The 57300-nt window shown below is 39.9% G+C and overlaps 3 protein-coding genes across 8 annotated transcripts in view; 2 read left to right on the forward strand and 1 right to left on the reverse strand.

Moving 5' to 3' along the window:
* The first annotated feature begins 3879 nt into the window (after positions 1–3879).
* On the forward strand, positions 3880–11205 carry LOC137598797 (LIM/homeobox protein Lhx8). 2 transcript variants are annotated; one of them, XM_068319278.1, is made up of 9 exons: positions 3880–4875; positions 5445–5602; positions 6009–6131; positions 6293–6414; positions 6763–6980; positions 7410–7513; positions 8004–8099; positions 8841–9030; positions 10676–11205. In XM_068319278.1, exons 2-9 carry the CDS (start codon positions 5534–5536, stop codon positions 10750–10752), a joined length of 999 nt encoding a protein of 332 aa, XP_068175379.1. In that variant the 5' UTR covers positions 3880–4875; positions 5445–5533; the 3' UTR covers positions 10753–11205. The 2 variants fall into 2 exon arrangements, with proteins under 2 accessions (XP_068175379.1, XP_068175378.1); XM_068319277.1 differs by having other exon boundaries at positions 3882–4875; positions 6760–6980.
* Positions 11206–11284: 79 nt separating this feature from the next.
* On the reverse strand, positions 11285–46411 carry slc44a5b (solute carrier family 44 member 5b). 5 transcript variants are annotated; one of them, XR_011036726.1, is made up of 25 exons: positions 46182–46411; positions 32168–32216; positions 27946–28019; positions 25850–25934; positions 22209–22293; positions 21946–22059; positions 21071–21131; positions 20862–20985; positions 20631–20675; positions 19193–19276; positions 18808–18920; positions 18493–18624; positions 18303–18402; positions 18122–18214; positions 17752–17839; positions 16841–17103; positions 16638–16732; positions 16437–16540; positions 16277–16350; positions 15841–15911; positions 15379–15467; positions 15104–15188; positions 13303–13422; positions 11825–13039; positions 11285–11674 (listed from the first exon to the last, which is right to left on the reverse strand). XR_011036726.1 is itself a non-coding variant. In XM_068319274.1 (24 exons), the coding sequence occupies exons 1-23, from the start codon at positions 46216–46218 to the stop codon at positions 13313–13315; spliced, it is 2175 nt and encodes a 724-aa protein (XP_068175375.1). In that variant the 5' UTR covers positions 46219–46411; the 3' UTR covers positions 11285–13039; positions 13303–13312. The 5 variants fall into 5 exon arrangements, 4 of the variants coding, with proteins under 4 accessions (XP_068175375.1, XP_068175377.1, XP_068175374.1 ...); XM_068319274.1 differs by having other exon boundaries at positions 11285–13039; XM_068319276.1 differs by lacking the exon at positions 20631–20675 and having other exon boundaries at positions 11285–13039.
* A 5331-nt stretch (positions 46412–51742) lies between these two features.
* The window catches only part of st6galnac5b (ST6 (alpha-N-acetyl-neuraminyl-2,3-beta-galactosyl-1,3)-N-acetylgalactosaminide alpha-2,6-sialyltransferase 5b), a 14062-nt gene continuing 8504 nt past the window's right edge, over positions 51743–57300 (forward strand). Inside the window, exons 1-2 of the mRNA XM_068319585.1 lie at positions 51743–51930; positions 52487–52696. Coding sequence (XP_068175686.1) covers positions 51910–51930; positions 52487–52696 — 231 coding nt within the window. The 5' untranslated portion in view covers positions 51743–51909. The remainder of the gene's footprint in view (positions 51931–52486; positions 52697–57300) is intronic.

The following is a 57300-nucleotide window of genomic DNA, read 5'->3' on the forward strand; positions in this document are numbered from 1 at the left end:
TATAAAAATGTCCTCTTAGTAAAAGGTCCGTACCCAAATCTAGTTTGTGTCTTATAGCCGGTCTCTATATCCACATTATCATTTATTATCAATTTTCAATGCAGGATATGTTTAACTGAGCGCACAGCTAGCTCTTTTACCTCACCATGAATAAAAGTAGACCCAGGCAAATAAATTTCAAGCCTTTATGTTAGATTGAAGAACACACAAACCTAAGAATTAAAAATAAAGTGCAAAAAGAAGCTGAATAATATTTTTTCTCGTAAATTAAAGACATCCCAGATAAAAGAACTGAAGGCCTACACTTCAACGAAAAAAAAAATCATTAACATGCTCACAGAGCATAAATAAAAACTGGCTCTTTCAGGGGAAAAACGCAAACAGAACTTTCTTCATGAGAGAAAGGGGCATGATGCCTGCCACACAAAAACTACAATTCATCAGTGTCTACAAATATGCATGGTGCTCTCTGAATAGCTGCATGAAGCTGTTAATATTTCTGATTTTCTGGTTGCTGTTGAAGCTGACATTGGGAGTTTTTCCACACATCTCATCTTTCTGTTTTCCCCTCAAACAATGTCTCAACAACAGCTTTTAAGCACGTATTCACAACTGTCCCATCACTAAAAGATGCTTTATGTTGCCCCAAAATCCACCATGTCTTTACTGAACATTCATTTGCATTTTTCTCGGTCATTTTGCCCTCAGCTCGGACTTCAGGAGATAATTCTGCGCAAAAGCTCTGTTCTTTGTTTCGTCGTGGCGCTTCACGTTATTAATTGATTAATTTGTACTACGTGTTCAGACTATATGAGGTGAAATGGTTTTGAACTGAACACATTTCTCCGTCCACTCATTGCTAATCAGCAGTTTTCCTCATTTAACCTCCCTTCGTTTGGAGCTATGCTGTCCTCACCGTCTCCCTTCCTCTGTGCTCCTGTAGCGGTAAACTCACAGCCGTAGCGAGCTGTCTCACTTCCAGGTGCGCTGACAGAGCAGGTAAACAAATGATCTGATTGGCTAAACTGAGTGGCGCTATTACCTTATTAACTGGAGGAGCAGCGCCCACCGTCTGTAGCTGCGAACATCAGTAAAAATGCGTCAAGAAAATCTACTGTAGTGAATTTATCATGGAGTGGTCACGAGTCCGGACAGAACCATCACATTGTCCGGATCTGGACCGCGGTCAGCCATTTGATGACCCCTGGGTTAGTGTTGGGTTAGGCTAAGGGTTAGGGTTAGGGTAGGGTAAGGGTCAGGGATGGTTTAATGTAAGGGTTAGGGTTGGGTTAGGAGTAGGGTTAGGGTTAAGGGTTAGAGTAGTGTTAGGGGTTATGGTTACGGTAGGGTTCGGGTTAGGGTTGGGTTAGGGTAAGGGTTAGATTTGGGTTAGGACAGGATTAGGATTAGGTTTAGGGTAGGATTAGGGTTATGGTAGGTTTAGGGTTATGGGTTAAAGTTAAGTTAGGGTAGGGTTAGGGTTAGGATTGGGGTAGGGTTAGGGTTAACCTTTTAATGTCAAAATTGAGTTTTTTGTTTGTTTTCTTAGACTTTTGACTGTAAAGTCTAAGATGCATAATTTTACACAGAAGTCCATCTTTCTCCCACTTCACCTAAAGCAGCAGACAATAAAAAAAACAGTTTTCATTACATCCCGCAAAGAGGTGATGTATTGTAATTGTAAGTGTTTGTGTGTTCCTGCGGCCGTCTGTCTGTCTGTCTGTCTGTCCGTCTGTCCGTCCATCCACCAAATATCTTCACAACCGTTATAGATAGAAAGATGAAACACAGAGCACATTAATCAGGCAGCAAAGAGGATGAAAATGAGATTATGATCTTGACCTTGAGAAAACTAGGTCAAGGTCAAATTTCAACTTTTGTAAAGTTTTTTGCACATATCTCAGGAACTGGATAACATAGAAAGACGAAACAAAAGCTGTTATATTCAGGAAGGCAAGGACATGAAATTTAGATCACAACCTTGACCTTGAAAAACTAGGTCAAGGTCCAGTTTTCCCTTTTACACCTTTTTAGGTACACATCTCTGAAACCTGATGAGATATAAACACAAAACAAAAAGCAACACTTTCAGGAAGCCAGAGACACAAAATTGTGATGATGACCTTCACCTTTAGAAAACTAGGCCAATGTCAACTTCCCACTTTTTTATTTTTTACGGTGCAAAATTCTGGAGATGGGCAATAAAAATTGTGAAAATAATCATGGGTTAAGGAAGCAAAAAAACGATATGATGACCTTGACCTTGGCAAAACAAAAGATTGTTTATTAATAGTAGCAGTAGGTCAGGGTAAAATTTTGAATTCAGGGGTGTTGCGGGATGTTGCAGTCTCTGACAGCCTTGTTTTTATTGTCTGCTTCACATCACGCAACACTTTCACCAAGTCAGCTGTAACATGTGAAAAATGAAAACGCATGACTGTTGCATATTCTTATTTACATCAGCCCTTGGTCATATCAGGTGTCATGATGTGATGGCGTTATTCTTTTCACGATGAAATGCCGTTTTTTTGTTTGTTTGTTTTTTTGTTGTTGTGTTGCGCTAAAACACCAGAACACTTCTAACCTCTGACATCTGCAGCTGAACTGATCACACAGGCCAGAAAGCAGAAGTGCCGCTGGACGTTCAGAATTGCTGAGGGAGACTGTCTCAGTGGTTCTTTTGGTGAACTGTCTAGTCTGCAGCTGAGATGTGTTATCAGATAAAAAAGCATTCATCTCCACCAAGTGGAACAGGACACATCTTGATGGAGGCACGCTACCTCCTTTATCCCTCTGTGATGGTGCGATATGGATACAGACTCATGCCGGTGCAGGCCAGACTGTTATTCAGTTAGAAAGGAGAATGGCCTTTTCTGTTGGTGTGTGTTTGGGTGGGATTTCACGAGCGACAGGGTTGAAAAGGTGAATAAAAAAAAAAGAGCATCTGTGTGTTTTCATTTGCTCATGCTCCTCCAGTCCTCATCAAGTAACTGCATTACAATGTAAACAGACGCAGCATCCCGTCACTGCTAGCATGAGCATATGACAGCTTGAGGACTTAAAGCTACCTGGACAGGCTGAGGCTGAATGTTTAATGCAGCGGTGGAAAGTGATAGTAATCATTAGCTCTCATGTTTATTTATTTATTGTTGATGATTCAGATTCTTGAAGGGAGCGTTTTGGCAGCGTGGATTTAACAGTTTCCACAAACAAGAAGGTCCAGAGTTTAAATGTCAGTCATGCCTTCTTCATTCTTGGGTTGTAAATTTAATTTCACATACCTTTATGAAAATGGTACCATGTGTGGATCCAGGGGTGGGGCCAGAGACAAAATTAAATCTGATTGGCCCTTGAGGTTCCCCTGTCTTGCGACTTGGCTTTTTTTTTTTTGCTTTTCATGGAGCCTCATGCATGGATCTTCACTAAAGTGATTCTACACTCAGGTCATGTGACAGGAATACTGACAAAGTGCAGGGTTAAAAGTCATATTTCAGTTATTTCTCCAGCATCAGTAGATAAAAAATGTGTGATGAAAGAGAGTCCTGGCTTGAGCTCAGCATCACATCATTGATAATGAATAAAATCTGTCTCAACAGTGTAAACAATTCATATAACAGAAAACATTTCATGTGTATTCGAGTCTGAAGGGTCATCCGTTGTGGGTCATTTTATGGGGTTCCGTGGCAATTAGTTTGAGAACAATTATCAGGCATCATCCAGACAGACGTAAGCAAAAAATATTAGAATTTTAGTTTACTTAACAATTTAAAATCACAATACATTAGTAGAAATAAAAATAAAGTCATGAATAAGCGAAACATAATTATAGCCCCAACTTTTCCAGCATTAGTGTCTAATTGCAATCTGTAAAACAACATTTAACTTTACAATCTTTGCAGCCTGCAGTTAATGAAAAATATTATTATATTATTTTTAATAAAACTATCTTTACTTATAGCCGCTGTTTCTGACGCAGGTCAGCATTCATTCATTCATTTACAGAGAGGTCCTGCTCATCAGGAACAACAAAGTCACACAATCACTCACACACCAGCAAGGAGGTGTTAACAGTGACACAGTCTGAGGGAGAATGAAGATGGGGATTTGTGATGCTCACTATTATCAATGCAGCACTGAACAAATCATGGGCAGGTTATAGAGTCTGGACCACCTTCAGTTTCTCATGATGGTCTGCTGTTTATGGTTATGTTTACAATTTATCCCTGCAAAAAAAAAAAAAAAAAAGCATTCTCTTAAAATGTAGTTGTCATGTACTGCTTCCTCCAGATAATTTTGCAGTTAAAATCAAGTTAAAGTTTATTTATTTGTCAGTCAGGCATAGATTTTTATACACAACGTGAAAGAAAATCACATTTCTCTGGACCCTTTTGCAAAAAAAAAAAAAGACACAATAATGATAATAATGACAGGAGCAGCGATCAGAAAGTGCAGTATTGTCTGAGTTAAAGGGATTGTAAATTAAAATAAAAGAACTGGCAGAATAAATCCTATGATTTGAAAAATGATCTGAAGTTTGTGGTAGGATTTTTTTTTGTGTTACTCACAGGCATATCGGAATGTAGAAACAACGATCTGTGATCACATGTGTGCCCGACTTATTATTCTCCTCACCTCTTGAACAAATGCGTCTCTTTTCCACAGAGAGGCGCGGCCACGTAGGACGGTAGAAATAAAAACTATCCGCCTACACGAAACAATTCCGGGACTGAGTGGGGAGACCGGGGGGGGGGACAAAGCAGAACTTCTAGTCGGGAACAAACCCTGTTCGAAGACATGGGCTGGAAGAGTGAAGTAAAAGTTGACTGTTGTATTGTGAACGATGACAACAAAGGATTTCTGCTTTTCGACGATGAGGTGAGTCATGATCATTAGGATGAACGTGGCTTTTCTTACCCTCATTTGAGGTGACAGTCAAGGAGGGGGGTGGGGGTGGGGGGCGTCGGGAATTAAATATTAGTGAAAAAAAAAAAATCAATTGAATCACAGGGAGGTCCAGGAAGTTATTAAAGCCGGCCGCCAACAGGGCAACTCAGTATGTCCACAATCTGACAAAATGTCGAGGAAAATTACCCCTTCTTGAAATCTGCAATTAAAAACTCAAGTAGTTAATGAGACCTCTTCACCTTTCGGTTGCTCCCATTTAGACGTTTGTTGCAAACGTATCCTTTTAATTACTGTTATAAAAAAGAAATCAGTCCCCTTTTCCAGGAGACGTCGCGCTGGTTTGGTGATTGACAGCTGAAATAGGCGCGTCGGGGTTTAACTGCGGCGCGCAGCGCGCAGACACTGAATTCCAAATGCAGATCTCAAGAACATAATGCACATAGGATATAAGTTCAAGTGTTGTCTGTTTTTGTAAGTAATGACCACCTTCTCTTTTAAATGTCATTTTGGTAATCGTCGGGCGTTGTCATGGTGAAAAGAGAAAGGCATGATATTTATGGGATGGAGAGAGGGGCATTTAAGACCAGCTGCAGTCTGACGGACCAACATCCTCTTCCCTCCTCTCGTCATGTGTGAGGATTGCAAAGGAAACGAAGAGCTGCGAGGCAAAAGCACTGAGGACAGGAGAGACATCATGGTAGGAACGACTGGCAGCTCAGACCTGATCTTTTTTTTTTTTAGACAACTCGACAACATTTAAGGGCAACATCGCGACTTTTCAGGCTCGATTTAACAAAAAAAGACAGTAAAATAGTCAGCTCTGGAAACCTAAGTAAACTTTTTCGTTTTAGGCCTCAGGAGTGAGACAATTCATTCCAAAAGTCATTTTAAACATAAAGGAGGTTCTTACCATTGGAGAAGCTGGACATGTCCATGAGCCTGTAAAACAGAAATCGGAGAAATAATGTTGTATCCCCATGACGGCAGGAACAGTTGCAGTTCAAACATATTAGGCATATGCGTCCTTCGCTGCGGGCTGGAGGCAAACGGGGGCGAATGGCCTCTTGTGCACTTGGTTAACTTTGTGCGTCTGATCCCCTCAGGGCGCACCGGTGGAGGTCGAGGACGCGTCGTGTCTGCAGCCGATGGCATCAGCACCTCTGTTGGGAAGCGTGAATGTGTGTGCGAGATGCAACGAGGACATCGTGGATAAATATTTATTAAAGGTAAACACTAGCGCATCTTTTGAGAGAAAGCCTTTCACTACATGTAAATGTTTTTTTTTTTTTTGGTTTTGTTTGAAGGCGCACCCGGCGCGGCGCAGACTCCACGGACTCATCCTTCCAAACTAATTGACTCCTGCCTATTTATCCCGTCTGTGCTTCAGGTGAACGACATGTGCTGGCATGTGGACTGTCTCTCCTGCAGCGTGTGTCAGACTTCACTTGGCAGCCATACGAGCTGCTACATCAAAGGGAAGGAGGTTTTCTGCAAACTGGATTACTTTCGGTACGAGAATCAACAATTTAACGGAGACACCGCCAACAAATCCACCAAAACTACAACTACTACTAATACTACTACAAATAATATTGATACAAAATAATAATAATGATAATACTAATACTAATAATAGTGGTTTCAATTTATTTAATATAATAAATGGTTTGGCTAGACAGATAATAACTTGAATTATTTGTTTTAAAAAATGAAAACTTCCACTAAATACTGTGTTGGCCTAACAAGAGAATTTAAAAACACAGACAGACAGACAGACAGAGATAGATGGATAAACAATCCTTGACTGAAAACGTCAGCAGCCTCTGATTTGCTCCTTCTGACCGTCCCCTGCAGAAGATATGGGACGTGGTGCGCCTGCTGCGGCCGGAACATCCACTCCACGGACTGGGTGCGCCGGGCGAAGGGGAACGTGTACCACCTGGCCTGCTTCGCCTGCTTCTCCTGCAAGAGGCAGCTGTCCACCGGGGAGGAGTTCGCCCTGGTGGAGGAGAAGGTGCTCTGCAGGGTTCACTACGACTGCATGCTGGACAACCTCAAGCGGGCCGTGGAGAAAGGTGAGCGGGCCCCGCCTCAGCCCGGAGGCCCGGTTCTTGTTACCAGTTCTTACTGCCGGGACGTCCGCTGTAATCCTACTGTCGGCTGATTTCACCTACATTGGAAATTTCCCTCGTCTTGTTAGATTCTGTCATTAAAACACATTTACTTACTTGTCTAAAAATGTGTATTATTTTTAATATTTGACATATATGGAAATAATTTGTATTTATAATTTACTTATTTATAATTATAAATTATTTCCATATACGGTATGTATTATAAATACATATTAATGGAAATAATTTGTTTAACGTTGAAACGAAATAATTGATCCTAACGATAGAAAAATCGCGAGTATTTTAATATTAACGGGCTCTTTCAAAGTGATAAAAGTACATGTGTAATTGTGTGTTCAATATTTGTGTTGGTTCTGCTGCTTGTTGCAGGGAGCAGCGTTAACATGGAGGGGGCTCTCCCCACCGAACAGGAGATCAACCAGCCAAAACCCTCCAAGAGAGCTCGGACCAGCTTCACCGCCGACCAGCTGCAGGTTAGCCGCCTTCATCTCATTATATACAGTACAAATAACAAATAATATTCTACTGGCCAAGAAAATAAGAAATATCGAAAACATTATTATAATAAAAAAATTGTAATAAAGATTTTACAAAGCAGATATATTGTTCAGACATGATTAAAGTAATGCTGAACACCTTAAGAATTTAAAATGATGTGTGTCCAGATAAATATTTAATTGTGGCATGAGAGAGACACATGAAAAGTATGTCAACATCTCTAAAATAAAAATATCTGTAATCAAAATGTCAGTACTAATAAGTGTTATTATTTTTAGCTCCATTTTCAGCCTCCTAGAGATGAAGTATTGAGCTATTCAGTGGCACCATGCTGCACAGTATAAATAACAGCAAGAGAAATGTTGTTTTTTTCTTTTTCCATCTCTGCCAGTAATTTTGAAATCACTACAATAAATTCAACCTCTGTTTAATTTTAGCTGTTTTATTTTTCGTCCACACATGCAGGTGATGCAGGCCCAGTTTGCTCAGGACAACAATCCAGATGCTCAAACGCTACAGAAACTGGCTGAGCAGACGGGCCTCAGTCGAAGAGTCATTCAGGTGAGCAGGATGGCAGCAAGCAGCAAAGACAGAGAGTAGAAAACCAAAACTGTACCATTTAGAGAAGGAAAGGAAGGAGGCACCAGATGACACTTTAAACATCTAACAGAATGCCTACAAACAACAAATGCTTTCTCTGTGTGTACTGACAGTTAACTGAGTCCTCAGTACTCAATTTGTTGTAGAGCTGGTTAATAATTATTGATGAATTATTGTGCATTTTGCAGCAGGAATTCAGCCACAATAATGATAATTGAGATGTATAATGCTACTCAAATATCTCTAAAATCATACCACAGTGACTGAAAATAATTTTATACGATTCATATTACTAACAAAATAACGTGTAAGAATCAGGACATTTCTTCAATTAATGATAATAATAATATAATAATAAAAATAATAACATTGATAATAATAATGAGTACCCTTGGGAGATAATGAAGCTGATTTGGAGTGTTGGAACATGCTACCAGACTAAAGTAAAAGTAATTAAGGACTCCAGAGCTTTAGACAGATGTGAGGCCTTCACCAAATTTCTAACTGTTAACAAGAGTCTGTTTGGAGAACTCTTGTTAAAAAACAAACAAACCTTTTTTAATTTAAAAAAGCAAATAAAAACACTTTTGAAAACACATAAATGTAACATCTGCCTAGCTTGCTGCTTCTGGATGAGAACAACACTAAATTGGATTTGTTCAGTATTAATCTTGGTGTTCTTCTTTGATTCTGTCCATTCAGGTCTGGTTCCAGAACTGCCGAGCACGGCACAAGAAGCATGTGAGTCCCAACCACACCTCCAGCACTCCGATGACCTCGCTGCAGCCCGGCCACCTCTCTCAGCCCACCCCCACTCCAGAAGAGCTGCAGTACACGTCCTACGGGGGCTCGGAGGGATCAATGCTCTCTGCACTACACTCCTTCATAGACAGTGAGCATCACTATTTTCATTATTTTACATGTTAAGACAGTTTAGGAAGTTTGAAACATTTCACTGTTCATTTTATTTTGTGTAAATTTCACAAAAATAAAGGAGTTTTTCAGGTGGAACATTTGTTTGGTTTGGTTATGTTTTCCATTTTGATTTGGATTTGAAATTCCCAAAAAGAATTGACAACTTATTAAAATCAATCTATAAAATAAATTATTCTTTTTGGATTTTATGCCATAACACTAAATTATTTTTTAAATGATTTGCTCTCTCTTTAGATTGAATTTTAACGTCAACTTTAAATCTGACTGATTTCCAAATATTTAAATATTAATTAAAAATATTCCTCAAAGACAAAAGAGGCCAGTTCAGTAAAATAAGAAAGTAAAACACAAATTAATAGTGATGATTTTTTTAAAGGAAAAATAAAAAATACTTTATGGAAAGTAGGGAAATTATCTAAGGGACCTTGCCACTAACCAGGACATTAATGACTGTTTACCTGAGATATGAAGCAGAACAACATAAAATAAAATAAACAAATTTGGCCAATTTTAAGCGAATATTTCTCTATCTGGACAAACACAAAAACATTTTCTGTCATGTTAAACGTCCTTTCAAACAGAACAATATAAATTTCTCCAGTAGTTCATCTTAAAGTATAGTTCTGCTGGTAAACCAACCAACCAAGTAAAGAACACACAGGTGAAGTGAAAACTTTCCTGGTGGAAGGAAATCAGGTTTTGTGTGTAATTAAAAACTTCTTAACATTATTGGTAAGCAGGCAGATGATTACCGTATTTTTCGGATTATAAATCGCAGTTTTTTCATAGTTTGGCCAGGGGTTGCGATTTATACTCTGGTGCGACTTATGTGTGAAATTATTAAAACATTATTATATCATTTCACATGTTATTTTCACACTAACCTGCAAGAGGGCGCTCTAGAGCTGTGTTGATAATTTCAACATTACCGGTAACTGACGATGAGTCTGACGTAAGTGACGCAGAAGAGGATGCGGTGCATCGTCTACCTCCCGAGTTGGGGGAGTTGTTTAAAAGTGACACAGAGGATGAAGATTTCATTGGATTTAGTGATTTGGAGTGAAAACTGATAGTTTGGTAAACTTGTTAGCATGTTCTTTATGTTAGAGTTATCTGAATAACTCTTAATATGTTATGTCGTTACTGACATTACCAGGCATGTCAGTCATGTAACATTAGTATACCATACACTTATTCAGCCTGGTGTTCTCTATTTTATTTTAATTTTAAATTGCCTTTCAAGATGACATGTATGTTTCTGGTGTTGGATTTTATCAAATAAATTTCCCCCAAAAATGCGACTCATACTCCAGTGCGACTTATATATGTTTTTTCCTTCTTAATTATGTATTTTTTGGCTGGTGTGATTTATAATCCGGAGCGACTTATAGTCCGAAAGATACGGTACATGTTTAAAGGTTTGTAAGGTGATCCTCACACATTTTTTTCACTTTTGGGACTTTTTCTTGGTCATGGTCATCCTGTAACAATGTTGTATTCAACTATAATCTCTGAAAATATTTGTCTTACACATAATTTTAAAGCTTTAAAACATGTTTCAAATATTTATGATCCAGTCTATTCTGTGTGTTTGTCCACAGTCCACTCCCCTCCATCCATGTTTCAACCGCTGCTGCCCGCCCACGCCATGACCTCCCTGCCCGTGTCTCATGCCTGAGCTGCTTCACACACACACACACACACACACACAGACACACACGCACACAAAACTGCCTCAGACTTCACTAGCGATTGTCCATCATTAGCTGCAGTATTCATAGTAAATATAGTTTTGTTTTAAGTGAACTACTAAAGCCTTTCATTTTACATGTTGACAAATCGTGATTCACTGTTGAACATATCATGTATTCCTGTAATACGGTCCATATCTGGTGTATAGTGAGGACGTGGAAAGGGTTCAGTGTACCTCATTGGATTGGATGGCATCACATGGTTTTCTATTTGTTGGTGAGTTGGTCCACCATCCGACCACGTGACCATAAGTGAAAGCCACCGGATCCAAAATGTCAACTAACGATGAAGGTGAAATTGATTGTTTGTGTTTTAAATATTGCATTTTAATTTATTTATTGTGTGTGAAGTCTGTTTTGAAAATAAATGATTTACTTTCACAAACCTGAGAGATGAATGAGTGAAGACAGATTTTTACACAAACAGCTGACACGGTTTCGACCTCAGTGTGTCTGTAGAATCCATGACAAACACAGGGAAGATAAAGAATTTACTGGTGATGAAAGAAGTAACACATAAACATTTGGATTAACATACATGCAATGTAGTCAGTTAAACCAGTTTTACTCAAGCATAGATGAAGAGGTATTTCTGCACCATTGAGCAACAGTAAAGCAAAAAAAAACAAAAACAAGCAACCCCCAAAACAAAAGGAAAACAAGTTCACTGCATTTTAGAGCGAGACTTTGTGGTGAGACAACTGAGACATGTTTTGCTTGTGTCTACTTGTTTACTGTGGTTGACCAAAAGAATCTAATTTCTAGACATGGCCAGGAGGAGGAGGAGGAGGAGGAGGAGGCACATTAAACAGTTTCTCCGTCACCCGTCAGATCTCAGATCTCACTGCCCTGGAAAACAAAAACCTGAACCTGAGCTACATTCACATAAAGATACCAAACACAAGAGGGAGTGTAGTAATAGTGCTGTATAAGAAAAGGAATAAAACCTATATACATGTGTTATAAACCATGCTTGGCACTGGACACAGCATTTCCCACCTTTGAGACACAGTGGCTGATCTCTCTTAGTTTCCTTGAATGCTTGTACTCAGCATGTTTCAGCGTGTTCGTCTGGAGAGGAGGCAGGAAGTGTGTGAGTCTGGTGGTGCTGTCACTCTGGGGCAGCATGAGGGCAGGTTCTCAGGTTCACGCCGGAGTGTAAAGTATAAAGCTGACAACAGCTTCATACCAGACTGCAACAATCAACCTCTGGTGAGAAAGAAGACCTCACCAGAGGTTTGATGTTAGGTAAAATACTTAATATGAGTGTTGAACATACTAACAGGTGCACAACTCATTCATATCTTCAATCACCTGACGGACAACTTGGGGACATGTAAACGTGACTCATCAGTAACATCAAAATGAAACAAACAAACAATCTGCCTGATAAATCTCACAAGTCATGTGAATTTTGTCTGATGTGCTTTTACTCCATGAAGCAACCGGCAGTGGTTGATTTTTTCTCATTGTCTGTTCCATGAAAACCTGCTAGAATAGAAATTCATATTTTAAGATCAGCAGGAATATAAGAAAATATAGGATGACGCTTCATTTATCCCAATCTAGGGAAATTTCAAGTTGTATATAACACTAACAACAAGTGTTTTTGGTGAGTAGAGCAGGTGCGAATGACACACTCACACATGCCCATATTAGCATATTAGCAGCAGGTTAAAAAGCAAAGCAAGACGACTAAAAGGTAGGTGTTTAGATGTTTAGAAGTTTGGACACACAGGCTGCTGCCGAGAATAATACTGTAATGTAATATCTTGGTCAAGACCAAGAGATTCACATGAAATCCCTCATCTTTCATTCCTAACCTGAACATTTGTAGCAGATTAGAACCTCCATCACTGCCTGTTGATTATCCCTTTAAATGTAAACTGTAGTTCCAAGACAGACAACTAGGCAGGAAAAAAAAGGCACTTTAAACACTCTTGAACTGTCAGCCATTGTATATTTGGCTGTTAAATAGTAAAACAGTGACATAAAGCAGTTAATTCGCGTCTCACTATGAGACAATTTTCAGTCATAAAACTCTTTTCAGCCCACCAGCGGAGCTTCCACACCTCAATGGGACAAAGTATGTCTGGAAGAGTTGGCGCCACCATGCGGTGATAACAGGTTACTGCAAGAAATACCAACCCACAGCTCACTGAAACCTTAATAAAGAATTCTCTGGTTGGTGTAGAAACTTGCTGAGTAGAATGGCTGTGGATGTAAACAAACACATTTTTAAACATTTTAAATTTTTTTACAGGAACTTGGTGTGACTTTTAATCAAACTGTCTTCTGCTGTTGGCTTTTAAAATCAAATAACTATCATTAAAGCCCAGAATGTAATCTTTATAGTTGCTCACCAGTTTCAGTGGACATTTTTAGCTTGAATACAATTCTGTATTTTAGATATATTCAGAAAAATGCTTGCGATGTGGATTAATAAATTATTTTTTTTGTCTTTCTCCAGCCCCCACCTTCTTTGCACTATTTCCTGCTTCTTTTCATGACGTTCTTCTTGCCCATTATCTTCCTCAGGTTTTGGTTCATGTAGAAGGGTCGATCTGGTGAGCCGTCGTTCACTTCCAGGTCCCACACTAGGAGGCAGCAGTGGCAACACGTTACACATCAGAGCTCTCAGCTGAAGCACTTCACAGCCGACGGTTACACCAGGATGGATCTCATCCTCTTTCCCATTTAAAAACCACAAGCAAAGTATTTTCAAAATGCACTGGACAATACATAAACCATGTAAGTTTATTCAAAAATGAGTCACATTTTTTATTATACTTCATTGATAAAAAAAATCTCCTGTACAAAAAGAACACCGAATAACCTCCACACAGATGCGTGTATTCTACTTCGTATTAAAACAGCACTACATCCGAACCACCCAATAAAAAAATGTACCAAAAATGGCTTTGACATCCTTTTAAAAACTGTATCGCAAAAAGTTCCTGGTGTTAGGTCAAAACCACAGAATAAAAGGAACAATTTTCATTTTTTTCACAACGAGGCACATAAACTAGTGGCTGCATACAGAAGTTTCCTTAAACTGTCAGGATCTGTTCAGATTCTAAGGAAAGAAAATGTCTTTTGAAGTCTTGACCTCCCACAAAAGTCTGGTTTACAGTACATCTAGGACAATAGTGGAAACTGAAACTATTGTGACCGTTTTCTATATAAAATAAGAGGAACCTGTTTTACTAAGTGCAGAATTAAACACCATTTTGGATCTTGTGTTTGTGTGTGTGTTAATATGGTGGATTAAAGCAACCTATAAAACATTAACAGCCAGCAAAAGAATCATGCTTTATAGAAGAAATAAATTACACTGTTCCAGTCCCATATGTGAAAGTGCATACACTTTTACACTAACAGAACAAAGTGCGTCAAGAGGGTGCACCACAAGTCCACCCCCTTTAAATGGTGATGCCTTATGCCGTAGTCCATCAGTGGCATCTGTACAAGTTAAGGTCCTCATGTTTATTTGGGTAGAAATGCTCATATTTCATTTATCTCAGCCCATGCGTCTGTCCTGTCAGTGGACGTGTACCGTCTCGGTAAGGCAGAGGTCAGCAGAGAACAGAGAGAAAAACAAAGAAGAAGAATAAAAGCACGGAAGAAAAAAGGCAAGTATCTGAGTTGGCTCAAGAGAGGAAGTAAACAGATGTCTTTTTCTAGTCCCTCATGCCTTTTCTGTGAGGAACTAAAGTATAACCACGTCTTTTCAGGTCCTGGATTTCTCCAAACCAGGCTGGGATGCATCCAGTGTTGATTTTTAGCCCTACAGTAATGACTCTCAAACGTCCAGAGCCCCCACACACATACAGCAGATATGGAGAAGTGACTGACTGTCAGCAGTTCAATAGTATAACCATGCATCCCTCAGGAGGCAGAACATAATTTAGCACCCTCCTGTCCTTTGCGCAGGATCTTGTGCAGACCAGGAGACATGTAGTATGGCCTGGAGGAAGAACCATCATTCCTCTCCAGGTCTTCACCTGATACCACGACCCAGAAGGAGGGAGGAGGAGCAGGAAGAGCAGACAGTGCACAGAGTGGCAGCGAGAAGGAGAAAAGAAAGTAAAGTCTTATTAGAGACAAAATATTATAAGCAGGAATTAAAGAGCTGCATGAGCAGGAATCAGTTTTATCACTTAAACAAGACAGACAGGGTTAGCTCCAACCGTGCTATCTGATCTTTAACCATCAGTGACTCAGCCCGTTCTCACACTGTGTCATGTGTACAATATCGAAAAAGGAGATCATACTTACAAAAACAGAGGAACAATGTGTCCACACACATGGCATAGACGTTAAAGAAGCCGTGTGCAATCATGTAAGAGCCAAATATCACCGTCTGAAAGAATCAGCAGGCATCAAACATCGTTATCAGATCAGATCCCACCTCCCACCTGGTTTCCATAGAATCAAACAAGTCAAACTTGAAACAGTCTGAGTAAATAAAACCTATCTGTGAAAGTCCAAATGAGAAGAGAGACACAGACGATTAGAGCAGGATTCAGGATCACTATAGTTTGATTCCTTACCACGAGGGGAACCCAGAAGTAATTCAGGGACGGCACCTCCTCTTGAATGACTGGTATCTTATGTGTGAAGACGAAAAACGCAAGAACACCTGGAAAATGTAAAAAAAAAAAAAAAAGCTCTGGACCCTAATGACAAATAAAACAACATTCTTTGTACAGACATTTGTGGTGTAGGTACAGTATTAAGATTCATCTAAAAGTATGTTGTAGTCAAGATGAGTGAAACACCTTTCTCAAAAGTTTTCTTCAAAGACAAGTTTTGCAAAAAAAAAAGGCTAAAATGAATACAATTCAAGACAAGACACTGTAAACAGAGCGTAAACACAGTGTGTATCACAAAACTAACTTTAAGTGAGAGTATTTATATTCCTATTAAGGTTAAGGAAGATGTTTCATCCTCTGCAGTGTTTCACGTGCATTGATGTCAGTTTCACTTCACTCACTGTGGTAAATTAAACTCACCAACACTTCCTGAAATAAGCAGTTTTCCCAGGAAGAGCAGAAAGTCAGTCACCTTGTCCAGGACGGCCACCCTGAAGTGAAAATCAAATGTGAGTGTGATGAACAGAGTTAAGGACAGATAAACTGACAGGAACAGATTAAGGTTAAATACATCACAAGCTACAAACATTTAACTGCTTGAAACACTCAAACGTTGATCATTCCATGTGGATTTTCAATCAGAAAATCTGTACTGTATTTGCTTTATTACTATATTTAATTGTTCATTTGTCACTTTGAAGAGTGAAAAATTTAAATTTAACCATTTAAATAAAAAAAATAAAAAAAGAACGATATCATGGTGCCCATCTGAGCAGCATTAAATCTCTCTGCAACAGTTTTCCACACACTGACCCTGTTTATCTATCTGACACTAATTTGTAGAGAAAATCCTTACCGAATAGCATTCCTCATTAAAAGGAAGAAAGCATCTTTGGAAGAAGTGCAAAAGTTCCTCCCATAGATGGCAATCTGTTGGTGAATGAAAGCTGTGCTTTAGAGAGGAATCAGGACCTGAACTTCTAACAGATTACCACAAGAAGAGCTTTTTAACTCACCATAATGTATGCATTCCTGTTCATAAACCTGATGAAACGTTCCAGGCACCAGAAGCAGCACTTGAGGCAGCAGAGCAGGAATCGAGCGCACGCATTTTGAGAGCCTTAGAACAACATCACGTATGATCAACATCTCGCCTTAAGTCAGAACTAAACTGTGTAAAAACGTGAAAGCGGATGCCTTTCAGAGTTCCGGCTTACCTTTCACATTACGGCTGAGGTACTCGAAAACAATCCGGACCATCTGCACCACAGCGAGGATCAGAGAGCCGAAGGCAAGAGAACCAGTGTGGTAACTGAAAAACCAAACACTTCTGAATAACTGTACACACACCAACGTAGACGCTCAATAGATCTTTAATAAAGCTTTAATTGAAATCTCTATTACAAGTGCAGCTCTTTACCGTATAGCTCTGCTGAAAGAGGAGTAGAGCGGGCAGGCAGGGATGTCATTTGGCTTCTTCAGAGCCCAGTAGTATGAGGCGAAGGCCCCAGCCAGGGTGCACTGGCCCAGTGCAATGACAAAGTTGACCAGCCAGAGGAACACAAACAGGTTACACAGATGGAGAACCAAGATATAGCGGTGGTACACACTCTCCCCACCGTAGAAGGCAAACATACACTGTGATCCGGGGCAGACTTTGGTAATATTGGTCTGACTGAAGGTCTGAAATAAAGCAAAAGATTTCACCACAATCAGCCTTACAGGATGTAGCCCAACAGGGATGATGTGACTTAATAGCTGCTTAAGCATCTCTTTGAATATAGTCATGTGTTTTCATTAACTTTACATGGAATTGTACATTTACTAAAAGTTGTTTGACCACATAGAGTGTAAGTCCTTTCAGGGGGTCACATTGAATTACATAAGCCAGGAAAGCAGGCAGGCTGTTAAAGGACTCCTGTTGGGTATTAAAGCAGTCAGCTGTCAGTGTGAACTCGATTTATATTAAAATCACGAGGGGCTCAAAGGTTCTCATACATAATTTACTATAAGCTACCAGATTCTGTTTGCGGCAACAAGAATTACTACACTCTCTTTGAGTGAATGAAAGCTTGTCCAAGAAATATTTTGCAATTACAAGGGAATGACAACACAGTCTGAAAACAACACACACACACACGCACGCACACAAACACACACACACACACACACACATAGAAAAAGCCTCTTGGATCAGAGGCGAAACATCTTCAAGCCTTTCCCACAAGTTCCGTTGACCATTCAGCACAAACATCTACCGTGACTGAGAATGTGAAGATTCTCAGTCATCCAGTTTTTCCAGTAACTGAACATCAGTGTGGAGAGACTGACCTTTGGACTGCATGTGAGGCTGGCATACATGCATTTTTCATCAGTGGGAGTGACCTTGTAGACCGCATTGCCAGATGACGCTAAAAAGCTGAAAGCAAACTTATTAAGGGCAATACAAAGTGACAAAGGGAAGTGTCTTTGATTGGTTAATAACAAAAGAATATTAGTTTTATTCTATCTGGTGACATCTTAGTCATGAAGGGATTTCAATTGAAAGAAGCACTCTTCATTTTATCTAAAATTAATTTAGACAAGTGGGGCGAATGTTTTTTTCCTACAGTAAAACCTCCATAGCAGACAGGAAAGATGCAGAATTCTTGTACTCCCCTGGATAAATGCGTTCATCAGTGTAATGCAGCTGAAAGGATACACTGCTGTGATGGCCCAGTATGCAATACAAATGGCCAGAAGGAAAAAGGTGATGATAGGGTAGAAAAGAGTGGACATGATGTAGCTGATAGCCCTAAAAACAAGAAAGAACAAACATCTGTTAGAATGGCGAGGTGCGTATGAGTCCAACTACGGAGACAACAGTTGTTATCATTTCCTACCTGCTTCCCTCCTTCAGTAATGCAATAGCAATACGCAACCTCGTCCTCAGGAATATTAGAACAATCACAACAATTGCCTCAATCACGGAAAGTGAGATCACTGCAAAAAAAACCCCAAAACAAAACGTATTAATATTCCACTTCAGCATTCAAGTCTGGAAAAAATGTGTGTTAGAGAACAACAACGTACTGAAGATGAGCCAGGTTTGGCTGAGCTTAAGGTAAATGCTGAAGTCCGTGTGGAAGCCGATGTCAGAGATGGTGATGTTAGCGCCTGGCTTCCCGCTCAGCGTGCTGTACTCCCAGTAGCAGTGCCAGATACCTGGAAGACACAGACAGTGATTGAAGGCCTAAATACTGAGAAACACATCTTAAGCACCTTGACAAAGCATTTGTAAAATTGACTGTCTTAACAGTTTTCTCTCAATGGATCTAAGCAGACCACATGGTCGTACGTGTGAATGCTCACACAGATGGGTAACCCCTGTCCATGGTGCGTGCTCACCATAGCCGACGGCTGCAATGACACCAAAGATAATGAACCACAGGAGCACATCAGCAGTGTAGCGAAGCACCAAGATAAAGAGCAGACTAACCACCATGGTTATCACCAGACCCCTGCAACAACAAACACACATGAATGATGGGAAGTGACTCAATTTTGACCTGGGAGATAAAGTAAATGACACTTCAAGGATCAGTGTAGTTAAGATGTTCTACAATAAGGAACTTATCACACAAGTAAAACACTGCAAAGAGCTCACACATAAACAGTGTAGAGTGGTTTCATCCTTGCACCAAAAGGCAGGAGAAGGTTCTCAACTCAAAGACGAACAACACATTTCAAAAAGATGAATGAAAACATTCAAATCACCACAGGCCATTCTTACATGAGGATCCAGTCCCAGGAATTTGCATAGTCCTCAAATATCTTCATGCCAACTTCTTTGGCATTCAGCAGATTGGCGATACCTCTGTGATGGAGTGACAAGATGAGACAGCAAAAAGTGACACAGAAGAAGAGGAGGCAAAAGTTAGAACCGACACAGACGGGGACTGTGGTTTGTTTGTTTTAGTACTTAAGATACTCAAAAACATTTTGACACCTTGTCTTTAATATTTTCACACTAAAGCAAAGATGGATCCAGTTTCAAAATGTTTTTGATGTTCTCAAGATCCATTGTCAGGTTATGAGGGTCTGGAAGAAAATATTTTAAATAGTCAGCAACAGCATCAGTTAGTGAAGCACCGTCTATCAGTGGTTCCTCTAGGATGCTGGTAAATTATGCCGGGTTAGTGAATGTGACACAAAGGAGCTCCTAGTGGGAGCACGCTGCTGGAGTATCAGTTAAACAAGCTGTTTATTCTTGTTCACAAGAGCTGCAAATACTGAACATAACAGACTTGATATAAAACCATAAAACCAGATAAGATTATTATAAAAACACCATCTATAAAATTTCCTCTTTAGCCATTCTGTTTTCTTACACAGATAAATCTCTTCATCACAAAGTCAGGGAGGAACGAGGACTAGTCAACATTACTATGGGACAAGCAAAACACTAAAACAGTTCTGAGAACAACCATAGAAAGGAAGGACCTAACTCAGCACCCCGAAAGCCACAGACAAGAGTTTGGACGACAGGTGGCGCTATTACACAGACTTACATTTATATCAGTGTAAACACAGCATCAACATCAGGAGTGAAAACCCAGTGACCACCAGGGGCAGCACAACATCGTCTACAGCCCTTCATTACACACGTCCACATCCACCCAGAGTGGATGACTTGAAGTTCTGAACTGATTGTACTAATGTGTCCTAGTTCCTGTCCTATCTGTTGAAGGGATGCAGGTACTGGTTCTTCATGACGACCATCATGAGGGTTAGTCTGAGCAAAGTTACTGGCTTCAGTAGAGGCAATTTAAAAAGCTGAAATAAATCACTGAGACCTTTCCACTCCGTCTTGAATGGAGGTCATTTGGCTACAAAGAAAAGAATTGAAGCACATTATAGTTTAATTCATTCATAAATGCATAACGTAATCACAGCAAACAGAATCATGTATGTTAATAAAGTCAGACGACTGTTTTAAATACATGGTTCCTTTGTCCGTGTTTAACGTTTGCTATTGCAGCCCCATTAACATAACGACAGTGTAGAATTGCAAATCAGATGCACTAAGCTTGAGTGTACTGCTGAGGTTCCACTCATGAAATTATGAGTATGCCATATTTTCATGCAAGACACAAACATGCAAGTAATTGAATGTGGATGAACACATTCCGGGGCATCAGTGACATCGGCGTCAGGCCCACTGGTCCTACCCTGTGACATTTGTCCAGAACGCTCTGGGAGATGTGTTGGTATCCCTATTGACAGTTTAAAGTTTGAAACACTTCAACACTTGATCTGCAAGGAAGCTAATTAATCTATAGTCTTTTAACTAAAGCAAGAACACCAGCTCTCAATCTTATCCTTGTGACAATCCTTCTTGCTTTTCTTATCTGGTTGCAAAACAAGGATGAAAGCTGACACTGAAGAGAAGCAGATCTTACTTGGCAGCATCTTTGAGGTCGCTGACACTTCTCTCATTATTGTGGCCGTCTTTGAAGATCGTCTGATTGGCTACGGTTAAAATTCCATTTCTTGTATTGAAATCAGGGAAGCACCGCTGAAGGACTGAAACATTTCACACAGTTTCTTTTCTCAGTAACTTCGCAAACAAATGAGGATCTTTTGTTTTGTATTCATGAGTTTCACTCACAAGGTCTGCTTGGCACAATCATAGAAGGACAGTCTTCATCTTGAATGACTTCTAAGACTGACTGAAAAGAACATGATTGAAATAATTGAAAGCGATTAATTCAACAGAAACTTTTCTGCACGTTATTTGTGTGACAAAAACAGATGCTTCTAATTTAAAGGTAACTGTAAGTCAGTTTATTGAAGTTATTTGTCTTGAAACAGTATTACTGTACATGCAAGGCATCCATGCTGTAGTATTACACGATAAATGTCCTGCATGATTGTAGCATAAGTACAGTTTTTATATAATTTGGTTCACAGAGAACCAAGAAACAATTGTTACATATAACACACAACATGCTATTAAAACAATAAATAAATCACTTGACTGCTGATTAATTTGCTGTGAATTTAGAATTGATACTGTACTATAACTATAATCGTTCCCAAACAAAACCAAAACGTCTGATGAGACAAAGTTGGGAGAGAATTCTGTCTGATGAGTTGGAGATGATTTCATTCCAACAGTGTGATAGAGCTGTTAGGTGCTCCCACACACCACCTCAGCTACACACCATCGTACCCACGTCACTGTCATTGATCCAGCACCAGCCCACAGAGCAGGGCTGTGATGAATATCATGTGCTGCTGGCTCAACTCTGCCTGCCTCTCATAGCCTGTTCAAACAAGCTCTTCATTATAAAAACTGATGGAAACAGAGGTTACGTTTAAAAAATATTTTTTTCTGAATGATATAATTGTATTTTGTTAGCAAAAATTTGATCAACAACAAAGGAAAACCATTCTGAGCTATCAACAATTAGGAAAAACGTTTTCATCAAATTTTCATTAAGTTTGCAAAATGGTAAGAGACCTTTATCCACTCTCTCTCACCTTACTGCCAATCTTGAAGCCTGGCTTGCAGAATTGCTTGTAATATTCCCAGTTTTTGGTATTCCATGCATCCAGAAGAGTTGCAAATCTGTCAGGGCACTTGGAGACACAGAGCTGCACGAAGCAAGACATCCTCTTAATGAGAAAGCCCATCAATCTTGCATAATCAAGCGTGGAGGACAAGTTTGAGAGAAAATGTGTAAAAAAAACTATGCAAAAATGTGCAGCAAAGGGGAGGAGGGGGGCATCACTCAGCCTCTTACCTGGGTTGTAGGGCACTGGAGGTTAATTAAAACTGTAGGATTGGCACATTTCAACATGTTGAAGTAGAATAATATGGCTTTGTTTCTGTGGAGACAAATGATGAAGACAAGGAGGAGGGTGTTGTTAGGGGGTAGGGCTGGTTAATCACTACCTTTCAAGTGTTGACCAGTACAACATAGTACTGAAACATCTCTGTGAAATGATACCAGCATTTGATCCTTTTCTCTCTGCATCCAGGAAAATTACTACATTATTTTCTGCACTATAAGGCGCAGCGGATTATAAGGCGCACCTTTAATGAATTGTTTATTTTACAATTTATTTCATATATAAGGTGTACCGGATTATAAGGGGCATATAATAAAAGAATTGAAATAGATTTTAAAAACTAATGGCTGTCTACTAACTAGAGCATTCATGACTGTGAGTACCTTTAATCAGCTTTGAACGGTTCCTATTGTCATGTCAATGAGGCCATTCTGAGCCTCTTCAAGGAAACCTGATCACTTGATCACTTTGCCATCTTAGGCCCCGTCCACACGATAACGGATATTTTAAAAACGCAACTTTTTTGTTGCGTTTACGCCTTCCGTCCACACGACAACGCAGATATCCGGAACGAAAACGCAACTTTTTAAAAACGCTGGCCAAGGTGGATGTATTTAAAAACGCTGGGTCTGCGTTGTCGTGTGGACGGTGTACCCGCGACTTTTTAAAAACGCTGACGTCTTGCTTGCGACGAAAACCTCTGTGACGTCATATTTATGGGCCCGTGTGTTTGGAACACAAAACACGGAGGATTCCTATTGGATAAAATTCGACTCAATACTGCCACCACATGGTTTGGCATGCTTGTAGGCGTCTTCGAAAACACACTGCTGTGTTTACGTGTGGACGGAGATTTTTTTAAAAACGCTGTCGTGTGGACGCAAATCGTTTTCGATGCGTTATTAAAAAGTTCCGTTTTTTAAAAAATCCGTTATCGTGTGGACAGGGCCTTAGAAAGAGGTCAGTACACATGGGTTTTTTCCTTAGCTGCTGAGTTTACTAATAAAAGTACTACAAAACACTGTAGGACAAAATTATCTAAAAACATAGTCAAATTTGATTTTATTTCTATAGCTCTCAGTGACGTGTGGTGAGGTTCACGGAGGTGAGGCACCGACGTAAAAGTCAGTTCTATGAGCCAGACAAAGAGGTGTATTTGCCACTCTGTCTGGCAAAATACGCCATATTAAAAAACCCGACATTAAAAACTGGTTAAATTCATTCAGAGTGGACCACTCACTTCGAACAGGGCGGATTATTTCCTGAAGTTCGAAGCAGATATTTAAGCTCCGACATTCGTCTTCGTTTATTAATGAAATATTGTTTCAATCGATCGGTAGTCCAGTCGGAGGTGAGGTGCAGCTATTTGCTGCTGTGTGTCCTAAACAATTTTTAACCAGTTTTTAATGTCAGGCCGATAATTTACTGGCAAATATGACGCTGTTTTATTCCTAGAACTGACTTTAACGTCGATGTCTCACTGCCATGAATCTCACCGCACGTCATTGCAGACAGAATACACAAGCCTGAATGCGCCCCTCCGCCGCCTAAATGCGCCCCCCCCCCAACGTGTTGTTTCAGCTATCAACTACATTATAAATCAGTGCATTACACCAGACACCTTTGTCTAGCAGTGACTGCTCTTGGAATTTCAGAAAAGGCTGGAAGTTCAGCTTTGAGGGTATTTCATTCACCTTTATGCCAGTTTCTCCGTGTGTTTCCACAGACTAATAGAATGGACCGTCACTAGATTCCAGATGACAGCACAATGGCATTTTTAAGACCAATTAAGTTTAAAGTGGGTTATTTCCAGCACCACAGTAGTTGGGAAATACTGAGATCAGTCAGTCAAACTTTACTAAAAGCATTGTGGAAAATTCCCTGTTTTGTTACGTGCTCTGCCTTCAGACAGGTCAGTGAGAGCGGCAATTTGGCGATGCCCCTTGACTACCGTTGTTAGGGGGCGTAGGCCCGAGTGTCTTGTGAGGGTGCCCCTGGTGGTGTAGTGCGGCATGACTGGCAGCTTTTTTCCAGCGATCATGTTTTTAAGCAATATTAATATGAATATTAATCCATATATAGGGCACATCGGATTATAAGGCGCACTTCAGGTTTATGAGAAAATTATAGACTTTTAGGTGCGCCTTATAGTGCGGAAAATACTGTATTTGTAATTTTTAAAAAAATTTTTTAAAAATTTTATATACTGGTTTGATCCCCGAAGGGAAATTAAGAAAGCACACTCTAGCTACTGATTACAAATGCATGCATACATATATATTTGTGAGTACAGGCCCCTGTATCACACACACACACACAAAGGGGCCTGTAGGCATGCAGGGGAGGTAGAGTGGCAGGCAGCTCCTTCTTGGTGCGCCTCAAATGAGCAATTTGTAAAGGGGACGGCACCTTGCTCAAGGGTGCCTCGGCAGTGCTCCGGAGATGAGCTGACACCTCCCACTGTCAGCTCACCTCCGGGTATTTTTGGGGGGGCAGGAGCGGGAATCGAACCGCCAATCTTAAATCATAGGACGACCTGCTCTACCGCCCGCTTTACCACTGAGCCACTGCCGCCCCAAATGTCTATATAATTGGTATAATGGTATAATGTAATTTAATTTGGTATAATGTCTATATACCAAAATAAGACTTTTAATTAGAATACCTAGTGAACTACCACAGCAGCTACTAACTATGAGTCTGTGGTAGAGGTAAGATCTTACGCACGAACCCGAGTTCGGGCCCGACCCAACACGAAATTTGGGTCGGGTTGGTCTCAAAAAGTCAACAATTACTTTCGTGTCGGGTCGGGCTTCAATACCGTCGGGCTCGGGTCGGGTCGGGCTGGATTTTTTTTGGACTCAGGTCGGGCTTAAGATCTTAAGATCCAAGCCCGACCCGGCCCGAACTTTTAAAATAAATATATATATATTACGTATCTCAAACAATCTATGGGTATTAAACTAAGGAATACCCTTACAAAATAAATAATTTAGGTAAAACATAGAAGGCGCTGTATGAGAAACACCCATCTACAGTACCTGCTCAGTTCCCTCTGTGCGTCAGCTGTATTTTCTCCTGTCACTTTACCTTTCCGATCGTATATGCACGGAAAGTAGAGGTAAGATCTTAAGCCCGAATCCAAGCCCGAATTTTGGGCAGGGTCGGATTCAAAATGTTAATAATTACATTTGGGTCGGGTCGGGCTTTAAAAATACCGTCGGGCTCGGTTCGGGTAGGGCCAGGTTGGGCTTTAATACCGTCAGGTTCAGTTCAGGTCGGGCTGGATTTTTTAGGCCCGATCTTACCTCTAGTCTGTGGTGTGATGAAGCTGACTGCAGCAAATCCGAAGGAGTTCATGAATATGAAAGATACGCTATCCTTCAAATGTTACTCCTGTGAACATTTTTACTGATTATTATAAATTTTTATAACTCACTACTAAAAGGTATCAGTGCATTACTCAACAATGTTTTAATGAGATGGCAAATCTTTTGCTGACTTTAACATATCAACGTGAAGCTCACAAGAAATGGGAGGACTTAATAATTCCAGCACACATCAATACGAGGACATACATCTTTGCACTTACGCATTATGGGTGTTCTGGTGGCCACAGAACTGACCATGGCTGTCAGTTGGATAGACAACCTTCCTGGGGTCACCATGAATCCAGGCTGAAAAGATAGGGTTTTGTGAAACGAAAGCATGTTTAACAAGACTGTAATGGAAGTCAGAGAAACTGCATGTTAGCATAGCAATTAAGATTAAATATTGATACGCAAAGGCAATGACTTAATCCGTTTAATTTGTTTTTATAGGATCCATTGCTTTGATAAAACAGGAATGGCAGAAACCCACAAATTCATCTTACAAAGCAATTTGGTTTTATTCATCTGCTCAACCTGAACAACATGGTATTAATACCTTTCACCTTGCCAGGCAATAGAGGATTGAACTGAGCTTGACACAATGCAACAAAGGAAGCCTATGCATACTGATCACAACAGGAATGATGAAACTGAAAATGATACAGAAAGTACAGAGTTCTTAAGATGACCGGAGAAACGCCAGAGTTGGATTCAACTCTAATTCATCGACATATACTGGTAAGATTTGGTTCCCATGTCCCGTGTCCAGATCCAGACTCAGACATGACTCCACTGCCAACAAGCTGGTAAAGGCACAGCACTTTGGTAAGCAAACATAATGTGGAGTCAGGAGTGATGGAGAAAACAGGAGGTAGATTTCATTGTGGAAGGACTGAAGGACAGCTGAAGGCAATGAGAGCGAAGACTATGGTTTACCAGGTTGAAAGTCTTTCTGCTGTAGTCTGATTCCAGTTTGGTTTATTAGCATCAACCATTAAAGACTGAACCAGAACTTCTTTTGTGTAGAGAGCAAACAGGTTTTAGCTAGTTAGCAGTAGCCTCAGGACAGCAAGTTATCCTATACCAATGAGGCTGTGATTCGTTCATCTTGAAGTACCATTAATTTAATCTGGTCAGTCTACAAAAGAAAACTGTCATTGGTGACAAATTGGTGCAGATTATGCTGACTAAATTATGAAACACACAATTCCTTAGCACAATCCTTATTTGGACCCACTCTTGTTTCCTTCTTGAACATCTCCCGTATGTGTTTCAAATGAAATCCCAGAGGCTCTTCCACTTTTACCAACGCAGCACATGTAAGAATTGACAAGGCTCCAACGTAGACTTAAAAATCCATCCGTTCTTTAATGCTAACCATATTTTTTTGTTGTTGAAATGGACTATGATGGCCATGTTTTTTGAGCACAACAGATCGGCTACTGAGTCAAGAGTGACACCTCAAAGTTACATTTATTATATAGCAGTATTTGCGGGGGAGCCGGTGCCTATCCCGGCAGTCTCAGGGCCTGAGGCGGGGGACACCCCCGCGACCTGCGTAAGCGGATTAAGCGGGTTAAGGAAATGACTGACTGACTATAGCAGTATTAAACTTCATATCAAACTGCTTTGAATCTTTTTTACATTTGGCTCAAACTAAAGGCAAAATAATAAAGCAGAAGACAAATCAAAAAGGGAAATGTGGAGGAAGAGCAAAATAAAAAACAAGAGCTGATGGACAGAAATATAGTTTCACAAGATTACAGGCCCTTAATCAGCCAGACAAAGTGAACGTTACGGCACTCCAATAAACGAATTGTTTTCAAGAAAATCTGAAAGGAGCGACACAAGAATCACTGGCCATCCAGTCAGGAACTCAACAGCTTCACTAATGATGACTGGAACCAAGCTGTGTTTTGTGATGAAACTTTCTTTCATTAAAATAGTTGTCCATTCTCTGGGGGAGCTGCATCTTTAACTCACCAACAACATAACCAGACACTTTTTTGTATCAGTCATCAGTCAAGTCAAACAAAACAAAAGCAAAACTGTTGTAGATCTTGGTTTGCCTTAATTATTGTATTTTCTACCATAACATATATAATAGTTTAATAGTATTTACTTTCCACAAGCAACAGAATTTTGTAAAGGGCAGGAGGAGCAAGCAATTCACACTTCTGACTATGAAGAGAACAGGAAATGTCACCACTGTTCTACATTATCAGCATCTGTGACTGCAGATGATGAACTTGTGACTGCAATTGAGTATCATTATGAAATTGGTGTGTTGTAATCAGCAACAATGTGTGGAACTCACCAACGGTACCCAGAGCGATGTAGCCGAGGATGATGATGATGAAAATAACACAGCAGAAGACATCAGTGCAGCTCCTGGGGGGGAAAAATGGGACAGAAATGCGTGACAAGGGGAATGTGTCTCATATCGAGGACAAAGAAATCTGTTTGGATCGTTTAACAGTTCCATTGTTGGCAGGGAAATGAGTTTGAGCTCTATATCTGGGTGTATTACTTGCTACCAGGCATGACAAGGTGTCATCTGTGTGCTATATTTTTCAGAGACAGTAATAAAGCTCTATTGACGATCCAATGAGACCCTGAATCATCTCCCTACAGAGTGAAGTGTCTCACAGTCCAGAGACGTTTCAGTCGACTATTTTCAAGATCCTCTCTCTCTCTCTCTCTCTCTCTGAGACTTCAATGTCTGTCTACCCTAACAAGCTTCCTTCTTCTCCTTTTCACCCTGGGAGAAGCAGTAAGTCCAGTATCTTCGTTTCCCTCCTTCAAAATTAATCAGATCGCCAAGCCAGGCACTGAATAAAGCCAAGCTCAATCCAACGAGCCTTGTGACATATACAGGACATACGTAGCCTACCCTTAAGACCAGTCACTACACAAACTGGCTCATGACTTTGAGGTTTTCACTCTTCTCCTCTTTCATCCAAAGGAGCAAGGCTGTTTCAGGAGAGCCAATCTCAGAGAGAACAACACAGTGTTTCCTCTGTGTCGTTCTCTGAAGAGCAGATTGCCCTGGTTCATCTCATGCACCCTGCCTTTCTGCCTCCAAATACCAAGTCATTTACTTTACAATGGAAACTAGACACAAACAAAACTATTTAAACTGTACATAATGTCTCATGTTTCAACTTTCAGAGCAAATTATCTGGAACTCTTTGCAATTGTAGCTGTGGTTAAGGCCTATTTTTGATAACTGTAGTAAAGTATGTAATCTATGTTAGCAGGCTGCTGGGGGAGATTGATTTGCTAAATTGAGCAATACTGAGGACTGAGAATTTCTTTTGTCCCAGCCAGGCTGCTCATTCTCTCTGTTTCTCATTTCAGAATTAAATGACTCCATTATCACCACTCTTATCTGAATTACACTAAGACTGTACACTCATAAAAATGGACTTGAATGTTGTTGAATTAAATAAATGCACTTGTGAAAAATGTCCTTAATACATCTGTTTTAGCCTGAAAACCAAGTACATCTGAGCAAAGGTAACTTAAAATGAATGTTTGTTAGGGTCATATTGATCATTTCCAAGGTGATCAGATAATGCTGTAATTGGTTGATAAAATTATATTGATTGCACGTAGATGGAGTTATTTACATCTCAATAACATTATTAAATTGTGTCTTACATAGCTCAGTTGTGTGAAAATGGTTGACACAACTGGTTAAAGTAAATCCAAAGAATCTTGTTTTTTAGTGGAGATACCAAAAAATTTAAAATGTAAATCACTCAGCCCGTGTAGCCCATGTGGAACTGATAACAATAATTGATCCACAGATCATCTGTAGCATATTGTCATGCAAACAATCCAAAACCTCTGATGGGTGGTATTGGACTGTAATAGAAAGCAAGGCTCAGGGACTTGTGATACATATCAAGTAGAGAGGAATTTTTCAGAATGCACAGCAATTATTTTTCGAAGATAAGAGTGAAGCGCCGGAGCTAAAGCGAGCATAACTCTGACCGGTGACAGCCAGTTCTACCCTGACATTGAATATGAGGAGCATAAATAAAACCTGCCGCACAAGCTGCAAATCTAATGCAGATATTTTGCATATTATTAACAAAAGGGAGACAGCGGATAACAATTTCAATTCATCAGAAAAAAGGGAAGAGTTGTCGGTGTTGCCGTGTGAAGGCCGCACTCCCCGTCTCTGAATACCTCCACATCCTTTGATAAGTTAGCTCTCCTTCAGCCACACATCACAGGTGATTAAATGGGGGATGCGAGGGTTCAGAACATAAAGCCAACCTTGCTGCTCCTCCTCTGTAATGTAATGTCCTAAGTCTCTCATATAGACAAGACTGCATTATTAAGATAAAGTGCAAACACAGCACCACAGTGCTCAGCGCTACAGTACAAAGTCACCTTTGAAGCTTCAGTGAGTGCTGAAGGAAAGCTGAAAACAATTCTGATTTTTTTTCTCTTATCTCAGCAAAGCATGCCACGCTGACTGCAAGTCATATCCAAAAATATAATCAAACAGCAATCTACATGGACTGGAACTTGGCCCCACTCCCAAAATTCACATCTCCTCTAACTTGCACATGTCATAGAGAACAAAGCTTTGCTCTACTTGCGTGCATCCCTGGCAGGAAGTGCTGTTCTAGAAGGCCAAAAGGAATCAGGACTGGTTGCTATGTCAGAGCAATACGTAATTTTTGTGTCAGAGTTATATTAGGGGTGATACTGAGCAGGAGCCAAGGTGACACAGATGGCAGGAGCCAAGGTGACACAGACGGCAGCAGTGCCACAGAATGGCACGGGTGCCACCGTGGTGTGAATCTGCCAGTCTGTCCCTGCTTTGCAAGGGAAAGGTACATTTAGAGGACTAGAATTGTACTCAGAAGGGATGTTTCTCTTGGTCAACGAATGAAGAGAGACAATGAGCAGCTTTAATGACAAACACAAATCTCTTTTATGTACGTTTCCACATATGTTGTGAAGGCAGGGGGCACCAAACTCCTAGAAAAGAATCTATATGAGCGCAAATTCAGAATGGACCTTTCGCTTACAAGATGAGGGATGAATATCAATAAAATTATCATACTATAAAGATGGGTTCCTCTTTATTGGTGCCGATTCTAATTCATATGTGTGCTATTCTCATTTACATGATGAACATCACGAGAATGGAAGCATTAAGCCGTGTACAGCAGTGCAGTACAGCCATAACTATTTTGATGACACGACGGGACGATGGACCGTCAACTCCATCAGATACACAACACTCTACTTGACAAATGCTATGGATCAAACCTGTGGCAGTAGTAAGCCAAATAAAGGTTGTACAAAATCAAGGAATGGCAGAAAACATGGATGTAGATCTAGACATGAAACTGATTAAATACATGCATCATTTAACTGGGGAAGTTTTGATGGTACTTGGTACTAAGATATTGTGCTCCATACCTTAAAGGTAATGAAACACTGACACCACAGAAGACATTATTACAGTACAAAACTGTGATGAAGCAGTGGTTCATCTGTGTTTATATTCCGTTCTGATTACACACATGTATTGTTTCGAGCTGGAGCGCTGTGTCCACTTCTGTCTGGGCTTTAGATGATTGCTCAGTAATCAAAGATACAGTTCCTTCTGGCATTGAGCATGCATGAAAACAAGATGACCCCAAAGTCAGTTCTCTCACAGTTCTCATTAAGAAAAGCCTCTGAGCTACAGAAACATCAAAGTCCTCCACATCCTTGGTGCCTTCACCCAGCTGTAGAGAGAAATGGGCTGGAGAGGGTGGAATGAAGAGACACAGGAGGACTGAATCGTGCCTTCACAGCAGTCTGCCAAACTCACGTCGAACATAAAAGAGATGAGGGCCTACATTGCATCAGAAAAAGACTAAATAATTGAAAAAAGCTCATGAAACACCCTGGAGTATTTTTGCTTTATTTCAAAATTCAGCTCTTCACTGTGCTCAAGAAATGAGGCAGGCTCAAAATGTAGACTCCATTTTATAATTTAAATGATTTTTGGAGAGACTTTGATTAACTTTAAATTCATACTATACATGTATGAGGTAACATACAGTGTATAGTATTGTAACCTTCATCACCGGTTGAAAATCAGGAGACATTTACCTATCTGCCTACGAGGTGATGTGAGGACTACATCGGTTTTGGGGGCATCTGTCTACTTAATAGCGTGTGTCATTGCACTAACTCCAGCCACCAGCTCGACTTATTGCTATTGATCTGTGCAGCAGAGTGGAGTGAGCTGTCAGCCTCAATCTTTATTAACATAGCGTGACAAATGATCAATCTATCAGTGCTCCAGACACGGATGTGTGCCAATGAAATTATACAATAGCAAACACCAATACTAGAGATGAATCTGCTGGTTCTGCTGGTATTTACATGAGAGTTTGTGCATTTATTTGAATTTCAAGTTATCTGTTAGCAATGACCAAATGTCTATTGGATGAGTATGTAAACATTTGAATGCGGTTTCTCCATTATTAGAGGACTCAAGGATATGACAGATGGTGTACCTGTTATGAACGGGCCCTCTGAAGTTTGGGTCAAACTTGCGTGGCTCACCTAAAAGAAAAGGAGAGTGAGGTCAGTTGAGACTTGAAGACGGTTTAATAGAACAAGAGCAAAATTCACTGGCAGAGTACAAATATAGGTGACATAAGAACTGGAACAAACACATCTACTTTTGTCTGGTTCATCAAAGAAGTAAAAGGAAACCTTTTTTTCTTTTCATGCTTTTGCTCCTTTTGTAGGAACATTTGGAGAGAGCAGAGAAGAACATACAGTATTTGAACAATGATGACAGTAACACTATAGAATGTTTCCATACGAAAGTTTTATACTTAATTGAAAAAGAAGTTACTATTTACTTACTGTATACTAGAAGTACTCAATGTATTACTGTATCCTATACAGTAACACAATACTGGTGACAGTTCTGTCAGTAAATTTATGTATATTTACATTGGAAACTATAGTGTGTACAATGTATACAAAGTTACAATTATACCACAATTAATAATACAATAATAAATGGATAGTAATTATAACAATGCAATAATTCTGTTTACGACATCCCTGATCATTAAACGCACCTTTTTGGCAGGTTTTACCTCCCATTAGGAGAAATCACCCTTTACACAATCCCTCCCACACCAATTTAACACACTTGAACATGCAGAGATCACTAATTGAGGCTCCAGCCTTCAAGTATCTGAGCTGTCGCATGTACTAGAATACAAAAATATAACTACTGCTACCAACTGTGATACCAATGTAAAAGATTTTAAAATATTTTTATTGTTGTCTGCTCTCATTTGTGCTGTACTTCCTGTTGTTCTGCCTGTGTTGTACTGCTTGTTGTACTGTCTGTTTACCGTGGGTCACAGAGGACTGCAATTTCATCTGTATTGTATGTCGAGCATACATGGTACATTTGACAATAAACCTGAGTTTGACTCATTTTTGCCTAATTTCCACAACAAAGTTAAGAGTGCTGTCCACTTATTGGATACTTAGCGGTTTGAATCCCAGTCTTCCCAGTCTAAATGTTGATGTATCTTTGAGCAAGACACCGAACCCAAACCTGCTCCCTGGTGCCATAAAGTCATCCACTGAGAAATCTGCTGACTAATTTCCAATTTCCGATCAATAAGACATATTCAGAGGACTCAAAACTACTCTCAGACTGGTGCCTAATCAGATACCACCCCAGTAAAACTAAATATGATGCCTTCCTATTATTTATCATCACTTATGGACTGCCATGTCAGGGCAGCATGAGTCGACCTCTGCCATCTGTACAAAAACAATCCAACCATTTCTCTAAAGGCAGGAAGGATTAGAACACTGCATCACATACCTGTAAATTTACTGGGCCTGAACGTAGTAAGCCCGGATTTTAACAAGCACAAGCTTTTTAGTTTTATCAGCAAATCCAATGATATGGCCAAATTCAACAGCTAATTTATCCTGATAAAAAAATGAGTGTGTGTGCTGAATTTAGCATACGCCTCCTACCCATAGAGCTCTACAATCTATTAAAAACAAATTTCAATGCCATACTGTTGCACTGGCTGATATAATCTGTCATTAAAATGAGCATGGCCAGTGTAGCTCATTTTGAAACAGCTCAACAACTGCAGTTTTGAATTTCTCCGTGACATCACTCTTGATGACAGCGAGCATTACAATGATTCACTTCCATGTTTAGTGGCAGGAAAACAGTAAATACAATTTTTAAGCACCCCCCCCACACACGCACACACACAAAAGACTCCTCATTATCGATCCATCCTGCTGCTAATAGTCTAAAAAGTTTGGATGAGCTGATGGGTAAACTTTTGTGCTATATGTGTTCAAGTTCATTTATTTTATTTTATTGAGAATAAAATCAAACCCAGAACCTTCTTGCTGTGCTACTCACTGCGCCTTTGTGCCAACTAAATGCAAACATTGGTGAATAATCAATATTAAGTAACTTACGTGGACATGGGTGCATCTGTCACAGGTTATAGTTACACTACATGGAGTTAAACAGCCGCCACCCGTTCCTTTAACCGATTTGATAAGTGAGTCCTTTTTCCTGTTGTCCTTGGTTTTTAACACTTACTGCCATCTGTTTGGCTGCCATTGAAAGTCCCTCACAGAAGTGCTGGATACCAGCCAAACAACAGATTACTCTTTTAAGTCCACAAGGACACTTGAATATATATATTTTTTGAGTCAATATGATTCAACCTACATTTGTTTTTTTAGTAGTAGTAGTGGCTTCTACATCGGCACAACGAACGCAACAAAGAAGAAACATTTTTCTTTACCCTTTTGAATATACAAAAATGGATATAGCATTGTCAGCTACTACATCACAAAGCAGCTTATGCTTTGCTGCCATCTGTCAAGAAGATTGTTCAAAAAGTAAGGTACAGCTTTCGATGATTTATTGTTTGGAGAGCTGAAGTATGGCCCCAGGAAAACGGTAGTAGATATTGGTGGATTGTCATCTGGATTCAGGATTTATGTTTATTACGATATTTATTTTGCTTTTAACTTGATGGATCATGCCTACAAAGCTTAGACAATAAAAAACACAATGACAGAATAACAGATTATATACTTTACATGTGGAATTAAGATCAAATAGTAGTTAAACTGTGCTGATTCTTTCTGGTGTAAAATTAAATATACAATACCTTATAAATATCAAACTAATGGTAACAGAAGGGAAGATGCAGAAGACAGGCTGACATGGAAAAGGATGACATGCTGCGGTGACCCCTAACAGGACAATCCGAAAGGAACAGAAGAAGACTGTAACAGTGTAATTCCAAATTCTAAATGCACATGTTTTAAATTGGGAAAACACATCTACATCTGCAATAATTCATTTTGTTTTTTATTTCTCATATCATTTCTGTAAGTGTGAAGTCCAGTAGATTGATTTAAACAACTTTGGATCATTCCTGTAGGTCTTGTGGGGGGGGGGGGGGGGGCGGGCAGCTAAGCGGCTATGTATTCTCACTGGCTGGCTACTCCATGCGTATGCTTCCAGGTGCTCACTACAGCTCTCACACAGCACTGCATATGAGAAGAGGATCTTCTTGATTTTAAACAAAGTTGTTAACAATGAGGAGAACAAAGCTCAATCTCTTTATGTAGCATACACTTGATTATTTCGAAAACCGGCCGAAATATTCATGACTTAATAAGCCATTGTGAACCAAGTTGCTAGCTGACCAAACACCATGAATCAAACCACAGAAGTACAGGCTCTCAATCAATGGCTCCAGCTCATGCTAACTGGGCTCCATACCATTTCACTTTGGCCCTTTAAAAATAACAACTGTGAGAAAATTGTTCTTTAGTGTCTTCCCTTGCCTCCGATTGTTTTAACATCTCACATGACCAGCGGGCTGCATCTTATTAACTTTCATTAGCACTAATTAGCATTAGAGGTACTAGGGATGAGTATGGAAGCTATTACCCAGCATTATGCAAGGTAAATTTATATGGCTTTAAAATCCTATTAAAATGTCTCGTGTTACGTAAATTTCCAGACATGCACAGGATTCCACAGTGCTGAAGTTACTGAGATAAAAACGGGTTTGTCCATATGGTGAGTGTAAACTGACTCACACTGGGATCAGGGAGAGCCAGTGGTGTGAAGACAGATTGTGGTGCAGAATGTGACGGAGCAGAGCAAAGCTTTTTCAGTCATGTTAGTCTTTTCTCATTGGGCATATTGGGAGCTGGCCAGTGAGCCCAGCAGGAGGACCAGGAGGCAGCTAGCCTCCCACCAGTTTATGAAAAAATAGAACAGATTAGGGTCCAAAATACAGTCAGTAATAAATAAAAAGCCAATAAAAAAAGATGGAAGGAACTTAAAAACAAACAAGTCTAGTGTACGACAAACTCAAACATTCCGGAGGAGGTGGCAGCGCATGTGCTTATTCAGCTGAGCTAAATTTAGTTCTACCTGCTGTTCCTACTCAAAACAGCTTCACAAATTCCACCAGGTTGTTGTTCATAAGACGTTTTTCAACGAAGGGTTAAATTAGAGTGCTAAAAATCATCAGAGATGACTAGACTAAAAGAGACACGACATGAGATGCCGGCTGTTTGGACTGCACTGCAGTCTGCCGGTGCAGGAGAAGAGGCTGGCGGGTTGGATGTGAGCTGCTGCTGTGGCCGGGCTGAATGAGGGTCTGTCGTCAACAAGGTTTGGAAAAAGGCTGGCAGGCATGTTACACTAGGAAAGCTGCAGAGGCACTGCTAGCTGCACTTTCTGCTAGTCTCTCTTGATATAATGGTGGATAACACCAGTGTGTCCTGCTGGGACTGAAAGATTTAGATGTAATACAACAATTATGACGGTAATCACAAGCTCTGAGGAATGAGGAGGGATGAGGTGAGGAATTACATATCAGGATTAGACAATAATCTTTGATTATCCAATCCCCTTTTTTTTTTTTCCAGCTGGTCTGTCTTAACGGCAACACAGCATAGATGGATTGATCTATAGAATGGTGATCTAACATCTTGAGTCTGAGGCAACTTGGAAATATGTGTTAAAATTCAACATTATATGTTGTAAAATGGCTGCACAGCTCAGTTTGAAGTCCTTAACTTTCATCTGACAGACTCAAGTTTTATGTACTGACACTGAATGCTGGGAATGAACTCCATCTTTTAACCTGGGCTGCAGAATTAATAGATTTTTTTCATGTACAGTGCAACATTAAATATGTGATCATTTGTGAATAGTCATTCACAGGGAGGTATATTCTCACAAATACAAAGCCTTTAAAATAACAGAAGGTACAAAGGCTGAATAATAACTGTGGATGGTGTATCGCATTTCAGAGCAAGTACGGTAGTCCTCAAGATACGAGCATCCGACTTCTGAACATTTGTAGATACAAAAAACCGTGCGCCGCCTTGTCTGCCATCTACTGTAGGAACATTTCACGTCATGTCAAAACAACTCAGTAAATATAAGACTAGGTGAACCGTTTGCTCTGATCTCAGACTTCATGTGGCTTTCCTGTCGATGTGTCATCTGCAGTGTTACGTCCTTCTTTTATTCACATCTCTAAAAACTTCGAACAGAGAACGACTGCACACTATATTTAAGATGAGATAAGATATACTTTATTGATCTAAAACTGAAAAATTTCAAAAATTTCAAAATATATGTGCATTGGGACGTCCGCAAACAGTGAGACGGCCGACAATTTGGGTCATGTTGAAACTTAGAGCCAGCAATGTAGACTATAGGCTTCCTGTTAGAAAACTGTCACAATCTGCCTGTTACTACATTTTTATAACAAGAAAATAGTGACCCCCACGTATGAGCTAATTGAAGTAGGAACCAATGTTGGCTGGGTTAGATTTCTGCCAAGAAGCACTAACTACTGAACGCTGGACTCTATTTGATTATTACTATTGGTCAAGTTACATCATTCACATCAGTGCGGTGGAATACCTCAGTGGCTTAAAGCTTGGCTTAGCCTCTACACCACTGAAGACAAAAATTAATTCAGCAGAGGTAGAGATTTAAAAATTACATCACGGTAAGACTATTTTATTTCATTTATGTGTTAGTTGGGACGGCAGTGGCTCAGTGGTAAAGTGGGCGGTACAGCGGGTCATCCAATGTTCTGAGATTGGCGATTCGATTCCCGCTCCCACCCAAAAAATAACACCCAGAGGTGAGCTGACAGTGGGAGGTGTCACCTCATCTCCGGAGCACTGCCGAGGCACCCTTGCGCAAGGCGCCCGCCATACTACCTCCCCTGCATGCTTACAGGCCCCCCTGTGTGTGGTTGTGTGAATTACAGGGGCCTGTACACACTCATATGCATGCGTGTGATTGATTGACTAAGAAAAAACTATAGTGTGCGTTCTTAATTTCCCTTCGGGGATTCTCACAGTGTAAAAAATTAAAATTAAAATTTTTATGTCCTGTTATTGTTTCTAGTAAGTCTTAGGGAATAGTACTTTCGTATTTAGAGTAGTAATGGCATTGAAATGACCTCAAACGGCGATTATAAATTGAAAATTTAAAAATAAAGACTTACAAACAGCCTCTCAGAACCAACTGTGTTCATAGGTTGAGGACTACCTGCACCATTAGACAGTTACAGTTTACTTCTAACATGGGGCTGATACAGAAACATGCATAAAATTGTAGTGTGGTGGTCCACAGCCATGTTATTATTGTTTGGCTTTCTGTGCTACCTTAAAATCCTGTATAATGTAAAAAGGTTGGGAATTTTTACTGTACAGTTGGTTTGTCATCACACCCTAACTCCAAGACATTGACTTTCTCTTTCCGGTTTGCTCAGCCATCCTGCATTCCTCTGTTCGTCACCATAAACACATCCAGTACACAGACATATGAAAACATGCAGACACAGACACAGTGTCCCAGACTCCCCAGTCCAACACTGGCCTCTTTCATACAGGGGTCCGGCAAACAGCGCCTCACCGCAGGTGCGTTGTGTGGGTTGGGTCAAAGGGGCCGTTAGGAGTGGACTTACTTATGCACTTATTTCCACTCTCATAAACATTTCAAAGACCTGAAGAGAACAGTACTTTGTAAGACTATATTTCTGTTTCAGTTAAGTTGGGTTTAGATCAAGCTTTCAATCTTAATAGTAGAAAATAGAAACGATAAAAATTCTGCATTGCGATGTTGTTCAGTAGAGTTTCTGCATTATGTAATTCGGAATGCTGAGCTGTGTTCATTCATATTTGATGAAAGTGTTGGCTTCTGCCAATCCGTGGAGGAAAGCAACATCACTAACATGGCTTTGGTCTTTGTGTTTCCCTCTGGGGTGGGTTTTTAAAAATTAGCAGTGCTCAGGTTTCTCCTGTAACATTAGCCTGGGGTGCACGGCACACTGACAACAAGGCTGGTGTGGATCGCTGCTGTACAGACAAATGGAGCAGTGAAGCTGTCATACAGTAAGAGACTGGGAGATGTTCATGGGAAGTCTGGCAGAGATTCACTGTCAAGGGTTCACAGATGAATAACATTAAAACAGATTGAGAGGAACTGAGAAGGACGTGGGTGTGTTTAACTGGCAACTGGCAAGGCCTCACTTGACATCATATGCTACTAACCCTAACACACACACACATGCACACGCACACACACACACACACACACACACACACACGCACACACACGCACACACACTCGCGAATGCATACACATCCCCAGGCACCTTTGCAGTATATGTGAGATGTGTAAAGTGAGTTTTAAGAGAAAATGAGCGGGTTTTGCTCACCCTCCAGTGAGCCAACTTGCAGAATGAGCCAAAGTTGAAAATGTTTTCATAAAAACAGCGTAAACTACAATAATAATCCCTCAACAACAAACGGCATCACTTCAAAGCTCAAAACTCTGAAGAGTGAAAAGTTTTGTAAAAAATATGAGTGTTTTTGAGTTATGCTCTGGAAATGACCCGTAACGGACAGAACCCATTCCTGAGATGTGGAGGTGGGTAATAATGAAAGCAGTTAATGGCCACAGATGGATCTCATTCTTCATAACACTACTGTGGAGAGTAAATACCTGCAACATCTCCCCAAAGCACCATAACTCTGCTTTTCTTTGCCTTTCTTCTATCACCCTTCTGTATTCAAACACATCTTTTGTGTCTTGCTTTCATTTTCCCTCTCTAGAGAAAAATACAACCTTCAAAGTGCTCCTGTCTTCACTGAGACAAGACAACATCCAGATCTCTGCTTTAGGAGACTCTCACGGGATCCTCCAAACTATTAGCAGAAGGGTGAGGACTGAGAACTTGGCATATTTTAGCATATATGTCCTGGTAGCCCACTGGATTAATGCCCATTAGAACAGTGAAAAGCGTTTCTGGTGCATATTTTCAAAGGGAAGCAAAGGCACTTCTCAGGCTGACATCCCCTCAAGTGCACAGAATAGTGGAATCCGGGTTGGGGATTCAACCCACAAGGGGGGAGTTAGTATTAGAGAGTGTCAGCTGCTGACAGCCAGCCTGCTGCTCTGAGCGGAGCAGCAGCGCTGTTGTGGCTGGGGTTTTGTGACCTTGGTTACTTTGGTGGAAGCCTCCAGGCATGTCAGCGGAAGACCAGTGTTCCTGTGAAACAAGACTTAGTCCTGCTGCTGCAGATCAGTGAAGCCTCTGCTGGAACGGAATTACAAGCACTTCAGTTTAACAGGTCACAGATTGAGATTCAAATATGCTAGATTCACACCGGGGTGAAGAAGCTCAAACACACCCGAAGCACCACAGGATGCTTGTCTCGAAGTTTCACTACTAACACCAGCTTTTTTCATAAAGTTTTGTCTTAGTCATACGCAACAAGGTTTATATAAAAAAGTGAAACACCAAAACAAAAATAGGCAAATCGTCGCTCAAAAACATCTTACTGTTAATTAATCTCACCCTGTAAGCTGACTTATTTTCATGTTTCAGGAAAATACATTTTTAGGAGGAAATACAAGAGAGACTTTCTACCCCTGAATGTTAACAGTAACCCTCATCTGACTTTACTCATCAAAGTTTAATGCTCTTGATGTTAGGGAGGAGGCATCTGTGTCCAGATTCTTAATGGTAGGAAGGATGAGACTTTGTTTTTATGCATCTCAAGGTGAATGTGTCCACAAGAGCAATGCAGATCAAATTTTCTGAACCCAACCTCACGACTATCCAGAGTAAGGCTTTACGAAAATGAACATGTACATAGTTTCTACACCCAAAACGGAGGTAATGGCTTGTTACATCCCACAAAAGCAATGATGTATTGTAATTGTCAGTGTCCGTGTGTTCGTCCGTCTGTCTGTCCCCCAAATATCTTTGCAACCATTGCAGATAGAAAGATGAAACAAAAAGCACATTACTCGGGGGAGGAAAATGAGATGATGATCTTGACCTTGAGAAAACTACATCAAGGTCAAATTTAAACTTTTGTACACTCAGGAACCGGATATGATAGAAAGACGAGGGAGAAGTTCAGAGTGAGTAAGACCGTAGATCAAAGCTAGTGCTTTGATCAATGACAGCACTAGCTTTGATCTTTGACCTATGCAAATAGGTCAGGGTAAAATCTTGAATTCACGGGTGTCACGGGATGTTGCAGTCTGTGACTGCCTTGGTTCTAGTTTTAGTCTGTAACATCTAATTCTGTGTGATCTTTGAGGAGTATCTTAATCTTTGCCTTGCAGATTAATTGAATGTGAATTGACTCAAAGTCACTAAAAGTCAGACAAATCTGTAACACTACAATTTAAAACATGCTCAGAGTGGTTTTTCCATCTTTTCATCGTTTGATGGTGATTAATTTGCTGAGACAAGGCTAACTGCTTCATTTAGCACAGCAGACCTAGCAGAAGCACCCAACTAAAACCGTCTAACATGAACGTAGTTACAGCTCACACTTTTTTTTTTGGATTGTTTGATAAATCAAGACAAATGTCACTTATCCGTCTGTCCACAAACAAACAGCAAACAACTGCATTTGTACTTGAAATTGGAAATAATCTTGCTGTCACCTACACAGCCTCTTTGCAGCTAAATGTCCCACTTTCCCAGACTTGACCAAATAACCATTCAGCACTTGTCACTGCAAGAGTGAACCTCTGAAATTATTTACTGACTCACCCAACCATTAGTGTGAATAATATACTTTCAGCATCTGGGAAGACATGGCTACCTCTCGTCTATGAAAAGCCATCCAACGTTAGCAGAAAAAGAACATCACTTGGGTGAGGATAATGAAAAGAAATGCCATAAAGACTAACACAATGTGTTGGGACATTACAGAGTCAGCATCTGTCTTCATTTAAGGTGAGTATTAGCAGAGGACAGTGATGCTTAAAAGGCCCATAACAGCACTTAGTCTGGGCACAAAATCAGTCATTGGAGCAGCACTGACTGCAGCTTCACAGGAGGAATCTGAGAGCGTCTGATTCGAAACCTCTCAGCTTTCTGTCGAGACTCTGCATTGACTCAGGATAAAAATGCAGCCTTTAGGGAAGGAAGTCGCTCATGCGAGGAATTTGTTAATTAACAGTATGCCCGACTCAGCACTTTCTGTGTTGAATGGTACTCATATCTAAATTGTAACTCACAAACCTATAACAGAATGATTAAGAGTTACTTATTTTTCTTTTTTTGACTGACTGAACATTTCAGCTATACACTATAAGCCCAACGAACTATTGCTGCACAGACGTGGTCATGTTATATAATACACCAGCCACAATTGTACTGGAGATAGGCTGATTATCAGCATGGATAATTCCGATATTCAGTTTTTTTTTCCATTACCAGTGTCTGTCCTTTGTCTAATTGGTAGTAAAATACGTTAAGTTAGAATTGTGGCATTCTCCCTCCCCCTGAGGTCTCACCCCACATCCATGGCACCATCCGGTTACACATAGTAAAAGAAACTTATCAACACTAATCTAAATATGCAAAGTAATACTAACTGAGGGTTCAAAAGCATGTTGTGGTCCTGTAGTCCATCCAGCATTGTGTTATCTTTATGTTTGATCTTTATATTGACTCCATGTATATTATTAATTGCTCATGATTCTATTGGCAGAGACAGAAAAAAACCCCCACATAATATATTAGAACTCAAAACAGTTCACCTGAAACTGAGAGATAGGATCAGAAGCACAGCTGGGAAAACATAACTCACTTATGTTTTCTCAATGGTTTTTCCACTGTTTTTAAAATGGTATATATAATTTATGCATACTGAAAGAATAAAACCTATTAAAATAAGTCAACCCAAAATTCCATGATTTGCTCTTTTGCCAGTGAGCTGTGAGAACAAAAACACCAGGGAGCTGATCAAACACAGAGAGGCCCAAAAACTCCAACCCATGCTGGATCAGGAGGGTCGTTGGACTCTGTTGAGTAAAATTATGTTTCTTCATTAAACTGTCTCACTGTCTTCTGTGTAATTCTCTGGACAGGAGCATCTGAGTTGGACAACTAGCAACAACCACAATGACACACATTCATTGAATCCCAATGACACATAATGACACACACATAAATATATAATGACTCATGATACTATGAGTCATTATGATATTACGTAGTTTCTAATATCAGGCTAAGGGAACGCTGTGATGCACTGATCTAAACTGTGATAAGGTCTGATGGGGAGCTGCTTGTCAGTGCAGAGCCGTGACAATCGGCCACTACTGACAGGTTGTGGTTGTGATTGACAGGGTGCTGTAGTCATGAGGTCTGTGGGACATGCAGGGTCAGCATGTTCAGAAAGAACTGGAAGGCACACAAGCCGTCCCCATCAAAACCCACCAAAAGCAGATTTAAAAAATGCCTGTGCCACTCTAAATTTACAGGAGTGCTCCATCAAGCCCAAACTCCAGCTTTTCTGACAGTCATCCTAGACAGACGTGAATGATAACATACGTAGGTAAATGATAATCATCCAGAAGACTCTATTAACACTGATAATTGTGAGATGAAAACATTAATAATAAATCAATAAAGTCTGCATTATAGTGAGAGTTGGACTGAGTGTCATGTTAGTAGATGTGTTTTTGGTGTAAGTCTGGCTACTGTTGAACATGACATGACAGATCAATAAAAATACTGAAGTTATACCAGACAGCCATAAAGCCTTTATGGCACTCAGAAAGCCGAAAACCCTACCAATGTCTGCACGACTACAAAACAGCTTCCAGGCCACACACTCAGGTATTATTTTACTCAGGTGATCCTCAAAGCAAATTAAAATGTTTATTACCATTTTCCATTATGGTAAAGCAGATCTATTTTCCATAGAAACTGATCTTCTTCTTACATTTGACACATGAGAGAATGCCTGCCTGATCTCAGCTAAATGTTGGAGGTAGTGTCAGGTTTGGAACCCTTTCTGTTTCCTGTTGATCCTGTTGGTGGTGGAACATCAGAAATCCAAGTCCAACAACAACAACAACATTAACATTAACAACAACAACAACAACAACAACAACAACAACAACAACAATAATAATAATAATAATAATAATAATAATAATAACAATACAATAAGTAGAAGTAGTCGTAGTATTAGAAATAGTAGTGGCAGTAGTAGTCAGGATATTGGAAAATTATTTAAAATATGCTTTCCCAATGCTGAATAGTATTTAAAAAATGTACAAAATCCATGCTTGAATGACTCTCAAAATTTTTTTGAAGATCGATTGCAACACAAAATTGGATCAAAATCCAGAGACCAATTTTTCAAATATTTTGCAGACAATAAAACAAAATAACAAATTTCTCCAACTGGTGCAGGAAATCAGATGAAATTGCATTCAGTTTTTGTGAGCTTAATTCTTTACGTTTATCTTGCCTCTCCAATGGAGGCCATGGTTTTTTTTAGCGGCTCTCTGTGTTTGTTAGTATGTCTGTGAGTACTGTTACCACACAAGCAATGAATGGTTGGCTCATTTATTTTTATTTTATTATTGTGAGAAGTAAGTTATGGCCCAAGGAGCAAATATTATATCAATTAGATTTTATTCACGATCCAGATCTTCTTCTTTTTTCTACATATACAGCTGCTAGCTTTAAAGAAATTACAACACATTTTTTTCTTATTTAATTAAAAATGCTTCCAATAGTTACAAAAATAATGAAAACATTCCCAGAATATCTGAAACGCATTTAATAAGTTGGATCATAGTAATATTCCTGATCTATTAATGCAGAATGTTTAAATTTACAGGACTCTAATAATTGGCTCCAGGGGGAAAATAGATAACAACAAATAAGACAGATGTGCATCGAACAGAAGCTGAAACTGGGCAGACTGGGTCAGGTGTTTGACGCGTTTTCAAAAGCTACTGAGCCAGATCCCGATGAAAAGCACCGTTTGTGAAATAAGGATTCTATTTTTAGTAGCCATCAAAGTGATCTTGACAGTAATGTGATCCAGGAGTACTGTACTTTGTAATGATCCACAAGTCATATTATGAGGGTCAGGCTATCATGGGACTGTTGCTGTGTGAGGAGCGACAAAATGATGGGGAAAGTGAGCGACCTTGGTGGAGGTTTATGTTCTCTGAGTCCTGTCTGGTTCAGAAATGTTTTATTGAAAGGAACCATTAGACGCCCTGGACCATCTAACCTGACTTTTAACGGCAAACAGGTTCCAGAATGGATCCGTGTAGCCTGTCTGTGTCTATGGAACAAGAAGCAGTGTGACAGATTCTTTGTTCATGAGGAAACACTGTAAGAGTCTGGTAATGACAAAGGATTATGTTGCTGTGACAAACAATAATAAGCTCCTAGACAAAAAAAAAACAACAGGTCAAATAAATCTATGATCAACAGAAAAAAACAAATCCTTTGTTATCAGATAATGCTGTCATAATGCCATTACTACCCTCTAAGAAAACATGGAGAAAACGAGGAAGGTCTCCCAGAGTGAGCACTATTTTAAAAATGTAAGTAAACACTACAAGGCAACAAAAAAATAAATCAATAAAAAAAAAAATCAATAAAAAAATTAAAAATAAAAATAGAAACAATGCTTTACAAAGAGAGAAGAACGCAACCTGATGGCATCATCCTGAACACAATGAGAGGCATGTTCATTATGTAAACATCTGTGACCACAGATCGATAAATCAGATTGAAGCCTGATCGATCATGATGATCAGCTGCAGCACCAAGGAAGACGACGGTACATTCTTTAAATGGACAAGTTGGACAATAGGCGACAGCAAGGACTGTGGACAAGGACAACAACGTGGAAATCACACACACACACACACACACACACACACACACACACACACACACACACACACACACACACACACACACACACACACACACACACACACGTAGAAAACGTTCCTCCTGCGTCTTAAATAGTTCCCATTAGCACAGTGCTAGCTGGCGCTAGCTGTGCTCCATGTGAACAGCATCAGTCCGACTCCGTTATCCCGGCTGAACGCAGAGGAAAGGAACGTTTTCGTGGCGTTTCCAACAAAGACGGACTGACCGTAGTAAGACGATGGGATGTCCGTCTTTCTAGCCATGGCACTCAACAGGACAGACGCAGCACCGACGTCTCGGTTTTTTAGACCGCATATGAGAGAAGAGGTGACCCGCGGTTCTTCTAGCGGATTTCTGTGGTTCCCCCAGTCGAGAAATAAACACGGGGAGCCGGAGCTGCTCTGGGCTTCCTGGAGGATGCTTTGGTCCACGCAGCCGAGCGTCAGTCGTGTTTACAGCGCGACGTCATGAATAATTCCTCGGTGGTTTTAAAGGGGACGCGCGGACGGGCTGAGGGGCTGAGGGGGGGCCGAGGGGCCGAGGGGCCGCCTTTGTTCGGAGCGCGTCCGAAGCGGATCGCTGCGTTCCTCTGATGACTCGAGTACCTGCCCGACTTAAAAACTGAACCTAGACAACATCTGTGTGATGTTTCTGCCTGTGTCTGTGAAATGTTCGTTTCAAGGTTGATCCGCACATTTTAACCAGTTTTGGAGGATGTGGATGGGTTTTTTGTTGTTGTTTTTTTTGGAGTCCTTAGGTGTCCGGTGGAGAAACACTGACCTCAGGTGGACGTTCTGTGTTATTGCAGGTTTCTTGTGTTCGTGCAAATGTTTTTTCTTATGCAGGTTAATTAGTTTGAAATAACTGGAAGCCGTGCTTCAGTCTCATTGTTCTGTATTTATTTATTTATTTATTTGTGAGGCACTATGTGCAATATCAAGAATGAATATTAACACCTCACGCAACGTTCCACAGTTGGATAATTTTTAGTTTTCTTGCAGGTTACAGTTTAAGCAGCAGCATGAAGTCAAACAACTTGGAACAGACTGCAAAAATGAATGAAGCTGCACAGACATAGTCAAATAACGTATAATTGTGCATTACGTGCACCCAAAGACATATTTGCACAGTGCCTGAAAATAATTGGCCTTCAAACTATTATATCTGGTTGATAATACAACAAAAATAAAACCTTTAAAAAAAACGCCAAATGTTATGCCATCGAATCAAAAGTGGAGGTTTTAGCCAAAATGAATCCAAAATTCCAATACTAATGCTATAACCCTTTATGCACATTCCACTAAATGGATCTTTTCACACAGAATGATAATGCCATGAAGTTTTCATCTCATAAATACCATAGTTATAACACTGAACCATTTCCGAAATTTGTAATGTGTTTATACCAGCAACCTGGTGTTTAAAAAAATTCACTAATAACAATCTCACTCAAACTGGTGTGACACAACTGCAAAGGGTGTCAGGCAGATGTCAATCAATCATTGTCACAACATGCCCACCTCATCTTGACAGATGGATCACTCCCACGTTTACAGATCCAGTTGTTTGTACAATATAACAATATGTCTGATTTAGTAAAGTTTATGTCTGAAGTAAATGTGCATAAAAATAGAAAATTAAAATGCACAACACATCTTCTTGAAATGGAGTAAAAGTATTAAGTTATAGGGAAACAAAATACTTTAGGGTCATTTCCATATCTGCATACACACACAGCCACACTCTGATTAAAAGTTTTGGAAATCATATAGTTACTGGGGAACCCAAGAGCTGCAGGGTAAGATTTCATTACTGATCTAGAAAGAAACATGTTTATTTTGTGACAGCTGCTGCCAAAGGGATTTAAACTGAATGTTACCTCAAGAATAACTGCGTATTGCTTGATCCCTTTTTAATGACAAGACCAGCATCAGTATTTCATGCAGTTAATGTTAGATTGGATTAGAAGTGGGATTGGAAGTCTTATTACATAATGACATCTCAAAAGTGATGTCTCTCTTATTGCTCTACCGTTCAAAGTAATGAGAGCGTGGGTTGCCACAGGGCGGTCATTAAGATGGAATTGAATTTGCCTGGGACATATCAAATGTTGATATGGTGGGATCCTACCGCACGGGTAGAATTAGCTCACTTTGCTGCCAAATACAACACAGTAAAATATATAACAACAATAGCAACAATTTAAACAAGGATTATCTTCTTCAATTGAAATTCAAGGCTTTGTTTGTCAGTGCTGGCTGTTTCTTTGATATTAATGCCTCATTTAGACTTTCATTTTAATGACTTTTGAAGAAGCTGATGGATAGAAAGAGAACATTGATAACACAGTCAGATGGACACTGGATTTTCATAACCCATTTGGGAACACACTGTCTCCCCTTGTGTGCTTTCCAGTTTAATTTGTATCATCAAAGAAGTTTTTGTTTGTGTTTATGCTGGATTTTGGAAATTAGATTAGTTTATTTGTCTGTTAGCAGGATTACTGAGAAGGTTACAAACCGGTTTGGATGAATTTTCTGAGAGTTAGGGGCCCAAGGCACAATCCACTTTGATGCTCATCTAGAATCCACTGTCATTTTTACCATTACAAAGTTGCAATATGTTCTACATTCATGGTAAATGCTGGCATTGCTGGATTAAAATCCCACAATGTAATCCCCATAAATCCAGAAAGTTGAAATGTATAGGGCTGACAGATTATTAAAGACTGTAAGATAATCAATAATAATTCATGATATAAGAGTGATTAAATCTAAGAGTTTGATACATGTGTGCAGTTGCGTTTCAGTTTATTTTAAATATTTAATTGGATAAATACTGAATCACTTTAAGGCATGTTGCAATGCCAAGCAAATTAATTATTCATAAGGTTAATTTATCCTGCCAGGACAGAACAAGGAATATAACAAGATGATTTGTGTTCATCTCTAATAATAACTGTACTTTCCAGAGCTGCAAATCATGTCACTTGTCATTTAGTGAAAAATTGTGGAGTTTAACAGCTTGGCAATTACATAATAAAGTGGGTGCACAACAGATGCAGTCACATCTTGTGCTGGTTTAGTTTTGCAGCCTTTTTCAGCTTTCTGAAACAAAAGGAAACGTATGCATTTGCAGCAGCTGTCCATCTGCAGTTTGGAGGGCGTGGATTTTACAATCAGAGGCACAAGGAGGAGATACTCTCAACATAATCACCCTTTTTATTATTCACTCACGGTTACAATTGATGCAGCTGCAATAAAACCTGCTGACTCCTAAAAATTTAAATCCCTCAAGCCCTGTGATAAAGGAAGTAATTCACTAACACTATGAAACAGTAGCGTCACTGCAAAAATGAGCAGCACAATGTGTTTGGTCCCTGTGAGTCCTGATTTCTCAGTTAATTAGATATGCACAATAATTCAGAGGAACACATATTGCACTTTTGATTATGAGAAATTGCATCTGGCAAGAGCTGCAGACTGATGAGTCAACAAATGGAGACAAACAGCCAAAATATGGTTTTACCTCCTTAGATTTAGAATAATGCAGTATATAATACAGTGTAACAGTCTGACTAAAGTTCAGAAAAAACTTTAATGCATTTATGGTATGTATTTTATGTATTTGTGGTATGGGAGTAATGTGATGATTTGACTGATTCCTTTGGTCTAAACATTCTATAATAAACTGTTTTTTTTATTTCCATTAAATGGAGAAAATGAATTAATTTTTGTTATTTGCTTCAGTTTTGAGACATCACTATTGGAATAAAACAAATTTGTGAAATTTGGCAAAGCAAACTATCCAAAGTTTCACAACAGTAACATTCAACACTAACATAAAAAACACTTTACTTGAACTCTTCATTTAGTTTGTTTTGTAAAACCCAGAGGCATCTACTTTCCATGTTGGGGACGTTATGAATAAAACAAAGTTTTCGGGGGACAGCAAACAGGTGCAAGCAAAGTAGATAATGTCACACTTGGTTTTGGCTCAGCATTGGAGCGCAGATGTCTGGCACCTCAGTGGGTAGGAGAATCGAGTTAATTAAAAATGTGTTCCACAGACATTTGCCTTGCCTTTGTGTCTACGTGCTCCCTGGAGTAGTGTTTTGAGATGCATTTGAGGTCCCAGGAAAATTCCTAATCAAATCACAGATTGATAGCCACCTTAGGCTCTAAATTCATGATAATGCATTATTGAGGCACGGCTACCCAGTAATTGAATTTGGTGCTTAAAATCATTCTTCTAGTGATTAGGCTACATGGTGTAATTTAAAAAAGTGAACTGGAGTTGTTGTTTTGGGGGTTTTTTTTGTTATTTGCTGTATATCCTTTAGATGTAGTCCATATAACTACCATATCTCCAGCATAATTTGGTCTAATCTGATCTAATCAGAAAGCAGTGAGTCAACAGCAGCCTACCTGTGTTGCACTGATGTAATTGCTGTTTTATGCTGTCATCCTGTATCAGATCATGTTAAATATTATAATATGGAGTAATTATTCAAAAAGAGAACAGCCATGTAAATCTGGGACAAAAACACAAAGGGAAGACGTGGTGTTTTCATTTTAGCCTTTAAGTAGGCCACTGTAATTGCAGCATCTGCTCTGATGTTATGGGTTGTTTTTGTCGTAATTTACTTCAAATTTCCAACGAGGTTGCATTTTATTTTGTAAAATAAGACATTCTGAGGAATTATCAAGGCAACACTGAATGAAAATGGTGATGGCAGCTCAGATGATGCCATGTTAAAAAGACTCATTCCTCATTTTACAGCTTCTTCTTACTAAATTACGGTAAATCTGCCTCCCATGAGGAGCTTTCATGGCTCAGGTTACCATGACAAGTGAAAGAATTACAGTAAGCCTCTGTGCTTAAAGGGGATGATTCTGAATTTAGGAGGATGATAAAAAGAAGACATCCTGCGAGGAATAATAGCCATGCTATCAATGCTTTCAGAAAATAATTAAATTCACACAAAAAAAGCAGCACAATAAATTTTTAATTTTTATATCTTGTGTATATTTGAAGACACACTTCTAGTGTTCAGAAATCCATTAAGTACTAATCCCATACTCTGAAACACACATAATGTCATCCTAACACCAAACGTTCATGTCTCACATGATTGACTCATGCTGACATTATAGAAAAAAACAGCACACCACTGATATTTAGCTTTGCAAAGATACATATGTAGATTGTGGCCGCCAGCTTGAACAGAAAGCATTTACAGGTTGCTCGCAATCAGATCGTCTATCACAAAAACATCACAGTTACAGGATATATATAGATGACATCTGTGAGAAAGAACTATTGGAATCTTATATCTACTGGGATGAACTAAAAGCAGCACTTCTTGCCCCTGGCAGAGACATATGGTCAGAGGATGATGGTGATACATCTGATGTCCTTATGGTGAATACTGTAGGAACCATCCTCTGGATTGAAAAATGGAAAAAAGTGAAATAAACCCCCTCATACAAAAATGTAATGGCCAACAAACACTCATCTGTGCACTGGCTGGATTTCACAGTTTGAAGGCTTTTGAAGCTTTTTTTCATGTTTTCTTTTTGTGATGTATGGATTGAGATTTTCACCGCGCGTAAACTGATAAACACTCTGAACACGAGGATTACGCACATGAGAAAAACAATGCCAAACGTAACTGATCTAACAGAAGAAAGACAACGGATTAAAGCTTCGTGTGCCTTCTCCTGAACCCCGTCTGAACTCTCAAACTGCGATCAGCGTGGAGGTGGAGATGTTTAGGACCGCGAGGAGCGCAGAGGCGGGTGAGGGCGTCCCTGGAGCGGACAGCATGGGAACGGAGTAGTGGAGCTCCGGATCCTACAGCTACGAGTTGATCCCGATGCTGCTTGCCGCGGAGTGAGAGAGCTCTGGCCATGTAGGATGAAGACTCGATCTGCAATCTGCAAAGAGAGGAAATGAAGATGAAGATCAGAGTGGTAATTATGGATGAGACTGGCAGGAAACATCACTGTAAGGTCGCTTTTGTGCGCTTAATGCTTTTGCTGCAGAAGTGAGTTACAGGCTGAGTCCACTGTGACCTAATTGTACTTTGATCGATTTATTTACATCTTTTTTGGAAGCTTAAATACATGTTATTTATAATAAACCTACGGGAACACACCCATTAAAATAGTAATAATGTTGTTGTTGTTCTTTTTTAAAATTTCATTAATCAGAAGCTTAAATATGAACCATATTTGAATTCCAAAGCGTAATGCTATGTTGGTACTTCTCTTCGGAACGCGTTCACTGAGCATTCTGAGCGCACATGAGTGGCACAGATGGCATTTCATTTGCAGTCTTGCATGAAGGAAAGAGCATCTGGTGTTGCTGTGTTGCTACAGTTTGAACGCTGACATTTAATTAGGATTGAATTCTTGACCAGATACGAAGCGCTTGCCCTGAAGCTTACTTTCCAAATCAAATGTCCTGCTTCCATGATGTGTTTTCGCTCTTTTTTTAAACTTATATCTTTCATGCGTCCTTCTCTAGAGCCAAGGTGTTAGTGGAATCATCATCGTCATCGCCATGGTTACCAGTTTTATGTTGGTGTACAACAGCAGCACTGGTGGCAGCTCATCTTCCTCAGCGACATCATCTTTATCATCCCACCATTTTAATCGACCTGTTCCCTCCACCAGTAAGCCAGAGAGAGCCCCCACATCAACACTTGAGGGTTACACAAGCGTAATGGATCACAAGGTAAAAACATCAGATTTATCCTTCACAGACAATGATGAGGTGGCAGCCTTTGAAACATTCAAATGCTAATGTGATTTCATATCCAAACAAAAGCACAAAGTTTTCATTTTTTTGTAAAAGATAATAAAGGAGTGACAGTAAGAATGTTTTGGGGTTGTTGTTTTTTTAAACCAGCAGGAAATATGATGTTAGTTTGGTTGCTTTAAAACATAAAAAATAAAATAAATGATGCTGGTTGCATTCAAGGCTCAGACATGAAGGTCTGCTTGTCATGTCTGAGATAAACACTGTTAGTGTTTGGGGTGAGAGGTTGGTTTGTAGAAAAGCATTATAGCAAGTTCTGGTTTTGGAGATAGTATTGACGAGCATATGGTGACTTTGTTGCACCAAACTATGGTGAAACCTGCTAAAAAAGAACTGTGATGTCACTGTCAATACCTTTATATTGTCTATGATGCACATCAATTTACCAAAAGAGATCTGTGATGACACAGAAAGCGGTAATTATTGTCCTACATACGTGTAGTGTCCTGCTCTCCTGCCAGTTTACAGTGAGGAATTTGAATGCATTCAGCAGCTTGAGGACGTTTGTGGCCTGTGTCGGGCGCCCAGTCCTTGAAAAGACCAGTGAATTCTATGGCAGTTTTGTACAAATGTGATTCAAACTGCACCTTATCTGTATTCTGCTGTCATCCAGGTAAAGCAGACAGACTGGCATTCAGGTAGGCATTGAAAATGGTTTTCTGAAGCTTTGGCAACTGAATAATCCTCTTTAGTGTGCTTTACTTGTGCACAACATGATGTCCTCACAGTCGAACATGATGTCCAGGCTTTCAGGTATAGTGTAGCACATACAGTATATTTTACAATAATTTTTTTTGTTTTGTTTAGAAACCATTATATATTTAAGCAATTATAGAAATATGAATATAAATTTTAACTGAAATTATATAGCTGTTTATGTGCAAAGGAAAACCCTCAGAACCAAACAGGAGTTACGTAAGAATATTGATACCAATTTATCTCATAAACACTGTTTTCAAAAAATGAATGACATTTTTAAATTCTCTTTGTAGTTTACAGAGTTCCTTGATTCATAATTAATGTACTCACCATGAAATATTCAGGGACAAAAGTTCTTAAAACAGGATGGAATGATCTTGGATGACCACACTAGACATCAGTGCTGAAAATCTTTCGGTCATATAATCTCCTGAGTCTTACTAAAGCAGACAGCTACCTTTCACGGCTAGTACAGAGTTACTGACAGATATGCAACGCGACACAATAAACTGTAAAGGACATTGTGTTGCAACACTGGGCAGGAGACAGGAAAAAATATTGGTTGTGGTTCACCTTCCAGTGATTAATGATCAGTGGCATCAGAGTTTTAGAGTGACATTAATTTGGAGAGAGGTTGGATGCAAATGAGGCGTCTTGTACTTTGTTTTTTTACCTTTGTCTTTTAGGCTGAGAGCTCTGAGATGTTACAAATCTTAAAGTCAATGAAACAAAACATCCATCTACATATTTTTAAGAAAAACAACAGTTGCTCCAGTCTGAGTTTTTCTTTTTTTGCAGTGCACTTTATTATTCAGTTTTTCTCTGCCGTCCACTTCTCGACTGACGGCTGATTCATCATGAATCCACACTGCAACATTTTCATACTGCTTAGTGTCACTCTGCCCCCCCCTCCACATCTCCCATGGGGGGCTTCCAGCATTGCCACTGCTGCTTCGTCCTCACACAAAGTCAGCAGCTGATGAACCAGAGCAGACTCGCTGTAGGATCCATGGAGGGGGTGGACCAGTCGCTTCAGCTCCCTTCACGGTCATCTGAGGTCTGCTGCTGCTGCTAGAAAGAATCGTGGCTTGAAAACACACGCACGCACGCGCGCACACACACACACACACATACATTTGCACAGACTCTTGAAAAAACTATTGCAAATAGCCAGACATGATGTTAAATTTTATGCCTCCAACAAAGCCCTGCAGGTTGCTGAAAATGCAAGGAGAACCCGATGTAATGAGTTTTTTTATGATGTATATTAACTCGTGTGCCTATCTTGTTTGCATGGGCTGTGATTTCATAAAGGTGGGTGATGAACTGGGGCCACTTTGCTCATTTATGTCTAGTGCCAGAAGCTTAGTGTTCATTTTGTCTCTTGCTTTCTGCCTTTTGCAAGGTCTGCAGGTTTTTGTGAGATAACTTCCTCCAAAATATATTTCTCCAACAAACTGCTACGGCAGCAGATTCAAATAGATTATTTCAAATGCACACACACACACACACACGCACGCACACACACACACACACACACGCACACACACACACACACACACACATACACACACTTTGTGTCTGAACAGTGGAATTGGTGGCTGGTCAATGTTACTGATTTGTTCCCATCTTCTTTTTCTTTCCCTCTTTGATGTTTTGGTGACTTTGGTCCAAAGATGTTGACCTTTGGAGAACTGTTAGCAGAATCAATTAATGTTGGCCTTTATTAGCTCTAATCCAAAACTCTAACTCCCAGCATGAATGTAGATTGTGTACTCGTGCCAGTTTATGAAGGACATATTTATAATGGATAGTATCTTTCTGTGCACTGGAAGCCTTTTAATGCAGTCAGCTTTGGGAGGAATGGGTTTCATTAAAAAGTCAGTTATCCATGCAGTCAGAACTGACTAATGTACTATTTAAGCTGCCCTTTGCATCTTAATATTGAGCTGTTTCAATGGATGGATTCATTGGATAGAAACATTTTCATTCCACTTACTGTAATGGGTTGCTCCTTACAAAACAGATTTAATCGTCATTCTTTGGATGACATTAAATAGCCCCGTTTGTAGTCACGCTCATATAGAGCACTACCTTAGGACACTTCATAGAGTGCACTAATAGTATGATCCTGATGATACTTTAGACTTGATATATGGTCAAGTGGCTCAGTGGTGGCGCGGGCGGTAGAGTGGGTCATCCAATGTCCTGAGAGCGGCGGTACTATTCCCGCTCCCGCCCCAAAAAAAACACACGAAAGTGAGCTGACAGTGGGAGGTGTCAGCTCACTTTCGGAGCACTGCTGAGGCACCCTTGAGCAAGGCGCCGTCCCCCCTCACAAGCTGCTCATTTGGGCGCACCAAGAAGGAGCTGCCCGCCACTTTACCTCCCATTGCATGCCTACAGGCCCCCTTGTGTGTGGTTGTGTGTATTACAGGGGCCGTTACACACTAATACGCATGCGTGTGATTTACTAACAAAAAACAAACAAACTAGAGTGTGCGTTCTTAATTTCTCTTCAGGGATTACAACAGTATATAAAATTAGTATATAGATGTGATTTTGGAAAAAGACATTATTTTTCATCAGGTTTGTTGTTACAAAAGAAACATATTTGGTTAACAGTGACTATAGGGCATTTTTTCCTTTAATAATGACTGACCTCTGACTTTTAAAGTCTTTGCTCAGTCTTGTTTCCTGTAGGTTTGTCCTCTTGACCTTTCAGTTGAAAGGAGTACAAGCAGAGGTCGGTGGATTGGAGGCATTTTGTAAGCTCTGCTGTGATATTAGAGTTTGACTGATAGGGTTCTCTCTGAAAGCAATTATAATCGTGGGCTCCCCTGGGAAGAATATAAACGGGATCACACTGATGAGTCTGGAGTCAGTGTGTAGGTGGTAATTGACTGCTACTTCTACAGCTGTGCTTCAAGGCCACTGTTTCCTTTTTTTCAAAAAAAAAAACTCTGTATTGAATTCTTTTCAAGTTTAAACAAAAGAAGAATCCCAACATAAACAAACACACAAGATAAAATCTGTCATTGGAGCCTGAATAACGCCGGCTCTCTCAAACACAACCCACACACAATCCGGGTGTAGCAGGTGTCTATCTTTCACCTATTCAGATAGTATATTTAGAACATTACACTCTTTAATCGCATGAACATGTTTGGATTTTTTTGGCCCTTTTTCAAGTTAAATAATGCAAGATGATGAGTATCATGTAGTGAATGTTTATGGCTCAGACAGGATTTGTTGTTTTACATCACAAAAACTATTCATGAATTGGATTATTGAGACATTTGAAGGTTGAGCCTTTCTGAGCCTCTTGTGTGTCCATAATTAAAGATAAGAAAAGCTTATGTCATAGTGTTGAGCTAAGCTACATTTTAATTAGACTGTTTGGTTATAGGTAATGATGGTTACATGAAGCTTCATGAACATTCGAAGCTTCCAAACAAATTACTTTGCAGAAGAGTTCATTTTACAAGACGCTGTGTGACCACGAAAAGACCTGCTACCAAAAGGGAGTAAAACAGGCATATATGATTGTACATAAACCAGACTGGGATATTTTTTTATCTGAATGACCCTTGGCATTTAAAATGAGCCAATTATAATCAAGGTAATTGAGGTTGGTTATGTGCTCCCTGAAAATGTTCAAATAGGAACTTCTGCTTATTGTAAAAGGGCTGTGATAAGTACAGTATATCTTCAGCATAATGGGGGACCAAAAGGGCTGCAGGATATGAAGCAAGCAACATAAGGGGGGAGTAGGGCTGCTGATCCTAGGAGAAGGCTGCTGGCATGCTTTAAGCAATATA

Source organism: Antennarius striatus, chromosome 7 (genome assembly GCF_040054535.1).
Source record: "Antennarius striatus isolate MH-2024 chromosome 7, ASM4005453v1, whole genome shotgun sequence".
NCBI classification, from domain to species: domain Eukaryota; kingdom Metazoa; phylum Chordata; class Actinopteri; order Lophiiformes; family Antennariidae; genus Antennarius; species Antennarius striatus.

Bases quoted from the DNA above. Each gene is read 5' to 3' on its own strand.
- LOC137598797 (XM_068319277.1), top strand. From the start codon at position 5,534: ATGTGTGAGGATTGCAAAGGAAACGAAGAGCTGCGAGGCAAAAGCACT. The intron at 5,603-6,008 runs GTAGGAACGACT...TGATCCCCTCAG, and splicing joins AGGACAGGAGAGACATCATG to GGCGCACCGGTGGAGGTCGA. The intron at 6,132-6,292 runs GTAAACACTAGC...TCTGTGCTTCAG, and splicing joins TGGATAAATATTTATTAAAG to GTGAACGACATGTGCTGGCA.
- slc44a5b (XM_068319273.1), bottom strand. From the start codon at position 46,218: ATGGCTAGAAAGACGGACATCCCATCGTCTTACTACG. The intron at 25,935-27,945 runs GTGAGTTCCACA...CTATCTTTTCAG, and splicing joins CATCGCTCTGGGTACCGTTG to CCTGGATTCATGGTGACCCC. The intron at 20,986-21,070 runs GTGAGTGAAACT...GAAATGTTTCAG, and splicing joins GATTGTGCCAAGCAGACCTT to TCCTTCAGCGGTGCTTCCCT.